Here is a 72089-nt window from a genome sequence, read left to right on the forward strand (position 1 = left end):
TCTGATAACAGGAATTCTGAGTGTCTTTATTGCCTTTGTAAGCGCACCAAACAGTTCAATTTCTTAGTATGTATTGTATTCAGCTTTTATTTATTTTTCAGTATGACAAATATTTAGTATTATATTTTAGTATGGGTCTGAGTATGCAGACCCAGCACTCATGTTAGAAGACCCAGGAACATGATAGAGGACCTAGCAACAGTGCCCACTGACCTGGCTCGACCTAGGGAAGACATAGGGATGTGCACAGCAGCAGAGGAATATCATGGAGGTACATACAAGAGGTGGTAGGACTCATTTTTGAATACAGGTGAGACCTATTCTTGGCTACCCTTCAGGAATAACCATTGCCTGCTTTTTAGTGTACATGCTTTCAGGGTTTTCTTTGCGCAGAAATGCATTATACAAACATTTACATTTTTATAAATATTGGCTGATAACCGTATACGAGGTTCTGCAAACTGTTCTTTATTTATTTATTTTTTACAATGTGTCATGAACATCTTTTCCATGCACATGGGTGAAAATCCTCTACTAAAATATAGAGCGCTGTAGTTGGGTCAAAAGGCTGCTGGTAACGAGATTGACATCTAAAGCAAAAATATCAGCTTAAGGTTAAAGCATTGGGCCTGGCAAATATCTACCAGGGAAAGCAGGGTTGACAATAATCTCATCAGAGAAGTCAGAATGGAAGGCCAAAGGCATTAAAGGTATGGGATATCGTGTAAGCCTCTTTGGCCCCTACCTCCACCCCTCACTCCCCTGACACCCCGTTGTCCCCTTGGGCGAATGGATCCTGTACATCTCTTTGCATCCAATGAAAACCACCCATTTTCTGTTTTTTCCTTAGCTCCTCCTGAGCCCTTGACACATCTCCACATTCTCTCATCATCTCCTCACTGCTCAGATGCCTTTCCTGTAAGTCCTCCTGAGAGTCCTTGGGGGAATCGTCCGTCCCCCTGTCTGTTTTTCTTTTTGCTTTCCGGGGCACATAATCTCCAGCCGGGCGCTTTTCGGCGGCCCGCGGCTGGCCCTCTGGCTTTGCCTGGGAGGCTGGCTTGCCCTCGCCTTGTGGCTTGCCCTCACCTTCGGACTTGCCCTGCTTTTCCTGGCTTCCCTTATCTTCCAGTTGTCCCTCATCACCTGGCTCTCCCTCAGCCTTTCGCTTTCCCTCGCATTCTGTCTTCCCCTCCGCGTCTGGCTTTTCTTCCTCGTCTGACTTTCCTTCATCATCAGGCTCTACTTCATCTTCTGGCTTTCCCTCGTTTTCCAGGTTTCCTTCATTTTTATTGTAGGGTTTTTCCATGTCGAGATTTCTCTTTTTCCTGTCCTGGGGGATGACAGTGGAGGGAAGAGGAGACAAATAAGAGACATGGGAGACTGAGGGCATGGGGTGGAATGCAGGTCTGGATACTACTTGCATCTCACCCCTGGTGAGGGTTCCCCTAAGCTGGCCGGGCCTCCAAGAGGGCCTTCTGCCCAGCACGTAGCCCACCACTCCTCCCACACACGTGAGCCAGCCATACCCTGGCAGGCCCTGCCACCTTCTCTGAACTGATTCAGCCTGGTAAGGTGTGTGTTCACGTGGGTGGGGTTATGTGCAGGGGTCCCAATTTGGCCTTGGCCGGGCCCTCCACACTCTCAACCCTTGTGGGCCCCTGTCCATGCAGCCCCCTGCTTTCACGGACCTGCGGGGAGTCTGGACAGGTTGCTCTTCCTTTGCAGGCCTCCAAGAGCGCTGGGAACAACAGACGCGCAGACCTGCGGACAGACAGGAGACAGGGGTAGGGGCTGCGCGCTCAGCGGGCTCACAGGGACTCCGTTCCCTTTTCTGAGTCTAGGCCCTGCTCACCCAATGTTTTCCTCCCCTACCTCCCCCGCACCCCAGCCGCCATTTCTTTCCAGGCCTCGGGCACCAAACCAGGATGCTTCCAAACTGCGTTTGCCTCTTTGTGCCCCTTCCCCCGGAGGCAACCTGTCTCAGCGCCACCCCGTTTTTGCGGAGGTCAGATGTTTCCATGGGAGCGGATTGTGAGAGGGGGTTATTTCCAGAATAAGTCTGTGTTTCACTGTCGCACTGCGGGGTCGCTACCCCCAGCCCCCCATTTCCAGCACTAAAATGGATGGAGGGCTCAGTGCAAGGGGCGTCGAGAAGGCGAGCCAGGTTCGCTTCGGGGTGCTCCCTCCCCTGCCCCCGCCCCGGCCCGCTCAGCATCCCCCTCCTCCCCAATCTACCGGATCCCTTCTCCGCCCCCTCCCCAATCCTACTGCCAGCCCCCTCCACCCCTGTCCCAGGGTCCGCCGGCAGCGCACGCCTTCACACTGACCTGCGGGGACCCAGGACAGGCCTGTGCCTCCTGCGGCTCGCTGAAGCCCGCTCGCTGCTCCCCCGCCGCCTGGGCAGCTCAGACAGCTGATTCTGCGCGGGCGCCTGGACCGGACCGCTGGGCGGGCGGGCGGGCGCGGGGGCTGGTGCCCACGTAGGCGCCTGGTCACTCACGTGAGCACCGCGTCACGGGAGCTAGGCCACCACCACCCCCTTCCCGCCCACCTCACCATCCATCCCCGAGGGACCAGGAGGTTGCGGAAGGTGGGAGAGGGTGTGTGTAACAAAGGAGTGGGGGTCATCAAGAAGAAGAGGAGGAGGGGGTGGCTTTCTGATCTCAGGTGCTTTACCTGACGCAGCTCACAGCATCCTCGCAAGGCATCTCTCTCTGATGCCCATTATCGCCAGGTGTGACAGCTGATCAGAGAGGGTACCCGACTTTGCCAAGAGCGCTTAGCCCCAGAACTCCACAGCCCACTTTCAATACCGGCTCTGCCTGACTCCAGAGCCCGGGGGGTAGTGGTGCCTGCCAGGAAGCTGAGCTGCCACCTTGAGTGGCGGTGTTCCTGGGGTTCTGTCCTGGGCCTCCTCTCTCCTCAGTCCTCAAGTTGTCTCTCCCTGTGTGATCTCATTCATTTCCAGTAAACACCGATGACTCCCAGATCTACAGCTCCAGGCTGTTCCCTTCTCCGTGTCTCATATCAGCTTTGCCAACTGTTTATTGGACATCACCGCCTGAGTATCCCTGAGGGACACGGTATGTAAAAACCCTGTACCACAAATTGATTTCAAAAGCCCATGTACCCCAAATTGATTTACCAACTTCCTTCTTATAATCTCCATTGGCCTTTCTCCACACTTGAAAGTTACCTTCCAACAGTTGACCAGTTTTCATAGAAAGAGAATGTCAGACAGCTAGAAAGGAAAGCATTCAAACGTTTTTAATATGAACTGCAGATCCACAAATTCATCATAACCCTTGGTTCACAACATGCTCTTCTCATTGACTACTCTTCTCTCCCCTGCTTTCCCTTCTTTTCCCCCACTGTTTACTTTCGTTCCATTGTTTTTCTCTTTCACATTTGTGAAACCACCACTAAACCCAAAGAACTAGAAAATTGCTAATAACTGTTTACTTTCCTTCCATTGTTTTTCTCTTTCACATTTGTGAAACCACCACTGAACCCAAAGAACTAGAAAATTTTTAATATTCTTGTCACTACAGTGTAGTGTCATATATTTGGGTTTTGACAAGATACTTATAACATGTTTTTGTTTGGATCTCTTTCAGATTATCCTGTTTGGAGTGTATTGAACTTCTTGGATACATCGATTAGTGTCTTTCCTCAAGTTTGAGTAATTTGCAGTCATTTTTCCTTTGAAAATTCTTTCTTCTCTATTCTGTTTCTCTCCTTGTTGAACCCCCATCATGCATAGGTGTGCTCTGTTCATTTTTCACATTACTTTTATTTTTCTGCTCCTCGGACTGAATAATCTCAATTGACCTATTTTAAGTTCACTGATTCTTTTGCCTGCCCAAACCTACTGTTGTACCCCTCTAGTGACTTTTAGTTATTGTACTTTTCAAATAAAGAATTTCTATTTATTTTATAATTTCTACATCTCTTTGTATTTTTACATCTTTACTGATATTGTGTATTTGCTGAGACATTCTTCTCTTTTTCTTTAGTCCTTTGTTTACGATTTCCTTTAGTTCTTCGAGCATATATAAGACAGTTGATTAAAAATATTTTCTAGATATTCTAATACACGGGCTTTTTCATGATAGTATCTAATTATTTCTTTCCTGTGTATGGGCTATGTTTTCTTATTTCCTTATATGCCTCACAAAGTTTTGTTGAAATCTGTATATTTTGATTCTAATATGTTGACTCTGGAAATTAGATTTTCCCTCTTCCTTGGGTTTTGTTGTTACTCTCTCGTGGGTTATTGTTTACTTAGTGACTTTTTAAAGTATTTTAGCAAATTATGTATTCTTTGTCATGTGTGGCCACTGAAGTCTGTGTTTTATTAGCTTATTAATCAGCTGGTGTTTGGATGCCGTTACTCTAAGTACCTAAAGCCAACAAAAGAAAAACAATAAATAAAAAAATAATTTCCTGGCCTGGCGCGGTGGCTCACACCTGTAATCCCAGCACTTGGGGAGGCCGAGGCAGGTGGATCGCCTGGGCTCAGGAGTTCAAGACCACCCAGGGCAACATGGTGAAACCCCGTCTCTACTAAAAATACAAAAAAATTTACCAGGTGTGGTGGCGCACGTCTCTAGTCCCAGCTACTTGGGAGGCTGAGACAGGAGAATCACTTGAGCCCCAGAGGCGAAGGTTGCAGTGAGCGGATATCATGCCACTGTACTCCAGCTTGGGCTAGAGAGTGAGGCTCCATCTCAAAAACAAAACAAAACAAAACAAATTTCCCAGTCTTTGCAGATGAACTCTGAGTTGGAGTACCTTTTTAATGCTTTGCATTTTTCTTATGCAGAGCCTGAAGCTCAAATTCAATGAAGTTGAATGCTTGCATTTTCTCTGGTCTTTTCTGAGTATGTGTCCCACCCTTGGCATACACATGGCCTTCTTGATTTTCCAGTATATATAAAGGGTTTTTTAAAATGCTTGTTCTTCCACATATCTTGTTTCCCTAACTCTTCCTTCTCAGGCTTCTCGGTCTGTTCATTGCTTATTCTGAGTGTTGTCCTTTGCTCCAGACTTCTTTGGTCAATACCTGTGATTTTAAATGCTTCTGGCAAAAGCCAACTGGAGAGCCAATGCAGCCCAAGCCCTGGGAGTCCTCCCAGTCTGGTGTAATGAAAGAAGCCTTAGTGATGAAAGTGCTGCCAGGCAGGCTGATAGCCATACCACACTTCTATGAGAATACGGTCCAAATTCCTACCACTGGTACTAGCTATCTAAACCAGGATAGTGGGCTATCATCAACAGATCACTGCTAATCTGGGGCATAGAGAATGGTAGATAGGCAATTGAAAATTTCTTTCTTACCACAAATTAGCAGCTTTTATTCTTCACCAAATTTTCCTCTCATTGTTATAATTTTTTGACTGGATTCCAGAGTTCTGAGAAAGCTGATGGTAGCAGTTTTTGCCAGCTCACTAATTGCTCATTATGGAGTTCCGGAGTTCCATACACTACCATTTTTAATGATGTTACTTGTGTTTCTATTTCTTTTTAAGTCAATTGGGTAGGTTGTGTCTTTTTTGGAATTCATCCCATTCATCTACCTTGTCTCATTTTTTTGTCATGCAGTTGTTAATAGTATTACCTTATAATCTTTTTTTATATATCTGTAGAGTTGCTAATGATGACCCCTCTTTTATTCCTGATTTTAATAGTTTCAGTCTTCATCATTTTTTATTGGTGAGTGTAGCTAAAGTTTTGTCAGGTTTTATATATATTTTCAAAGAACAAACTTTTAGTTTCATTGATGTTCTATTCTGTAATTCATTTATTTCCACTCTAGTGGTTACTATTCCCTTCCTTCTGATTTCTTTGATTTAAGTTGCTCTTCTTTCTGTAGCTTTTTAAGATGAAAGTTTACTGATATGGGATTTTCATCTTTTCAAAGTAAACATTTACTGTTACACATTTCCATCTAAATGCTGCTTAACTATATCCCATAACTTTTGATGTGTTGTGGGGTTTTTTTTTGTTTTTAAAGTATTTTCCAATTTCTCTCATGATATTTCAGGTTGAATTGAAGTACATTGTTTAATTTCCACATATTTGCAGGGTTTTTGAATTTCTTTATGTTGTTGATTACAAATTTAATTCCATTATGATCATGGAATATTATTTTTATAATTTCAATACTTTTAAGTGTATATAGGATTTTATTATTTATTATGTAGTCTTTCCAGGAAAATGTTCCATGGGTGCTTGACAAGAATGTGTATGCTTATGCTGTTTGGAGTGTTCTATACATGTCTGTTATTCCAGTTGGTTTTGTAGTTTTGTTTAAGTCTTCTGTTTCCTTGTTGATATTCTTATTTGTTTCATTTATTTTTGAATGTGTGGTTTTGAAGTCTCCAATTACTATTGTTAAATTATCTTGATTCTCTTCTAATTTTTTCCTTCTATTCTGTAAGTTTTTGCTTTATGTATTTTGGAAATCTGTTTTATGTTCATATATGTTTATAATTTTTGTATAGTCCTGAAGGATAGGACTTGTTATATAACACGTTTTTATTCTACGATAACATTTTTTGTCTTAATGTCTTTTTCATCTGACTCTTTTGGTTATTCTTTGCATAGTATATATTTTCCATCCTTTCACATTAATTTTATTTGCTTATTTAAATATATTCTCTTTTAGATAGTGTATAGTTGTATCATGCTTTTTTTTTTTTACCCATTCTGCTACTTTCTGCCTTTTGACTGAAGTGTTTAATCAACTTATATTTAATGCAATAATGATAAGGTGATATTTACATTTGCTGTTTTGCTATTTGTTTTCCATTTGTTGTGTGTTTTTGTTCCTCTATTTCTCCATTATTGAATTACTTTTAAAAGGATATTTTTTTGGCCTACCATTTTAATTCTCCTTTTTCTTGTACAAAGTTTTTGAATAATTTTCTTGTGTAGTTGGCCTAGGGATTAAAATTAGTATATTAATTTAAAACAAGTGAATTTGTATCAATAATTTTAATGGGATGCAAAACTATCTCCATTTCCTCTTTCCTCCTTTGTGATTTAGGAAGAGTGTCATAGAAATTACATCTTAGCCATTATATCTGTTTTGTAATTATTGTTTTATCAAGTTTTCTTTCTAATCTAATAAGAGAAAAATGAGTTACAGACAAATATACGTTTATAACTATTTGTATTTATTTCCTATTGTTGCTGTAACAATTACCACAAACTTAGTGGCTTAAAATAGGAAAAACTTATTCTCTTACAATGCTAGAAGTAAGAAATTAAAATGCCTTCATGGGGTTTTAACCAGAGTCAGCAGGTATCCACTGCCTTATTTTTTTCAACTTCTGGAGCTGAATTTCTTGTATTCCTTGGCTTACGTCCCCTTCATTCATCTTAAAAGCCAGCAGCATAGTATCTTCAAATGTCTCTCTGCTTCCATCATCACATACCTTTCTTTCTCCTTTGTGTCAAATTTCCCTGTGTCTCCTTATAAGAACACTTGTGATTGCATTTAGGGCCCACCTAGATAATTCAGGATAATTAAGACACTTAATAACATCTCAAGATACCTAATAACATCTTCAAAGTCTCTTTTTGGCATAAAAAGTAACATTCACAGGTTCCAGGGGTTTGGACATGCATAACTTTTGGAAACCCACTATTCTGTCTACCACACTGTCTTTTATATTTACCTATTTAGTTACCTTACTAGTGTTCTTTATTTCTTCATGTGGATTCATGTTACCATTTAGTGTTTTCTAATTTCAGCATGAAAGACTCATTGGTATTTATTGTAGGACAGTGCTGCTGATTAAAAATTACTCACTGTTTGTTATTTGAGAGTGTCTTAATTTATCCTTAAAGTTTTAAGGAGAGTTTCCAGACTAAGAAGTGTTAGTTAAGTCTTTTTCCTTCAACTTTCTGAAAATGTCATCTTACTGTCTTCTGGCCTCCATGATTTCTGATAAAAAGTCAGCTGTAGATTCGTGCTTTCCATCAAGTTCAAAAAGTATTTTGTCATTATTTCTTCAAATACATTTTCCTGAAACTTTTCTTTTTCCCCTCTTTATGGAATTCCCTTCGTGCCTATGCTTGTACGCTTGATGGTGTGCCATGGTTCTCTAATGTCTCTATATTTTTCTCCATTTTTCTTTGTTTTTTTGTTCCTTATACTCATAATCTTCATTTATCTATCCTCAAGCTCACTGATTCTCTCTTCGTTCACTTCAGACTCATTATTGAGCTGCTCTAACAAGTTTTTCATTACAGTTGTTTTCCGTTCAATGGAGAAAAGGTAGTCTTTTCCACAAATGATACTGGAAAAGTTGGATATTCTCATGCAAAAGAATGAACTTGTACTATTATCTCATATCATTTATAAAAATTAACTAAAAGTTGATTAAAGACCTTAATGTAAAATCTAAAACTATGAAAACCTTAGAGAAAAATAGGAGAAAGCTTGATGACATTGGTCTTGGCTGTTGCTTCTTCAATATGACACACAAAGTATAGGTAAAAAAAAATAGAAATTGATCAATATTTAACACTTTTGTGCATCACAGGACAGTGTCAAGAGAATGAAAATGCAACTTACAGGACAAAAGGAAATATTTGCAGGTCTATATCTGAAGAGGGATTAAAATCCAGAACATATTTTAAAACTTTCATAAGTCAGTGACAACAACAAAAAAAACCACATAGAACCCAATTTAAGAATGGGCAAATAAATTGAATCAACATTTCTCCAAAGATATACAAGTGGCCAATAAGCACATGAAAAGATGCCCAACATCACTAATCATTAAGGAAATGTAAATCAAAAGCCCAGTGAGATACCACTTCATGCCCATTAGGATCATTGTTATCAAAAAAATAAGCATTGGTGAGTGCTATGGTCTAAGTTTGTTCCCACCAAAATATATGTTGATATTTCATCCCCATTGTGGTGGTGTTGGAACATGAGGCCTAGTGGTAGATGTCTGGATCATGGGGATGGATCACTCATGAATGGCTTGGTGCTACTCTGGAGGTAGTTAGTGAGTTTACACTCTGATGAGACTGGATTAGTTATCACTGGAATGGGTTAGTTCCCTGGAAAGTGGGTTGTTGTAAAGCCAGGACACTCCTTGTGTTTTATCTCTTTGCACATCTCTGCTTTCCCTTTGAACTTCTCTGCAATGTTTTGATCTAATTCATGGCTTACAATAGAGGAAGAGCAGATGTGGGTGCCATGCTTCTTATATTTCCCAGCCCACAAAACCATGAGCTAAATAAACCTCTTTTCTTTATAAATTACCCATCCTCAGGTATTCTGTTTTAGCAACACGAAATGGACTAAGGCAAGTAGGGTGTGGAGAAATTAGAACCCTCACACACTGCTGGTAGGAATGTAAAATTATACAGCCACTAGGGAAAACATTATGGCCTTTCTTCAAAAAATTAACATAAAATCACTATATTTCATTTCTGGGTATATGCCAAAAATAATTGAAAGCAGACTCTGGAACAGGTATTTATACACCCGTGTTCCTAGCAGTATTATCAACAGCAGCTAAAAGGTGGAAGCAAGCCAAGTGTACATCAAGAGATGAGTGGATTAACAATATGTTATATGTACATACAAAAGAATATTAGTCAGCTTTAGAAAGGAATAAAGTTCTGCTACATGCTAAAAAATTAGTGAACCTTAAAAACATTATACTAGGTGAAAGAAGCCGGACATCAAAGGGCACATACTGTATGATTCCATTTATATGAGATACCTAGAAAAGTCAAATTCATATAGACAGAAAGTAGAACAGTGGTTACCAGGGGACATAGGGAGAGGAAAATGGGGACTAGGAAGTTATTGTTTATGAGTACAGGGTTTCAGTTTGTAATGACACAAAATTTCTGGAGATGAATGCCGGTGATGATTCTAAAACAGAATGAATGTACTTAATACCAATAAATTGTACATTTACAAATGGCTGAGGTGTAAACTTTATATTATGTATATTTTTCCACAATTAAAAATATCCGAAAACTTAACTACTTTAAAGTGAACAATGCAATGACATTTACCACATTCACAATGTTGTGCAACTACCACCTCTATCTAGTTCCAAACCATTTCCATCACCCCAAAGTAAAACCCCTCACCCACAAAGCAGTTTTTGATCGTTACTGTCTCCCCTAGTCCTTGATAACCACCAATATGTGTTATATCTTCTATCAGTCTACTAGGACTGCTATAACAAAATGCCACATACTGGGTGGTTTAAATAGTAGAAGTTTATTTTTCACAGTTCTGGAGGCTGGAAGTTCAAGATCATGGTGTCAGCAGGCTTGGTTTCTCCTGAGGCCTTTCTTTTTGGCTTGCTGATGGCTGCCTTTGCTCTTCGTCTCATCTTCTATTTTAATTTACGTTTTTAGTTGAGAAGTAAAAATTGTATATATTTATGGTGCACAAAATGATGTTTTCATATCCTTATACATTGTGGAAGTACTGAATTAAGCAATATAATACATGCATTAACTCACATACTAATCAATTTTTGTGGTGAGAACACTTAAAGTCTACTCTCCTAGCAACTTCAAGTAGACAATATTATGTTATTAACTATAGTCACCATGGTATAATTGATTTAGTGAACATATTCCTTTCTAACTGAAATTCCTTGAAGTTCCTTGAACTTTATTTACAGTCTTGCTTTACTTTGCAGAAGATTTAATATTTTTTACATGGTGAATGTCAATCTTTCCCTTTATGATTTAATGTTTTAAAATTTTTATTTTAGCTTTTTATATTATTTTTTGTGCCCATATACATCTTCTCCTTGCTACTCCTTTCCCTGAATTTGGGCGAACATTTATATTTTATTTTAGTTATTTTATTGGTTTGTTTTTAACATAATCTGGATAAAAATGTACGCACAAGTGATCCAACAAACTCTAATGTGCATCAGAATCACCTAAAGATTGTTAACAATGTAGCTACCTGAGTACCATTGCCAAAGAGTGGATTTTGGATGGTGCCAGAATTATGTATTTTAAACAAGCTCCAAGTGGAATTCTGAAGTATTTGATAGGCTAGCGAAGCTGGACGAACACTGGCAAATATTTTCTTAAAAGGATGTTTTTGTGATTTGGGGGTATAATTCCTCCCCTAGGGTATTTCTTTCACAAGATATAAATTCTATATAAACAAATTAACCTGCTTAGGGTAACACAATCAGGGATAGTACAGAGAAAATAAGCCAAAGATATTTTAGCCACAAATTTCACTCACTTCTCAACTCTACTCTACATCGGAATCACCACGGGATCTTTCACACTAAGGATCTGTTGGTCTCACTTTTAATGAGTCTGACTCAACTGGTTGGAATTGGGTACTGAGCTCCACTTTAAAGTATCCTCAGGTATTTCAAATCTGAAGCAAGGATTGAGAACTTATGCAGTAAAGACAATAGCATTAAAAAATAAAAAGTAGTTGTCTCTTTAAGAAGGGCACCGTCTGATGGGAAAATAATGCCTGATGTATATAGATTAATTAAATTCTATGTAGTGTTTTCACAGGTCTCAGATCTACCAATCAACTAACCACCCATTTCTATAAAATATAAGGTGGGGAGAGGGGTGTCTGAGATTGACTAAAGCTGGGGCCTCCACTTTAATTTATGTAAGTCCAGAGATGTCTGATTAACTATGGTACAGTGAGTATGGACTGAAACACATTTTTTTCTGAATTTTTAGCCAGTTCTTCAGGCAATTTTGATGCAGCTGGTCTATATAGCACATGCTGATAAACACTGACATATATAATGTTATGATAAGTGCATTTTTTTTGGAAATTGGCGTATAATGCTTCTTCTGCTGTGTTCCTTTTTAATTGCAAGCTACAGTGTGTAGGGAAAAGAAGCACTTGCCCATAAATAATCAGAAGCAACCCTGGGTCCAGATTGCAGGATTCAACTCAGCTATAATTAACTGTTGTGCCCTACAACTTATCAGGCCCTGTACTAAACACTAAGGGTACCAGTATAAATGAGACAAAATATTTACTGTGAGAAGGACACAGTTTAGTGGGGAACAGTGATGACTGTGAACAATGTTTTAAAATTGGGATTCACCTACCAGATCCCCAGTTCCTGCCATTATTTCCCATCAATCTGTAATTACGGGTTTATTTGGCACAGAAATCTCAAAGCAAAGGAAGAGGGAAACGTATCTGGATCCGTGTAAGTTAGTGTAGACTACTGGGGACTCCTGAGGTCAGGGTGGTGTGAACCAGAACAGTCTTGGGAACATAAAATTATCCCTACAACTCCTGTGTATGTGCAGAATGAAACCTGTAGCAATGTCTGCACAGAAAATTGATAGTCAAGGAGACTAAGCTATATTCATCAGAGGATGGAAGAGATAGTCCAATTCTGAGCACACTATCATGAGTGTCACTCAAATTTGTCTGGGAGAAGGGGATGAGGAAGGAAGTGGGAGAAAACCATAAAGGGCTGCTTGCATTTATAAGCAGTGTTGGTGAAGTATCTGCCTGGTTTAATTATAACTCTAAAGCAGGGAGGGACACTCTATACATTTTTGAAAAGGCAAAATGGGGATTCGGATTACTGAAGGTTCCAGAGAAATCGGTGGGTCTTTGTCATCTTTAGAAGTCCAGTACATCTGCAGTGGTAGAAGCCAGTGGAGGGAGCAAAACGCAAGAGAAGAGGAAGATGTGCCTAATAGTTATGGTATTATGCAGGAAAGAAAGCCAGAGTAGCAGATGAATAGAAAAGCATTTACAGTTGAGCATCCCTAATCCAAAAATCCAAAATCGAAGTGCTCCAAAATCCAAGGCTTTTTGAACATGACATGATGCTACAAATGGAAAATTCCACACCTGACTTCATATACGCAAACTTTGTTTCACACACAAAATTATTAAAAATATTGTATAAAATTACCTTCAGGCTATGTGTTTGAGGTGTATATAAAATTAAATAAATTTCATGTTTAGAGTTGGGTTTCATCCTCAAGACAGCTCTTTATGTACATGCAAATGCTTCAAAAACAGAAAAAAAACCCCAGAAATCTGAAATCTGAAATGCTAGTCCCAAGCATTTCGGATAATGGATTTTGAACCCGTACTCACCTGGAAATCAACTGGACTTGCTGATAGGCACTCTCCTTGGAATCTTCCCTAAATATGAAGGGCACTTAGAGGGCTGGAGCCTTGCATGTATAAATAGAGCAAGACACAGAGCTCAGTCATCACCTCATTTGATTCCCACAGCAGCCGTCTAAGGCATTTATAATGTAACGTACCTGTAATTATCAGGTACATGTTTCTAAATGAGAGATCCATAGGTAATATAAGATTTATATGTCTTTAAACTGTGTTTCAAGTGTTTATTAATTGCCCCCATTTCCTATATAAGTTGATTGGCAAGTTCCTTGCTTCTTACTTTTTTTTTCCCTGAAACATAGGAAACACATGTATTCATTTTGGAAAAGTGAGAAAAAGTGGATAACCAAGAAAAAAATAAAGAAATTTAAAAGTACCAGTAACTATACAACATAGAAAAAGCACATTCTGGTTTTCATTCATTCATATATATATATATATATATATATATATATATATATATATATTTCATATATATTATATATAGTGTGCATACGTACACATCTAAATGAAATAGTCTATCTGTAGACTGCTTTTAAATTGCTTTATTAACTTTACAGTATGCAATAAACATCTTTCCATGAAAGTTGATGAAAGTCCTCTTCTGACAGAAAAACTTACAGACTAGGTCAAAATGCAATCTCCAATCAGAAAATTGCAGAAGAATGCCAAAAGGTTCACATTAAAGGTACACCAGGAAAAATGCGAATTTAGAAAGCAGGGATTTTATGATTATTAACCTCAAGATTCAAGGCATAAGGCAAAACTCATCATGATGATCATGGTGAGGAGGGTCCCCTATAAGAATGCGCAGACTGTACCTCAACTGAAGTTCCCTAATTTTCCTCCTTAGCTCTCTCATCTCCTCCATGAACCGTTCCATATCATCTCCATCTCCATCTATCATATCAATGTTATCGACAAGCCTATTGGGCACATCCTCTCCAAAACCCGGGGCAGGTGGAGCCCAAACCCCTTTAACATTTCCTCCAGGCTCCTGGTATTCACCACCTCCTAAAGCGGGGGCTTCATTCTGCACTGGGGCCTTCTCCACAACTTTGTTTTCCTTGGGGACATTTTCCATGTTGAGTTTTTTTCCTGTTTTTTTTTTTTTTTTCTTCCTAGAAGATAAAAAGCAAGAAGAGGGAATGAATGCTTGATAGGATTCAGAGCTCTGTTTGGCAAAGGTTTTCCCACCTGAGAAACTTTATGAACCCTGTAGGGGGCGCCCCAGACCCAGCGCTGCCCCAAAGCCCATCATTTTCCCTGAAAATCCCTTCCCCAGGCCACTCCTACCGCCAAAATGCAAGACGACTTAGCGGAGGGGGACGATCATAGAGAGACCAGACTTCACCTCCCTGGGATCCTAATAAGCTCTCCAGGAGCGCCCCAGATCTCGCCCCTCTACTCCCTTCTTCCCTCATCAGATACAGGCTGTCATTTTATGAAGACTCTCCTAAGTTTCTCCTGCACTCAACTCGGGCAGGAAGGGCTGTGAGTCACCCAGATTCTGCTCTGATCCTTGATACCCCTACACCAGAGGGCCCCAGGCAACCTCCTACCTTCAGGGATCAGAGGCAGTCTTTCTCTCTTAGCCTTGAAATCGGCTGCACAAACGCACTTAAAGACCTGCAGACAAATGTGACAATTACCAGGACTGATCTTTTAATCAAAGGACCGGTAATGGGAGTTGATTTAGGGTTCTCCTAGTATTAGCACCTTCTGTTTCTCCTCCATCCTGTCTCACGGCTTCTTTTCCCACCCTGTGACAGGCTATCCCACCTTCCAGAAATAGGCATCAAAGATGATTATTTCCAAAACGTTTTAACCTCTTCTTTAGGCGCCCATCTCTACTGTTTCCTCTTACCTGTCATCTAGTTACCCTTTCTGCAACGCAGGCAACTTGCCTGGCGGGGGAGTTAGAAGAGCTTGCTGAATGAATACGTAGTTTATTCACAAAGAATTTCAATCTAGATATCCATCAGGCCCTCTCTCCACCCGATCCCCACTCCCATGCCCACCATTTTATGCATCAAGATGGACGATGAGTGAAGAGGTATGTGGGCATTGAAAACTAGGACCTGCTGCGGTCTCTGCGCTTTGTCATTCTCACTCCAGGATCTACAGGTAGCGCCCACGCTTACACCGACCGACCTGCTGAGACCAAAAACAGTTTCTCGCTCCTCGCCTCTGTCCCTCAGTCAGAAGCTCGCCCGCTCAACTGCCGCAATAGGGACCTGCTTTCCAGACCTAATCTCTGTCCCCCTCCTCTGCAGCAATTCCTCTCCTCGGCCCCCGCAGCCTATCATTTCCAGCTCTAAATGGGTAGAGGGTGAAGAAAAGATACCTAGAAGGCAGGCCTAAAACCTTGGCAGGGTCCGCCCTCCCCAACCCTTGGTTGCCGGCTGTACCTCCCTCCCGCGGACCTGCAGGAAGCAGGCTGTTTCCTTTCAGTCTCCTCCACCGGCTGGACTCCATCAGACATTGCCCGATGGCCGGCCTCCTAGGAGATCTCAAATGGTACCCATTCTCAATCCAGCCCCCTCGGGAGATCCTCTCCCCAACCGCTCCATTTCTCGCACTAAACGGGTGTGTATCTGGAAAGGGTGTGTATCCAGTCCTAGACCCGCTCTGGTCTTTGCCCTCTGCTGCTCACACACCGGTCAGCGCCACCTACCTGCCAGGGCTCAGGGGTCAGCTTCTACCACTTTCCACCTTTCCTGGGCAGCTGGCTCGCCTGCCTTCAGGGCAACAGCGAGCCGTCACACGGCCAGCGACAACTACCAGACTGCAACTAGGAGGAGGGACTAATCCACGCATTGGCTCTGGGTCTCCTAAGGGTCACGTCACTGTGAGCTCAGATTTCCAATTACCATTCACACCCGCAGTGCGGCAGGAGGGTGGGGGCGGGACTGTGGGCGGGGCCACCTTTCTCTTCATTCGTGCTTTCTCCACCACTACCACAGGCTACTATCCACCCCTCTATTTTTTTATTTAGCGATCCCCACGACCAAACGGGTCATAATATTTTGTATTTGGCTTGCTCTGGTTTCTGCTGGAGCTTTTAAAAAATCGCTTCTTCCTCTTCTATACACCTAAACGCACACTTCTCTCCCCTTCACGTCCAGCAAGTAAAGCCCTAACAGTCTTGTAGGGCTTGGTCCCAGATTGGAACCCGGAGAAGGGGTGGGGAGCGAGAGGCTAGGAAGTCTGGAAAATAGGCAGGAAGTGGTATTCAAATTTTTTTTTCACTTCAACTACTTTCCTTTTTGTTTGTTTATTTGGGAAGGGGGTTCCTTTTATTTTTCATCAGCATGCATTCATTTTGTTGTTGTTTTTATAACTAGACAATACAATTATTTTCAGTTGAAAAAACAGGATTCGAGTTGTAAAAACATGGCAATCTGTTTCTCCTGCTGAATCATATTATAAATATAAACCTTCCAGAAAGCATTCCCCTGCCTCCTTTAAGGACTTTGAAATAAGGCCGGGAGCGGTGGCTCGTGCCTGTGATCCTAGCACTTTGGGAGGCCGAGGTGGGTGGATCACGGGGTCAGTAGTTCAAGACCAGCCTGGCCAAGATGGTGAAACCCCGTCTCTACTAAAAATACAAAAAGTAGCTGGGCGTGGTGGCAGGCGCCTGTAATCCCAGCTACTCGGGAGGCTGAGGCAGGAGAATTGCTTGAACCTGGGCGGCAGAGGTTGTAGTGAGCCGAGGTAGCACCATTGCACACCAAGCCTGGGCGATAGAGTGAGACTCTGTCAAGAAAGAAAGAAGGAAAGAAAGAAAGAAGGAAAGAAAGAAAGAAAGAGAAAGAAAGGAAGAAGAAAAGAAAAGAAAAGAGGAAGGAAAGAAGGAAAGAAGTGATTTTCTCGTGAAGGATCTCTACATGTCCTTCCGTGAAATGATGCATTGAGTCTAATAGAGCCTCTCTGGTGGATTTTCATGTCTTGAGAACCTGTGACAAACTGATGATCTCCTCTAAATTGTATTAGTGTAACCACAATTTACAATAACACCTAGCCCTGATGATTCAGGACAATAATTTGGGGAAGCTACCCTGACAGATGAAAATGTATTGTGATGGACACATAGAGGGGAACAACACTGGGGCCTACAGGAGGGTGGAGGATGGGAGGAGGGAGAGGATCAGTTTACCTATATAACAAAGCTGCACATGTATTCCTGAACTTAAAATAAAAGTTTAAAAAGTATTGTGAAATTACAATGTTAAGATAATAGTGTACCAGAATAAATTTAGAACAAATGAACCAGAAAAGAAATTCAATTATCAAACCCAAATATGGAAAAAATGCTAGTAAATGCATTGAAATATTTTGAATCAGTGGGGAAAGGTTAGATTGAAGAAATTGTATCGGGATAATTGACTATTTTCAAAAACAATGAAGTGCCTTATCATTCTCATACACTTAAAAATAGACACTAAATGTTTGCATAAAAGACATTAAACCATTAAAAATAGAACTTAGCATGTTATTTTTTATATAATAGAATGGAAAAGTTGTTTTAAATACAGCACCAGATCCTGACAAGACCAAAAGGCAACTGGCTCAAATCTGCTGGGGACCCTCCAAGTCTCAGAAATGATTTAGAGTGCTCCTCAGAATTATCCTAACTAGTGATGAGAAGTTGGGGTATTTTTCTACAGACTTGGCCCTCTATTGGTGGATGTCACGCTGAGGATGTTAAAATCTCTGGCACTTTTAAGTTGTCCTACACCTGGGCTGAGCAAGTTCCCAAGGTACCAGAAAAAGCCCTCAGCAAAATTAGAAAACACAGGTAAGGTAGAAGGATAATATCAGTTTTATCCCCGCTACAGGAAATATACTATTCACATTTTACTCTAAATCAGTCCAAATATCTCCCTTCAAAAACAAAGATAATACACACATATTCATTTTCTTCTTCTTCTTCTTCTTCTTCTTCTTCTTCTTCTTCTTCTTCTTCTTCTTATTATTATTATTATTATTATTATTATTATTATTATTATTATACTTTAAGTTCTGGGATACATGCGCAGAATATGCAGGTTTGTTACATAAGTATACATGTGCCATGGAGTGATTTGCCGCACCCATCAACTCATCATCTACATTAGGTATTTCTCCTAATGCTATCCCTTCCCTTGCCCCCCCACCCCCAGACAGGCCCCAGTGTGTGATGTTCCCCTCTCTGTGCCCATATGTTCTCATTGTTCAACTCCCACTTATGAGTGAGAACATGTGGTGTTTGTTTTTCTGTTCCTGTGTTAGTTTGCTGAGAATGATGGTTTCCAGCTTCATCCATGTCCCTGCAAAGGACATGAACTCATCTTTTATATAGCTGCATAGTATTCCATGGTGTATATGTGCCACATTTTCTTTATCCAGTCTATCATTGATGGGCATTGGGTTGGTCCCAAGTCTTTGCTATTGTACACACATATTCATTTTCATATTTATAGATGTTTGGGTTGTTTGTAGTGTTCATTATCATAGATGATGTTGATTGAACTTCTGTGTACATAAAATTTTCATACTAATATCAAATTTTGAAATTTCTAGAACAGTCGTTTCTATATATGTGTGGATATTTTTCAGTGTCATAGAAGTCAATCCTGAAAAATGTCCAAATTTGGTATCTATAATGTATGAGAATTCCTGCTTTTTCATGTCTGCCAATGCTTAATATTGCCTGGCGTATTAATCGTTTTCACACTGCTGATAAAGACATACCTGAAACTGGTCAATTTACAAAAGAAAGAGATTTATTGGACTTACTTTCATGGGGCTGGGGAGGCCTTGCAATCATGGTGGAAGATGAAAGGCAAGGAGAAGCAAGTCACGTCTTACACGGATGGTGGCAGGCAAAGAGAGAGCCTGTGCAGAGAACTCTCGTTTTTAAAACCATCATATCTCATGATTCTCATTCCCTATCATGAGAACAGCGCAGAAGAGACCCACTCCCGTAATTCAATCGCCTCCCACTGGGTTCCACATGGGAATTGTGGGAGTTACAATTCAAGATGAGATTTGGGTGGGGACACAGCCAAACCATATCACCTGGTTTATTTTTTTTAACTATTATTGTATTTTATTTTTTCTTTTGTTTAATTTTTTATTTAAATACACTTCTCAAGGTCACCAGGTAATGTTTTCTAAACTTAACACATCATAAGAAGCACTTGGGGTTAAGATTTTTAGGCTCTTTCTCTAAAGATCCTAGTTTAATAGATTAGAGTCAGGTGTGAAAACCTGCATTTAAGAAGCTCCTTTGACATAATTTTTAATATCAGATAGAGTTGGGAAACCCTGTCACAGTTAAAAAACAAAATGAAACAAAGAAAAAAGATCTCCCATCATTATGTAAGTGATCTTTTTTTAAAAAAATTATTATGAAATAATTTCAAACTTATAGAATGTTTTTGAGAAAAACCCCACATGCCCTTCACTGCATTTCCCAGTTCTCAGTTTTGCTATATTTGCTTTCTCATTCTCCCTTCATATTGAAGAATACATTATTATTTTTTTCTGAACCATTTGAAAATCAATTGAAGACCAAATGGTCATTTAAAAATATTTAGTGCAATTGAGTCCATATTATTATATCATTAATTAATATAAACTGAAAAAACTGAAGTAATCACAAATGGTGGAGCAGCCATACATCAGGAATTTTTAGCTCAGTTAAAAATTTATAAGATAATCTGGCGCCATGAAAATGCACCACTTAGATCTCCTGCTGTGGGAAGTATTGTTGATTGATGGTTCTAGTTGCTGACCCTCTGAATCCACTAGCACATTCATGCTGAGGTCATGAATCCCATGGGCTGATCCTTGCCAATAACTAGCACTATTCAGTTGCATTTCTGTAAGTTACAGGGCTTCTGTAATTGAAGTCTTTGGCTCCACAGCTCCCCTTCAGCCTAGCTGAAACCTTAGGATTATGTGACAGTCTAGGGCTCTTCCTGTCAAATCTTCCTCCTTTCCCTGCTCTCCTTCACCAATGTCAGATCTGCATTACCATCTGAACACTCTCTCCACCTTCTCCCACTCCTTCTCCTTTATCCTTCACAGGTGTTGTCCCCAGTTAAACTCTTGCTCATCTATTCCCATTTGAGTTGTTACTTCTAAGAGGATAAGAGCTAACATAAGTGGTGACAGGAGCTGTCCAAGAAAAATTATGATACAGTGGAGTTTGGGATCTGACTCACTCGCTACCCACTGGGCAAATAAAACAACATCTTGAGTGGTATGTGGACACAGAGAGTTCCTGGCACAAGATAGTGATCAAATAGCTAAAAATTTCACCAGTCCTGACCTGGAAACATATCCTGTAGATGGAGAACACCCTTGCTAGCATTCAGGCATTTGAAAAATAAGAGAGAAATAATGCCTGTCAGGCAGCCAAGTAGGCTAGCTAATAGTTGGATAATTTTTATTGCTACTCTGAAGAGATATAATGAAAAACTGAGGGTTGGGCTGGGTGCAGTGGCTCACGTCTGTAATCCCAGCACTTTGGGAGGCTGAGGCGGGCAGATCACAAGGTCAGGAGTTCAAGATCAGCCTGGCTAACATAGTGAGACCCCGTCTCTACTAAAAATACAAAATAATAATAATAATAATAAGCCGGGTGTGGTGGCAGGCGCCTGTAGTCCCAGCTACTTGGGAGGCTGAGGCAGGAGAATCACTTGAATCTGGGAGGGGGTGGTTGCTGTGATCCAAGATTGCACAACTGCACTCCAGCCTGGGTGACACAGCAAGACTCTGTCTCAAACAAAAACAAAAACAAAACAAAAACAAAAAACTGAGGATCATCACCAAGCAACTAGAGCTAAGTATTAAAATCTAAGAGTCTTTCTGGTAGCTTAGAAAGAGGCTCGTACTTCCTGCAGTGGAAAAGCAGAAACAGTTGAACAGCAGACTTGGGACAGTTGCAGAGCTTCAGAGATATTTAAATACTGAGTCAAGACAGGTATGTTATATTCATGTTATGACCTAGGTCGAAAAAATCTGGGATCCAGAAACATGGGATGGTGTATTAGTCCATTTGCATTGCTATAAAGGAATACCTGAGACTCGTTAATTTATAAGAAAAAAAAAAGAGGTTTATTTTGGCTCACAATTCTGCAGATTGTACAGGAAATATGGTGCTGGCATCTGCTTCTGGTAAGGGCCTCAGGAAGCTTACTTTCATAGTGGAAGTTAAAGGGGGAGCAGGCATATCACATGATGAGAGTAGGAGAAAGAGAAGTGGAAGGTAAAGGGGGAGCAGGCATATCACATGATGAGAGTAGGAGAAAGAGAAGGAGGAGGAAGTTCCAGGCTCTTTTAAAAAACTAAATCTTGCATTAATTAATAGACTGAAAACTCACACATTACTGCAAGAATGGCGCAAAGTCATTCATGAGAGATCCACCCCCATTATTCAAACTTCTCCCACCAGGCCCAACCTCTAACATTGGGATCACATTTCAACATGAGATTTGGAGGGGAGAAAACATCCAAATCATATCATTCCACCCCTGGCCCCACAAATACCATATCCTTTTCACATTGCAAAATACAATCACTCCTTTCCAGTAGTCCCTAAATGTCTTAGTTCATTCTAGCATTAACTCAAAGTCCAAAGTCCAAATTCTCATCTGAAACTCAAGGCAAGTTCCTTTAGCCTATGAGCCTGTGAAATCAATACAAGTTATTTATTCCCAAGGTACAATGGTGGTACAGGTATTGAGTAGACATTCCCACTCCCAAAGGGAGAAATTGGCCAAAAGAAAGGAGCAACAGCTCCCATGTAAGTCTGAAACCCAGCAGGGGACATTTAACCTCAGATTTCCAAAAATATTCCTTGGTTCCATGTCCTACATCCTGGGCACACTGGTGCAAGGGGTGGGCTCCCAAGGGCTTGTGCAACCCTTCCCCTGGCTTTGCAGGGTGTAACCTCCATGGCTGTTCTCATGGTCTGAAGTTGAGTGCCTATGGCTTTTCTAGGCTCAACGGGCATGCTGCCAGTGGCTCTATCATTCTCAGGTATGGAGGGTGGCAGCCCCCTTCCTAAAGTTCCTGTAGCCAGTTCCTAGGTGGAGACTCTGTGTGGGAGCTCCAATCCCACATTTCCCCTCTGCATTGCCCTAGTAGAGTCTCTCTGCAGGGGCTCCACTGCTGCAGCAGACTTCTGCCTGGGCACCCAGGCTTTCCTATACATCCTCTGAAATCTAGGTAGAAGCTCCAAAGGCTCCTTCATGCTCACATTCTATGCACCTGTATGGTAAACACCACATAGGAATCACCAAGGCTTATGACTTTTGCCCTCTGGAGCAATGGACTAAGCTGTACCTGGAGCCTTTGAGCCAAGGCTGGAGCCAGAGGGTCCTGAATGCAGGGAGCAGTGTCCTGAGGCTATGTGGGGCAGTTGGGCACTGGGCTCAGCCCCTGAAACCATTCTTTCATCCTAGGCCTCTGGGTTTGTGATGGAAGGGACTGTCCCAAAAACTTCTGAAATGGCTTTTAGCCCTTTTCCCCAGTATTAGCACCTGGCTCCCTTTTAGTCATGTAAATCTATCTAGCAAGTGGTTGCTCCATAGCAGCCTGCTTGGATTCCTCTCCTGAGTATACTCTTTCCTTCTCTACCACATATCCAGGCTGCAAATTTTCCAAATTTTTACACTCTGCATTCCTTTTAAATATAAGTTCCAAATTTAAGTCATTTATTTGCTCTGGAATCAAATCACAAGCTGTTAGAAGCAGCCATGCCACATCTTGAACACTTTGCTGCTTAGAAATTTCTTCCACCAGATACCCTAAATCATCACTCTTAAGTTCAACCTTCCACCAATCCCTATGGCATAAGCACAATGCAGCCAAGTTTTTGCTACCATGTAACAAGGGTGATCTTTGCTCCAGTACTCAATAACTTCCTCATGTTCATCTCAGACCTTATCAGCCTGGCCTTCACTGTCCATATTTCTATCAACATTTTGGTCACAACCAATTAACTAGTGTCTAAGAAGTTCCAAACTTTCCCTCATCTTCCTGTCTTCTTCTAAGCCCTCCAAACTCTTCCAACCCCTGCTTGTTACATATTTCCAAGGTGACTTCCACACTTTCAGGTATCTTTATAGGAATGCTCTACTACTCCACAGTACCAATTTTCTGTATTAGGCCATTTATGTTGCTGTAAAGGAATACCCAAAACTGAGTAATTTATTAAAAAAGAGGTTTACTTTGGCTCACAATTCCACAGACTGTACAGGAAGCAGGGTGCTGGCATCTGCTTCTGGTGAGGGCCTCAGGAAGCTTACAATCATAGCGGAAGGTGAAGGGCAAACAGGTATATCACACGATGAAAGTGGGAGGAAGAGAGAGAGGAGGGAGTTCCAGGCTCTTTTAAACAACTAGATCTTATGTTAACTCACAGAAGGAGAATTCATTCATTACCACAAAGCCATTCATGAGAGATTCACCCCCATGATTCAAACATCTCCCACCAGACCCCAACTCCAACTTTGGGGATAACATTTCAACCTGAGATTTGAAGGGGACAAAATATCCAAACCATAGCAGGTGTGGACATTCTGGATAGATGGTCCTGAGAATGTTGGTTCCGCAGATTACTCTGAACCCTCAGAAGTTGCAGAGGTGGCCCATGATTGTCTCATAAGAATAAACACTTTCCTCATGTTACAGAGGCCTCACCCAGCAATGCAACAAGTGCCACCCTCAGAAACTGCCCTTACTTCCTTGGAAAGGTTACCAGACCATTAATTAGGGCTAAGTGACAGCAGGATGCAGCCAAGGACATTCTGAGCCTGATAAGGAAGGAATGAGATTATATACTGAAGTTGTCGTATGTAAGAATTACATAGCATGTACTGGTAGGAGCCGGGGAAATAGCCTTGATATCGGGTTTTAATGATACTTGATCAAGGTAACCAGAATATACTGGATAAGCAATAATCATTGAGTTGAAAGCACTTTCTGGGAACATGGGATTTAACACTCTAGCAAGGACCCTAGGAAGTGAAGTAAACTTGCTGCTAGTGTGGTTCTTCAAAGCCTGGAGAAAGCAATGGCCCCTGCTGAGTGAAGTAGAGATGACTGAAGTACCCTGGCATCCCATAGAGGAAGAAATACAAAGTTCCAGGGCAGCCTAGAATGACTATATTATGGAAAACCAGAAAACCCAGCCAAAGATAGTGTTTCACAGCTATCACCAGCCCTTGATGATCAGCCAACATGGGTGTTGCTCAACATATACAAGCTGAAAAAGACAAGAGTGTAAGACTAGGAGGCTGAGAGAGGTTTCCTCAATAAGAATTCATGACCCTTGTTCAGTTGCTGAATCCAAGCTAATTTTTAGATCCAGAACACATTTATTAAAGGAGGAGCCAGATCTCTAGAAAAAAGAACCTTGTAGCATCTCAGTAAGTATGTAATTACAATAATTCTTTCAGTCCTTCCACAAAGGGAATTATAGCCATTCATTAGATGACTGTGTACAAGGGGAATAAGAATACCCAGACATTTCAACAACTATTGAACACAGTGCCTGAGTTTGACATTGATACCTAGAGACCCAAGGCATCATGATGGCCTGACTATTATAGTGGGAGTTTACAGAGGCCAGGTAATAAACAAATTTCTGTGTAAAGTCTGGCTCACTGTGGATCTACAGCTTCTATATTCTTTTCCCTCACATCCTGATTGTATAATTAGGATTTATATACTTGGCATTTGGAATAACTACTTATTGAGTCATTGTCCTGTGGGATGTGAAATCTCATAGTGGGAAAGGTTAAGTGGAAACTTATGGTGATGCCCTTACTTCTGGGCAAGGCAATAAATCACAAATAATATAGCATTCTCAAGGTGGAGAAAGAAATTACTGTCACTGTTAAAGACCTAATAGATACAGGAGCTGTGGTCTCTATCATATTTTCACTTGCTTTGCCAATCTTGCTTTTGCAGAACCTAATTGGATTCTGGAGAATAATAGCATGCTACCACAAGTCCAGCCATGGAGTATCCTTGATAAAAGCTGCTGTACTGTATGTGGTAGCATTGCCAGAGTAGATTAAAAAAGCCTAATTACGTGGTATGTAGCTTTTGATGTGGTTAATGTATTCTTTTGCATTTACTTAAAAAAAGGATCAGAACATTTACTTTCACATGGAGATAACATATTCATTTATAGTTTTGCCTCAGGGCAAACAAAATATACACTCCCACAGGGCTTCACATTGACCCATTATATCCATGATATGCTGATTGGACAGGAAGAGCAAGATGTGGTTATTACACTAGAGGCCTTTGTAAGACACATGGGCTCTAGACTGTGGAAGATAAGCCCATTACTTTACAGAAATTATAACAGGTTCAGTGGTTGTAAGAATGCCAGGATATCTCCTGCAGAGTTAAAGACAAGTTACTGCATCTTGTATCGTCTCCCACAAAGAAGGAAGCACAGCATCTGGCAGGCCTCTTTGGGTTTTTGAAGCAACACATTTTATACCCTCTAAGTCATAAAGTAAGATGAATCCAGCAGTAGCCCATAATACGGTGGAAACAGAATATCCTAGATTAAGTCCGAGGAAAACCAGAGGACACAGGTTAGGTATATGAGCAGATAGCCCAGATCCCCATGCTATCCACCACAGTTGCACCAGTGCCTCTCCTTTGGTTTGAACCTATAGCCATATTAAAGTATGTGGTCCCATATAACCAGTTGAAGGAAAGCTCAAGCTTGGTTTACAGGATCAGCTTGGTATGTGAACGTAAGTCAAAATACGTGGTGACTGTATTACAGCCCCATTTAGAGGTGGTCCTGAAAGGCAGCAGGGAGTGAAAATATTTTCCCAGTGGGTAGAACTGCAAGCAGTGCACCTGATTATCCACTTTTTGTGGAAAAAGAAGTGGTCCAAGATGGTAATATATATGCATTATTGGACAGTAGCCAAAGGTCTGGTGAGCTGGTCAGGAGCTTGGAAGGAAAAGATCAGAGAAAGGGAAGTCTAGAGTAGAGGCATGTGGATAGACATATTGGAAGTGATATGAAATAGGAAGATTTTTGTATCAATCCTATTTTAATGTTCACATGAAAGCATCAATTGTGAAAGAGTAACTGAAGAACTAAGTAGACAAAGCGACTTTGACCACTGACATTAACCAGCATTCATTCTGGCCTTCTCAGGACTGGTCCAATAGACATCTCAAAGAACTAGCCATGGCAGAAGAAATGGAGGTAATATATGGGCCCAATATCACAGACTCCTGTGTACCAAGACAATTTAGCTGCTTCCCTGTATGAATATCCAACCTGCAGCAACAGCGACCAAGGCTCTATCTCAAATACGACACTATTTATGAAGACCACTTAGCAGTGAATTGACTATATTGTATGCTTTTTATCCTGGAACAGTCAGTGGTTCATGCTCACAGAACTATGTACCTATTCTGGGTATGGATTTGCCTTTTCTGCCTGCACAGCCTCATTAAGCATCTGAGGGATTTGGGGGTTCTTGAGCCATAGTCTCGGAATCCCACACAACAGAGCATCTGGACAGGGTAGTCACTTCATAGTAAAGAAGGGGCACAAATGGGTCCAGAACAAGAGGATCCACTTATCATATCAAATACTGCACCATCCAGAAGGAGCTGACCTCACAGAACACTTCTGAAGGCAAAGATAAAGCACCAATAAAAGTAAACCCTGAAAAAATTGGGTGCCGTTCTCCAGGATGCAGTGTATACATTAAATCACAGACCTATACGTTAGGCTTTAGATCTAATTGGAAGAATGGGATTAGGAATAAGAGGTGAAAGCAGGAGTGTGCCTACTCCCCATCGTAGTGGCCCACAAGGATCACAGCAGTGGTTTGAACACGGATTGGACTACTGATATCCAGGAATCGCCGCACAAGAAGGGGAATCCACATGTGGCAGGAGTAATTGACTATGATGTGTAGGAGGGGTAGGGCTGCTTTAGTAAAATGAGTAAGAAAGGAATACATATGAAACCAGGTGATCTACTTGAGTGCCTCCTGGTATTCTCTTGCTTCATTTAACTGTGAATGGATAATGTCATTGAAAAGAGTTTGGACACCTCCACAATGAAAGTTTGGTTCACATGGCTAAGTAAGCTTCCAAGACTTGTCAAAATAATAACTGTGTGAGGGACATTTCAAATAGGTAGTGGAAAAGGAAGATAATAATTACCAGTTCTGGCCCAGAAACTAAATGCAGCAAGGGGGGCTGTAGTGTGTCCCACTATCCTCCCTCTTCAAAGTTTGGCTTCATAAAGAGAAGCTTAAAGGAATAAGGAAGGAACTGTTCCATGAACCTGAATGGAGAAATAGATCTGTCGAGTACAAAGGTGGACTGTGGTGACTATGAAAATGTGCTGCTCAGATCCCTGGCTATAGAGAGCATAGTTACTTGATGGCCCCAGCTGCTGTCCCTCGGGACCAACTATTGCATTTGCACCAAAGCCATGCTTCCCTCAGACTTCTCCTAGATAATCACTGAGTGGGAAATAGTAGTGCGGGTCAATTCCTCAGAGATGAGGAACACCTCCAACAGGCAACTTTGACTCGTGGTATCCCTATCAACCTTTAAGAAATCTTAGAACTGTGGGGCAGTCTGAAAGTATTCCTACCTATCTTTATTTTTTCCTTCCTCTTCTCCTTTCACAGACATCATTTCTGCATTATGATCCAAAGGCTCTTCCTGACTTCTGCTCCCTCCCCTTTATCCCCTTTTCCCATAATTAATCTCTTTCACAGGAGTCTTATCTTGGTGTCTGCCTCTCAGGGAACCTGAACTAACATAGGTACTAATAAAAGTATTGTTTAGAATCACTTGATTATATATCGAGAAGCATAGCGTCCAAAGAAAATCCACCAAATATCATGGCTATATTAAAAATAAAGCAGTAATAGTTGTTTATTTTATTTAAAAGCTTACTGAATATAGGCCAGGCACAGTCGCTCATGCCTGTAAGCCCGGCACTTTAGGAGGCCAAGCCTGGCGAATTGCTTGAGCCCAGGAGTTCGAGACCAGCCTGGGCAGTATGGTGAAACCATGTCTGTACAAAAAAATACAAAAATTAGCCTGGCACGATGGTGTGTGCCTGTAGTCCCAGCTACTCGGAAGACTGAGGTGGGAGGGTCACCTGATCCTGGGAGGTCAAGGCTGCAGTGAACAGAAATCACGCCATTGCATTCCAGCATGGGCAACAGAGTGAGACCCTGCTTCAGAAAAGCAAAACAAAACACAAAAAGCAAAAAAAAAAAAACATGGTTACTGAATAATATGTTTTCTTTCATTTTCCTTTTTTAATTTATCTTTTATTCTAAGTTCAGGGGTACATGTGCAGGTTTGTTATATAGTTAAACTTATTTCATGGGAGTTTGTGGTACACATTATTTCCTCACCCAGATATTAAACCTAGTGTACATTAATTATTTTTCCTGATCCTCTCCCTCCTGCCAACCTCCACCCTCTAATAGGCCCCAGTGTGTGTTGTTCCCCTCTATGTGTCCATGCGTTCTCATCATTTAGCTCCCAGTTATAAGTCAGAACATGTGGTATTTGATGTTCTGTTCCTGCATTAGTTTGGCTAAGGATAATGGCCTCCAGCTCCATCCAAGTTTCTGCAAAGGACATGATTGTGTTCTTTTTATGGCTGCATAGTATTACATGGTGTATATGTACCACATTTTCGTTATCCAGTCTATTTTTACTGATGAGTATTTAGGTTGATTCCATGTCTTTGCTTTTGTGAATAGTGCTGCAATAAACATACGTGTGCATGTGTCTTTATGATAGAACAATTTATATTCCTTTGGGTGTATACCAAGTAGTGAGATTGCTGGGATGAATGGTAGTTCTGTTTTTAGGTCTTTGAGGAATCGCCACATTGTCTTCCACAATGCTTGAAGTAACTTACACTCCTCAGCCGCAGTGTATAAGTTTTCCTTCCCCCACATCCGCACCCCCCCACCCCGAGCCTCACTGCCATCTGTTATTTTTTGACTTTTTAATAATAGCCATCCTGACTGGTGTGAGATGTTATCTCATTGTGGTTTTGATGTGCATTTATCTAATGATCAGTGATGAGATTTTTTCATGATTGTTGGTTTGCATGTATGTCTTCTTTTGAAAAGTGTCTGTTCGTGCACTTTGCCCACTTTTTAACAGGTTGTTTGTTTTTTCTTGTAAATTTAAGTTCCTTGTAGATGCTGGATATTAGACCCCTGTCAGATGTGCAGTTTGCAAAAACTTTCTCCCATTCTGTAGGTTGTCTGTTCATTCTGTTGATAGTTTCCTTTGTTGTGCAGAAGTTCTTTAGTTTAATTAGATCTCATTTGTCAATTTTTGTTTTTGTTGCAATTGCTTTTGGCGTCATCATCATGAAATCTTTGCCTGTTCCTATATCCGGAATGCTATTGCCTAGGTTATCTTCAAGGGTTTTTATAGTTTTGGGTTTTACAGTTAAGTCTTTAATCCTTCTTGAGTTGATTTTTGTATATGATATAAAGAAGGGATCCAGTTTCAATCTTCTGCATATGACTAGCCAGTTCTCCCAGCATCATTTATTAAACAGGAAATCCTTTTCACATTGCTTGTTCTTGTCAGCTTTGTAGAAGATCAGATAGTTGTAGGTGTGTAGCCTTATTTCTGGGTTCTCTACTCTGTTCCATTGTTCTGTGTGTCTGTTTTTGTATCAGTACCATGCTGTTTTGTTTACTGTAGCCCTGCAGTACAATTTGAAGTTGGGTACTGTGATGTCTCCAGCTTTGTTCTTTTTGCTTAGGATTGCATTGGCTATTCGGGCTCTTTTTTGGTTCCATATGAATTTTAACCTAGTTTTATCTAGTTCTGTGCACAATGTCAATGGTACTTTAATAGGAATAGCATTTACTTTATAAATTGCTTTGGGCAGTATGGCCATTTTAATGACAGTGATTCTTCCTATCCATGAACATGGATTTTTTTTTCACTTGTTTGTGTCATCTCTGATTTCTTTGAACAGTGTTTTGTAGTTCTACATGTAGAGATCTTTCACCTCCCTGTTTAGCTCTATTCCTGGATATTTTAATTATTTTCTGGCAATTGTGAGTGGGATTGCATTCCTGATTTGGATTTCAGCTTGACTGTTGCTTGTGTATAGGAATGTTAGTGATTTCTGCACAGTGATTTTGTATCCTGAGAATTTGCTGAAGTTGTATATCAGCTTAAGAACTTTGGGACTGAGACTATGGGGCTTTCTAGATATAGGATCATGTCATCTGCAAACAGGGTAGTTTGACGTCTTGTCTTCCTAGTTAGATGATCTTTATTTCTTTCTCTTACTTAATTGCCTGGCCAAAACTTCCAATACTATGTTGAATATGAGTGGTGAGAGAGGGCATTCTTGTCTTGTGCCGGTTTTCAAGGGGAATGTTTCCAGCTTTTGCCCATTCAGTATGATGTAAGCCGTGGATTTGTCATAGATGGCACTTATTATTTTGAGGTATGTTCCTTCAATGCCTAGTTTGTTGAGAGTTTTTAACATGAAGGAGTGTTGAATTTTATTGAAAGTCTTTTCTGCATCTATTGAGACGATCATGTGGTTTTTGTCTTCAGTTCTGTTTATGTGATTTATCACAATTACTGACTTGTGTATGTTGAACCAACCTTGCATCCCCTGGAAGAAGCCTGTTTGATCATGGTGGATGAGCTTTTTGATGTGCTGCTGGATTTGGTTTGCCAGCATTTTGTTGGGAATTTTTACATCAATGTCCATCAAGGATATAAGGCTAAGTTTTTTTTGTGTTGTTGTGTTTCTGCTAGGTTTTGGTATCAGGATGATGCTGGCCTCATAGAATGAGCTAGGGAGGAGTCCCTCCGCCTTAATTTTTTGAAATAGTTTCAGCAGGAAGGGTACCAACTCTTCTTTGTATATCTGATAGAATTCAGCTATGAATCCCTCTGATCCCGGGCTTCTTTTGGTTGGTAGGCTGTTTTTTTTACTGACTCAATTTTGGAGCTTGTTATTGGTCTGTCCAGGAATTTAATTTCTTCCTGGTTCTGTCCTGGGATGTGTATGTGTCCAGGAATTTATTCATATCTTCCAGATTTTCTAGTTCATAATGTGCACAGGGGTGTTCATAATATTGTCTAATGGTTACTTATGTTTCTGTGGGGTCAGGAGTAATATCCCCCTTGTTGTTTCTGATTGTGTTTATTTGAATCTTCTCTCTTTTCTTCTTTATTAGTCTAGCTAGAGGCCTATGTATTTTATTAATGGTTTTCAAAAATAGCTCCTGGATTGGTTGATCTTTTGAATGGATTTTTGTGTCTCAGTCTCCTTCAGTTCAGCTCTAATTTTGGTTATTTTTTTTCTTCTGTTAGCTTTGGGATTGGTATGCTTTTGAGTATCTAGTTATTTTAGTTATGATGTTAGGTCATTAACTTGAGATGTTTCTAACTTTTTGAGGTGGACATTTAGTGCCATAAATTTAACTCTTAACACTACCTTAGCTGTGTCTCAGATATTCTAGTATGTCATATCTTTGTTCTCATTAGTTTCAAAGAACTTCTTGATCCTGACTTAATTTTGTTATTTACCCAAAAGTCATTCAAGAGCAGGTTATTCAATTTCCATGTAATTGTATGGTTTTGAGTGAATTTCTTAGTCTTAATTTCTATTTTGATTGCACTGTGGTTCACGAGATTGTTATGATTTCAGTTCTTTTGTATTTGCTGAGAAGTGTTTTACTTCCAATTACATGATTGATTTTAGAGTATGTGCCATGTAGAGGTGAGAAGAATGTATATTCTGTTGGTTTTGTATGGAGATTTCTGTAATGTCTATCAAGTCCATTTGATCCAGTGCTGAGTTCAGGTCCCGAATATCTTTGTTAATTTTCTCAGTCTTTGCTCTGTCTAATGATGTCAGTGTGGTGTTAAAGTCTTCAACTATTATTGTGTAGGCATCTAAGTCCCTTTGAAGGTCTTTAAGAACTTGATTTATGAATCTGTGTGCTCCCGTGTTGGGTGCATATATATTTAGGGTAGTTAGATCTTCCTTTTTAATTGAACTCTTTACCATTTTGTAATATGCTTCTTTGTTTTGTTTTGTTTTTTTCTTCATTGGTTTAAAGCCTGTTCTGTCTGAAGGAGACAGTTTTGGGCTTGCTGAATTTAAAGCATCTCAAAAGACCTTCAAGTATTATCAAGAGGTAAAATCCTTTCCTAGATTTCAGGCCTGAAGGAAAAATAGCATCTGGTTCAAAGGTTTAAGTCTATGGCAGTGGAAACTAAGTCACACATCCAGACTAGATGCAGAACTAGGGTTAGAAGTCGGGGTCTCTACTTCTAGTTTATGGTTCTTCCTGCTGCAGGAAGAGAGTGTCTCTGGAACCATGAGGTACCCTTCTAAGAGAATTTAGCCAACGCTTTTTCATCTGAGACTAACTTCAGTTTATTCAGCCCTTATCAAGTCTAAACATAGGTCCTCTTAGCCTGTCAATTTAAAGGTCTTTCATTATTTTAAATGCTGTTTGGGAGATTATGATCCTGTATCAATTATCTAGGTAAAAAGCAATCTACTCATTTAACCCCCCCTTTTTTTTTTGACGGAGTCTCAGTGTGTCGCCCAGGCTGGAGTGCAGTGGCACAATCTTGAATCACTGCAACCTCTGCCTCCCGGGTTCAAGCAAGTCTCTGCCTTAGCCTACCGAGTAGCTGGGATTATAGGCATCTGCCACCACGTCTGGCTAATTTTTGTATTTTTAGTAGAGATGGGATTTCACCATCTTGGCTAGGCTGGTCTTGAACTCCTGACCTCGTGATCCACCTGCCTCAGCCTCCCAAAGTGCTGGGATTACAGGCATGAGCCACTGCTCCTGCCCTCATTTGACCCTTCTTATAGTGTGGAAGGCAGGTTTACAGGGGCAATGTACAAAGCTTTTTGGAACCATCTGAAAGAACAGCTATTGAGTACTCCTCCTGACTTCACTTGTGCTCTTGAACTTCTAAAAGAAGTTAAGGAGGTGAGTAACCAACCTCCCATTTGGAGATGGGAAGTTCCTGGGCATCTCAGAACCTTGGATTGTCAATGGCTATTAATATCTTAAGTAGCATACTTTTTTAACGTGGCCTGCTACTTAAATAGATAGGATGAGGCAGCTTCCATTTTATTTGTGTAAGACGAAACTTGACAGTTGGGTGATTATTATAAAAATATGTAATTCAATTAAACAAATTATTACTGAAATCCCACTATGGTCTGTGTGTTTCAGAAACCCAAAGATGAATAGGACAGCCCTTTCCCACAAGGAACTTACATGTTTGAGTCAAAAGGCTATTTCAAGTGGCCCATAAAGATTCCAAATTTGCTATTTTATCCTCATGCTTTGGAGTAAAACTATCTAAAAATGTCCTTATCCTTTATTAAGAATAAATAATCTTATTTCCTTTATTAGCGGTGGCTCACATCTGTAACCCCAGCATTTTGGGAGGCCGAGGCGGGCAGATCATGAGGTCAGGAGATCGAGACCATCCTGGCTAACATGGTGAAACCCCACCTCTACTAAAAAAATACAAAAAATTAGCCGGGCGTGGTGGCAGGCACCTGTAGTCCCAGCTACTCAGGAGGCTGAGGCAGGAGAATGGCATGAACCTGGGAAGTGGAGCTTGCAGTGAGCTGAGATATAGCCAGTGCACTCCAGCCTGGGAGCCAGAGCAAGACTCCGTCTAAAAAAAAAGAGGAAAAAAAAAAAGAATAAATAATCTTATTTTCCTTCCACTGACTACCCTTTTTCCCACTGACTACCTCATCTTCTTGTGGTGGTGTGTATATCATATTTCTTATATCCCACACATTTAAAATCACATTCTTGTTTTTATTTATATTTTTAGCTCATTCTACCTAAAAAATAATAATAACTCCTACTATAACTGATCCCAATGAAACCTTGAATGGTAATTGTCCTCTAAACAGAAAGAAATAATACTTTCTAAGAAACTTAGATACTCAGTTTTCTGACCCACAGAAGACATGATCTGGGATGCCTTCGGCCTAACATAGTTCACTGGAGAGAAAGTTTGGGGTTCTAAAGAGAACTTGGCTCCTTTGATATCCTTTGTTGGGCAGATCTTGTTATCACTGCTATTACCATGGCAGAACCACCTAAGAAATGAGATAGAAGAGCTCTGGACACAGATCTCCTCAAGCAGGAAGCAGAACATGGGGCCCTGGATGTCCCTCATCTTTCTAACTACATTCTCAATTTGATAGCCTTGCTATGTGCACCAGTTCGAGATGAAGTGATACAGAAACTAGAGACCATAACAGATCCGGTGCAGTTACTGAGGTGAGAGTTTAGATGTGCTGTCCCCCAAATCTGCCTTAGACACTGTGCCGGAGAACTCTGAGCCAGCCGCTGTGGATATAGCCCCTGTCTTATCTAGCTCTTGTGTACTGACGACCTGACTAACACACCTTTTCTCCTTTCTGGATTATTGGCTTTATTTTCCAAGGACAGCCTCTCAGGGTTCCTTTGATGATCTGTAGATCAGTTGGGTCTCCTTTATGTCATGATACTGTTAAGACATTAAGGTACAGTAATTCTTTCTCCTATAGATTGCAAATTGCCTTTTCCCAGATGTTGTCCTGTTTGTCCCAACTCAAACCTTGTGAGGGGACAGAAAAGAGGATTATCCGTGTTTCACAGCTGGAAGAACCAGGACCCGGAAAAGTAAAATGATCTGCTCAATGAGTTAGAAATTCAGTCACCCACATCCCAGCTACCCACATATAATTGCTAGCACCTTGGTGATTTTCCTTTCACTGACTACCCTTTTTTCAAGGTGACAGAATGATTACAGGCGAAAGAGCTCTAATTTGGTAGTTAAAGTGTCAGGAGGTATAACTATCCTTAGTTTTGCCATCAACTCACTCTATGGCCTTGGGTCACTGGCTACAGTACCATTATTAATAAGTTGATGTAGGACTGTGCTGGGGTCTGACCTGCAGATCCAGGCGGCATGATGGATCAATAACATACTCAGACACCAATATTCAGTGAAAGAGTGGCTAGGGTCCAAGGCCACTCACAGAAAGAGATGTAGCAACTGCACACACTGAATAGCTGGCCCGTGGGCATTTATTCAGCACGGATTTAATGACAAAAAGCTTTGAATCAACACACCTGTGGGTAATTAATCTGGTCACCCTCCCCTGGAGAGAGCAGTCCTACGAATGATCAAAGGCCAGTCTTAGGACCACATGAGTAAACAAGCTCTTTAGATAAACTCCCTTACACTCCTTTGTACCTACTCTAAGCTATTAACTCAAGGTAAGAGAATTAGGCTGCCTTCAGCCAAATTTTTAACTGAAGCTACGCAAACCTTCCGGCCTTCCAAGAAGGTTTGTGTCTATTTCCTATAACTTTATCTTTATAATTTTTTCTACCACCCAGACTGAACCCCTAAATCTCCCCCTTTTCTGTTTTTTTGCATCAGGCTTTGTTGATTGAAGAGTGCAGATATGTGCAGCAACAGGTCTGTCAGGTGTGGTGGTCACTGCTCTTATTCCAGCTTTGCATCCTATAATTAGCAAATGACATATGACAAACATGTGTATAATGAACAACATTCTTTTCCAATCAAGGAGTGGTGCCCAAGAGCGGGGGTCTATCCGGGAGAGATGATCTTGCACACGCTTCCATATGGCTGTTTGTTGGATGTGTAGGGTAAATCTATCCCTCCCAGCCAAGAAGTTAAGTTATTAAAGGCTGAGAAGGGGGTGTCTGTCAGGTGACAGGGTGAAAGAAAGGCGGATCTAAGATATAAGCCCAATAGAGCATAGCAGATACAGGTTGCAGACAAAGTGAGAGCATGAAAAGGATCAATACCCTACGCGAGTTGCAATGTACAACAGAGAGCATGGCAAGGAACAAATTATCTGGAGTAAATGGTGTCTGTATCCAGAGTAGGATTTGTTCAGCCTCTTGAGTTGTCTTCTTTAGCATCCCCCAGGTAATGTCCGGGGCTTGTGTCATCCAAGGAAGCCACATCGTCCAGGGCTGTGGGTCCTATAGGGTCATTTTCTTCATTTTTGATACCAGGTTGGGCCCTAGCCATGCCACGGTATGGTTTGATGCATCATGCTGGAATCCAAAGAGGACCTGAGGGGGTGTGAACACAAGCATATCCTCTTCCTCACGTTAACAATTCATTTGGACCACACCATACATTACTGTTTACACCTTTCCATAAAACTGCGGGTTTTATGTCTTGAGAGGTTTTAGCAAAGTGCTTTTCTATAGCCAATTGAAATTTGTCATCTAAATTTTAAAAATTAAGGGTAAATAAGACTTGTGTTAGTAGTGTTGCAGGGTCCTTACTCATTCTCCCCCTTTTTTGTTTTTAGAGAATATTTCTAAGAGTGGAGTAGGCGTGCTCTACTATGCCCTGTTCTTAGGGGTTATACAGGATGCCTGTGGAATGTTGGATATTCCACGTGTGACAAAATTGTTGAAATTGTGAGCTGGCATAAGCTGGACCATTATTAGTTTTAATTTTTGTGGGCCGCCCCATAAACACAAAAGTTAAAAGATGTTTATTGACATATCGGTTGGACTCTCCAGGAAAGGCCTATGCACTAATTAAGTGGGAATTGGTATTAATGGACACATGAACATATTTGAGTTTTTCAAATTTAGGGATGTGTGTAACATTTGTTTGCCATAAATATTAGGTTTTAGTCCTTTAGGGTTAACACCTATTGAAGGAGGGGACGATGTGCCTGTGAGCTGGCAATTTGGGCATTGCAGGGTAATTTGTTTAGTCTTTGGGTAAGTTGAAATTGTTTAGATAAGTTTCTCCAGTTTTGGTGAAAAAAATGATGCAATTCAGTGGCTTGGTTAAGTAGTGATGTTATAACCTAAAGGTTTGCTTGATTATTGCCATAAGCCAGTGGGCCAGGCAGTGAGCTGTGGGCTTGAATGTAATAAAAATAGGATGTGTACATTGATTTAGCAATTGCTGAAGTTGGAGAAAAAGAGCACACAGGGTGGGCTCCACAGTGGACTTAATTAGGGCTGTTCTAAGGTTCTGCAGTAAACAAACAGAGTAGGCAGAGTTACTGACAATATTGATGGGCTGAGAGGAAAATGTCTCCAGAGCCAATATTAAGGCTCCAACCTCAGCTTTTGGAGTGCTAGTAAACCCAGATCGAGTGAGGGAATTATGTGGTCTTTACCAAACGGCCGCTTTTCCATGTTTACCAGAGTCATCAGTAAACAGTGTTAAAGCATTAGGTATGAGGGAGTGAACTATTTTTGTAAGTAAAACCACAGAAGTGCGAGATAAGAACTGAAGAAGTTTATCAGCAGGAAGGACATGCTTTAAATGGCCGGTGTAATTAGGGAGATGTATTTGCAGGTTTATAGATAATGGCAATACTGCTTTGAATTGCTTTTTACTTAAAGGATTCCTCATGATATCAGGATCATAACCTAGCAACTGATTGCATCATCTGTGGCCTGAATATATGACTTTACTGATTAACTCGATATAGGGAGAGAGTGTTTTAGTCCCAGTATGTGAGTAAAAACCCATTTTAGAAAGCGCAGTCCTGGGGTTATCTGTTCTATTAACCCTATAGGGGAGTGTTTAGTGGGAAAGATAAACAATTGAATGGAATATTGGGTGTCTACGCAATCTAGTTGCCTTTGGGAACTAGCTTGTTCTATTTTTTTAATTTTTTTTTTTTTTTTTTTTTGCTGCAGGGGTTAAATACCTGGAAGTATCCAGGACTGTGTTGCCCTTTAAGATAGAAAACAGGTTTTAAAACTTATTAGTAGGAATGCCTAAGGTGGGGCGAAGCCAGTTAATATCACCTAGTAATTTTTGATAATTATTTAAGGTGTGTAAGTTGCTAGTATTTAATTTAACATTTTGATGTCTTACTGACCGGGAAGTTAGTACGTATCCAATATTATTTCCAAGGAGAAGACATCTGTACTTTTTCAGGTGCTATGATTAAACCTCTTAAATGTGTATTCTTTACGACAGAGGTATATAAACTTAAAAACATTGGCTCTGTTGGGGCTGCTAGTAAAATATTATCTATAAACTGAATAACCTTGCAATTAGGAATTTTTTTTTTTTTACTGGGGAGCAAAACTTGATTCACATGATACTGACACATGGTAGGACTGTTTAGCATCCCTTGAGGAAGCACTTTCCAATGAAATCGGCAAGGTGGCCTTTTATTATTGATAGCTGGCATTGTAAATGCAAATTTTTCTCTGTCTTGTTTTGCAAGAGGAATCATATAAAAACAGTCTTTTAAGTCAATAATAATTATAGGCCAATCTCGAGGAATCGCTGCGGGGGAGGGAAGGCCCTGTTGAAGGGGCCCCATAGGTTGCAAATTAGCATTAATAGCATGTAAGTTATGCAAAAGTCTCCATTTACCAGACTTTTTGGGAATGAAGAAAATAGGCAAATTCCAAGGGCTGTTTGATGGTTTTATATGGCCAACTTTTAATTACTCCTCACTAATTCATGGTCTTTTTGTAATTTATCTTTCTTCAGAAGCCACTGTTCTATCCAAATTGAATCTTGATAGAGCCACATCAGGGGTAGGGGAGGGAAAATAACAGTGGCCATTATTAGAAAGGGGTCTGCAAAGTGACCCCCATTGGGCTAATAGGTCCCATCCCCAAAGATTAACAGGGATGGGCATGATTAGAGGTTGTATAACTGTCTTTCTATCCTTTGAATCACAACAGATTAGGGGGAGCATGCTCTGCTTGGCTGTGTGTGCTTTCCTGATGCCGCCAAATTTTTGTTTCTGAGTGACCCAAGGCCAAGTTTCTGGCCAGTTTTGATCACTCATGATTGAAATGTCCACTCCTGTTTCCAATAAGCCAGTAAAACTCTTATTTTTAATTTTTAGGGTAATCACGGGTCTCTGATTAGTGATTAATTGATTCCAATATACTCCTGTGGCTCCTGTGTTTCCAAAACTCCCTTTCCCCTTTCCTTTCCATGGGCATGGGGGACTCAGTATGGTAAAAGCAGTAGCTGAGCTATCTTTGATCCACGGGGAAGAATATGCAGACATTTACATTCCATCATAACTAATATCTCACCTTGATAATCACCATCAATTACCCCAGTGAGCACATTAATTCCTTTACTGGATAGGCTAGACTGCCCTAGGACTAACCCCACTGTTTCCAGAGGCAGCAGGCCCCAGATCCTGGTTGCAACCCTTTTAGGGTATTCTCCTTCTTTTAGCACTAATTCGTTGGGGCAGAGTAAGTCCAGTCCTGTGCTCCCAGTGGTGGCTGCTCTGAGAGGGAGGACTGTGGGCTTTCCATCTGACCGAGGAAAGCCACTGTCATTGCCCCAGTTTGAAGCAGGGCCTGGGGCCGGCCCCTCATGAAATTTTCCACCTGGTTACTTATGGGGTTGCCGATTTTATCAAATTTAGACCTGCATTGATTTGCCAAATATTTCCCTGTTTTACATCGGGGGCATATAGAAGGGGGTTCTTTTCCTGAGTTACCTTGGTCTCTATTATTGGGGCATTCCCTCTTCATATGAACTGGCTCTCTGCATAGAAAACAATTTGGGTTTCTCTTCCTTTTCACTTTAGGAGGCCTTAATACCATAGCCAATATTTTGGCTTTGTGTGTTTCAGTCCCCACCAGCTGACATGCTTTTGTAAGTTCCCCAACTGTGGCTGCCTTTCCTCTGATTGCCTGCATTGCTTGCTGGCAATCCACATTAGCGTTTTCAAAAGCCAGTGGCAACAATAAGATATCAGCAGCCTGGGTGTGACAAATTTGTTTCTTAATTGCCTGGGTTAACCAATTGATAAACTCAACAAATGGCTCCTGAGGCCCTTGCCGAACATTTATAAAAGATCTCTGTTGAACTCCGCTTTCAGGAACTAGATCCCAAGCCCTGAGAGCCCACAAGGCACTTGAGCATAGGCCTAGGGATCAAAATCTGGTTGTTGTTGTACATCAGCATGGGGAACCCCTCCCCTGGAGCATAGCAGCTGTTATGTCTTTCCCGGCCACCTGATTCTGGTTGGCTTGTTGTTCGCACAACTCATCGTATTCTGCCTTCCAGAGGAGGTATTGGCTAGGCTCCAAAGTTGTTTTAGCTAGCACTGACCAGTCCCATGGGGTCATACAGAAGTTGTCTACCAAGACTTCAATCATTCCTTTTGTAAATGGGCTAGTGGCTCCATTTTCTTTAATGCATTTTCTTAGCTCTTTTTAAGCATCAAAAGAAATGGGTTCATGTACCTGATTGCCTTGTCAATCTTGCAATACCAGACAGGATAAGAGCTCCACTTCTAATGCCGCTTGCCTAAGATAGGGTCCCATAGCTGTAGCATATCCCTTGTCTTTTTCCAATTTATTGGAGGAGGGGGCTTAGACAAAACCTCTGTTTCCTCTTTGTTATTTTTGCCTGGAAACGGTGGAGCTGAGGGAGATGGAGGCAGTAAGGTAGGTGATGGTTCTTCCTCCCTCCCCTTTTTAGGCTCTTCTGTGTATAATGGGACAAGGGCTGCCCTAACAAAAACCCATAACTTTAGAGATGATACTGGGATTGGTTGCCCTCATGCATGATGTTGTTTAATATTTCTCCCCACTTGTTCCCAGAGCTCTACGTCTAGCATACATTTTCCCAGGAACCATGGGTTATGGAATACAACAGTTTTCATTAGGTCCCTTAATTGAGCCTATGAAACTGAGGCTCCACTAGCTTTAAGCAGCTGTTTCAATACTTTTATATATTGTTTCTGTTGAGCTGATAACTGTTGTCCCATCATGAAACCCCAGCCTGAACAATCCCCCTGAAACTTGGAAATCCTGAGCAGGCGCCAATGACTTACTGACTCACTGACTGCACAGTCCTTTTCACCTTCATTTTTGAGGGTTCTGTTGTGATCCTTTGTAGCATTCCTCACACAGGGCACCATCTGCTGGGGTCTGACCCACAGATCCAGTCTGCATGATGGATGAATAACATACTCAGACACCGATATTCAGTGAAAGAGTGGCTAGGGTCCCGGGTCACTCACAGAAAGAGATGCAACAGCTTCCCACACTGAATAGCTGGCCCGTGGGCACTTATTCAGCACAGATTTAATGACAAAGGCTTTGAGTCAACACACCTGTGGGTAATAAATCTGGTCTCCCTCCCCCGGAAAGAGCAGTCCTACGAATGATCAAAGGCCAGTCTTAGGACCACATGAGCAAACCAGCTCTTTAGATAAACTCCCTTATATTCCTTTGTACCTATCCTAAGCTATTAACTTAAGGTAAGAGAATTAGGCTACCTTCAGCCAAATCTTTTACTGAAGATATGCAAACCTCCCGGCCTTCCAAGAAGGTTTGTGTCTATTTCCTATAACTTTATCTTTATAATTTTTCCCACCAAAAGATCCGAACCCCTACAGGACTGTTTCTTTCTAAGGCTTCTTCCAACTCTGAAATACTCTGCTTTTATGGCTCCTTGCTTGGATTCCACCCTTCCAGACTAGATTTCCTTTAACAGTGTAAATGTTCTGTTTCTCCCTATGGCAGGGGCATCTTCCATGTTCTGGGCCTAATGAAAATGGACATGGTGAACTATACCATTCAGAGCTTTCAACCCTACCTGCAGGAGCATTCCATCCAGTATGAACAAGATAAATTCCAGGAACTCCGTGATAAACAGCCCAGTATGTTTAAAATTCAAGGACAGGAGAGGGGAGATTTGACCTCCGGTTTTATAGCAATAGAGCTATTTTCTATATTCTGAATAGAAAGTTTCTTCCTTGGGCAAGGGTTAGGGAGAAGGAGTGTTTCTCTAAGACAGAAAGATCTACAAAATCACTTATTTATAGATGAAAACTATGTCTCAAAGACTTCGTCCTTAAGCCTTGGAATTTTAAGATGCATTCCCTTCTCATCATAGGTCTCCTCAATTATACCACAAAATGGCTAACCAAGGCAGCCACAGACATCACTACACTGTGTCTGAGTTCTCCTGACTCACCTAGCTCCTCCTGCAGCATGGCATGTTCACTTCCAAACTGGGGAGGTAACAACTCAGAGCCCACCAGTCCAACAATGGTGCTATACCAAGGCTACCTGAACCTCCTCCTCTGGGATCCTGAAAATGAAGAATTATCTGAGGTAGGGATGTGTGCTGGGGCATTCCTTGTTCTATTGTATTAGTGCCTCTATTCAAGCCCTCCTCTTCTGATGGGCTGTCCTTCGCTCCCTCACCAGACTCTGCTGATGGACAGAATCTGGCTCCAGGAACTGGCATTCCAGTTGCACCAGTTAACTGTCCTGGCCTCAGTCTTGCTAGTGGCCAGAAGCTTCTCTGGTGAAGTTTTATTCAGATCACCTGAATTTGTGGATATACTGAAATGCACCACCAAGGCCCTAACTGAGGAATTTATCTCCAGGTAAGATTCATAGATCTCTGTTACAAAGGAAAATGTGTGGTATTTGGGACATAGGCAGGTAATATCAATACTACTATTGCTTATACTTCATCACAAATGACACAAAGGCCCTTGGGAACCATCTCCAAAGATTTTGGTATCTTCGATAAGTTGTATTGAGGTTTGGGATACAGAAAATAAAATTTATTTTTCCAAAGAGGAGAGTGTGGAAGCCAGTTTGCTAAAAATATTCCTTATGTGTTTGCTAAAAATGAGTCATTATATACTTGATTGAATGACAGTGGATTTCTGCTATGTATATCCAGAAGTTGATCAGTTGGTCAGTGATATTGACCATTCACTGCATGTAGGGGCAGGGATATTATATCAAAGTACAAGGAGGAGTAGGAAGTCCAAGCCTCTTAATATATTTGCAATTTAATTGGTGGGGTAGGAGAAAAACCATGAAAAATATCCAATAGAGTCTTAAAACAATATTTAAATACAGTTGATGGGACTGGAAAATGCTGAGTAGATCCAAGGATGGAACTGAACCCTTGCCCAATTTACTTTGTTTTTGTTGAAGTGGCATATGGTACTGTATGTTGGGATCAGGTGGTACCTTGCGGGTAACAATGAGTATATTTCACTGGCCCAGTGGCTAATGCTGTCTTCTGGTGGCAGAGAGATGGAATTCTTCCTGGAATAGGCCTGGCTTGTAGTATGAGGCTCTCTGGGCTTTGCCCCTCTGCCAGGCCCACTCTGCATTCTCTCCTTCATTATCTAAGCCTAAAGAAGCTATGCTGAGTGTGAATGAACAGGTGTCTCAGGAAATCTATCAAGGCCTTAAGGACATGGGCCTCACTACTCTGAGCAGTGAAAACACAGCATCTCTTCTAGGCCAACTCCAGAACATCACCAAGGAAGAGAGTGGCATTCGTAGCATCGTTGGTAAGAATCCCCATGGTCATGGTGCAGAAAAGTGGCAAGAATGTGGGAGGTGGGCAGGTAGACCTTACCCTGAATGTGAGTTACCTAGCCATTTAAAAATGAAAGGCATGATCACTTGGAAATTTTTTTAGCTTTAGTTTCCTCATCTATAATGTGCATGGTTCAAATAGATCTTTTTCAATTTGAACAATGCATGTATGGTTTGAAGGTGGCTCTGTACCCAAGATATGTCATTCATGGGTGTTGGATACTGTCGCACTAATCCTATGAAGTCATTCCTGGTCATTTTCTAACTGTCCGCCAAGATATATGTAGAAACCCTTTCTCTATCCTATGCTTTAAGCCACCATGTGGGCCCCTACTCCTCTCCATGGAAGTGATGTTGAGTTAGGCTGTAGGACATGTTCCGTGCTGGAATGGAAGCAGTGAACTTGGACAGCTTGCTTTGAACTTTAGCATCTGATCATAGTCTGGATTGGGTGTATAGGCCTGAACTTGGTGCACTGGCTGCAACACATATTGTTACTTTCACGTACCGGGTCTACGGTCCTCTTGTTAAGTTAAACGTGCACTTGGATCTCACGTACAGCTACATAAAGTAATCTTATGAACCGCCAGGAATTTACTACCTCAGCATCTTTTGATCATGCACTGTCCTTTGGGAGCCTGATGGCATTCACTTCCCCAAAACAAACAAAAATCTAACTTATACGGTTTACCCAAATGAGCGGAGAGGTCAGTGAATAAACTGGTTAACGTAAAACTTTGGTGAGCAGATAGTGCAAAGACATTGTGAATTTCTTTAGTTCATGTCCTTTGTAGGGACATGGATGGAGCTGGACACCATCATTCTCAGCAAACTATCGCAAGGACAAAAAACCAAACACCGCATGTTGTCACTCATAGGTGGGAATTGAACAATGAGAACACTTGGACACAGGAAGGGGAACATCACACACTGGGGCCTGTTGTGAGTTGGGGGAGGGAGGAGGGATAGCATTAGGAGATATACCTAATGTAAATGATGAGTTAATGGGTGCAGCACAACAAGATGGCACATGTATACATATGTAATAAACCTGCACGTTGTGCACATGTACCCTAGAACTTAAAGTATAATTTAAAAAAAGAAAAGAAAAATGAGAACAACAAAAAAAAGAATTTATTCTGAACCCTCTTTTTTCCTCTCTTCATTGTTTTTCCCTGCTCACGGATCAGCGGATCTGTTTGTTTCTTAAATGCTGTTTGCTTCATGGCATGCAGGAGTCTCTGCTACACTTTCCTGGAGGCCTCATTCTCATTGAAGGGGAGCTGGCAGAACTGGGTTGGAAGTTTGTCATTCTGAAGTATCATAATCAGCAGGTATTTGGCCCGTACTATGCTGAGATCCTAAAAAACATCATCCATCCAGCTCAAGCACAAGAAACAGATAGTGCTGCACCCCAGCCATGGCAACAGGAGAGAAAGGTCAGTATGTTTCTGGAATGACATCACCTCCTCACTACAGCCAGGACACAGGGATGCAGGGGTCAAGCATGTAAACACCAACTGGCCCAATCCCCTTCACTAATAAACTTCTGAGCTGCAAGAAAATTTCAGTTCCTCCTGTGCTCTAGCTGAAGCCAGGTTCTACACCCTCATCCCCTAACTAGCTGAATGAGAATCCAGTGGGCCCTCCGGTTTCCCTTCACTGGCTGATCATTCTTCAGTATGCTGGCCTGAGCCAGAATCAGGGCATCAGGTACTGATAAGGGAAAATACTGGTACTGTATAGAATAATGCCTCCCCAAAACTGCGAAGGAGCTAAGAGACCAAAGAATGACCCAGACAAGTTCAGCTTGATAAGCAGATGAATTTATTGGGACTTACGGATAGGACATTCCTGGGTGGCAGCAGGACAGCTCCGGGGATCTGCCCTGACACTCCTCTGCAAACTGCTTTTAAGCTAATTTTCTGGCTCTTGCCTTCCACATGCAATGAGACTCTTTTTCTTGGTATGTTTCCCGGTATGCTCTGGGATGTTTTGATGTTTTGATTCTCAGGGACACCTCGGCTTCTAAGCTGGGCACCATGCATGGCCTTGGATCACCACCTGGCCTTCAGGGTTCAGGCAGCAGATGTACAGCCTTAAGTAATCTGGTGGAGGAGGGGGGATCTCATTAAACTACAGTCACTAGCATTATTTTCTCCATTGAAAAATCATTTTCTTGACGGACGGTGAAAACTCTTTGTGGGATTATCCAGAGAATGAATATAAGGGCTTCTGGAAGTCAGAAATTCACTGAATTGCAGATGAAGAGAAGACAAAACTCCATTTCTAGCACCATATTTCCCTTAAATTTTCAAGGATACAGCAATAGTAAGAGTTCTCAACTCCTGTCCTAGTGTCTGGTTTGAAGCAGTATGAAAAATGGGGATTGGTTGAAAATTGATATTGTGAATATCAACTTTGTGCCAACAGGCATTCAGCTAAGGACAGGTCTCAGCTTCCACGGGATTTCTCTTTCTTTCAAGTGATTCTAGGAGTCACTCCTAGTCTGGGGCTCCAACTGCCAGGTTATGAATATCAGCTGACTCAGCATCACAAATGATAAAAATGTTCTTGGTCCACAGGGACTTGGGTTTATTTTTAGAGACTGTGGAGGTTCACCCATCATTCTCAGGCCAACTGCAGCAGTCAAGCAGCAATCTAGAAAATTAGGAAAAAAATTAGGTTCGGAAGTTTTGGATTTAGAATGGACAGGGGAAAATAGAAACTTACTTATGGGATAGAACCAAACTGGGTGAAAAAAATCATGTCCTCATTATTTTGGGGGTTCAACTATGAGTGAGAACACACGGTGTTTGGTTTTCTGTCCTCGTGATAGTTTGCTGAGAATGGTGGTTTCCAGCTTCATCCATGTTCCTGCAAAGGACGTGAATTCATCCTTTTTTATGGCTGCGTAGTATTCCACATATGTACATGTGCCACATTTTCTAAATGCAGTCTATCATTGATGGACATTTGTGTTGGTTCCAAATCTTTGCTATTGTGAATAGTGCCTCAGTAAACATACATGTGCATGTATCTTTATAGTAGCATCATTTATAATCCTTTGGGTATATACCCAGTAATGCGATTGCTGGGTCAAATGGTAATTCTAGTTCTAGATCCTTGAGGAATCGCCACACTGTCTTCCACAATGGTTGAACCAATTTACACTTCCACCAACAGTGTAAAAGCATTCCAATTTCTCCACATCCTCTCCAGCATCTGTTGTTTCCTGACTTTTTAATTATTGCCATCCTAACTGGCGTGAGATGGTATCTCTTTGTGGTTTTGATTTGAATTTCTCTGATGGCCAATGATGACCAGCATTTTTTCATGTGTCTGTTGGCTGCATAAATGTCTTCTTTTGAGAAGTGTCTGTTCATATCCTTCGCCCACTTGTTGATGGGTTTGTATTTTTCTTGTAAATTTGTTTGAGTTCTTTGTAGATATTAGCCCTTTGTCAGATGGGTAGATTGCAAAAATTTTCTCCCATTCTGTAGGTTGCCTGTTCACTCTGATGGTAGTTTCTTTTGCTGTGCAGAAGCTCTTTAGTTTAATTAGATCTCATTTGTCTATTTTGGCTTTTGTTGCCATTGCTTTTGGTGTTTTAGACATGAAGTCCTTGCCCATGCCTATGTCCTGAATAGTATTGCCTAGGTTTTCTTCTAGGATTTTTATGGTTTTAGGTCTAACATTTAAGTCTCTAATCCATCTTGAATTAATTTTTGTATAAGGTGTAAGGAAGGGATCCAGTTTCAGCTTTCTACATATGGCTAGTCAGTTTTCTCTGCACCATTTATTAAATAGGGAATTCTTTCCCCATTTCTTGTTTTTGTCAGGTTTGTCAAAGATCAGATGGTTGTAGATGTGTGATGTTATTTCTGAGGCCTCTGTTCTGTTCCATTGGCCTATATATCTGTTTTGATATCAGTATCATGCTGTTTTGGTTACTGTAGCCTTGTAGTATAGTTTGAAGTCAGGTAGCATGATGTCTCCAGCTTTGTTCTTTTGACTTAGGATTGACTTGGCATTGCGGGCTCTTTTTTGGTTTCATATGAACTTTAAAGTAGTTTTTTCCAATTCTGTGAAGAAAGTCATTGGTAGCTTGATGGGGATGCCACTGAATCTATAAAGTACTTTGGGCAGTATGGCCATTTTCAGGATATTGATTCTTCCTATCTATGAGCATGGAATATTTTTTCCATTTGTTTGTGTCCTTTTTTATTTCATTGAGCAGTGGTTTGTAGTTCTCCTTGAAGAGGTCCTTCACATCCCTTGTAAGTTGGATTCCTAGGTGTTTTATTCTCTTTGTAGCATTTGTGAATGGGAGTTCACTCATGATTCGGCTCTCTGTTTGTCTGTTAATGGTGTATAGAAATGCTTGTGATTTTTGCACATTGATTTTGTATCCTGAGAGTTTGCTGAAGTTGCTTATGAGCTTAAGGAGACGTTGGACTGAGACAATGGGGTTTTCTAAATATACAATCATGCTGTCTGCAAGCTGGGACAATTTGACTTCCTCTTTTCCTGATTGAATACCCTTTATTTATTTCTCTTGCCTGATTGCCCTGGCCAGAACTTCCAACACCACAATGAATAGGAATGGTGAGAGAGGGCAGCCTTGTCTTGGGCAAGTTTTCAAAGGGAATGCTTCCAGTTTTTGCCCATTCAGTATGATATTGGCTGTGGATTTGTCATAAATAGCTCTATTATTTTGGGATACGTTCCATCAGTACCAAGTTTATTGAGAGTTTTTAGCATGAAGGGCTGTTGAATTTTGTCAAAGGCCTTTTCTGCATCTATTGAGATAATCATGTGGTTTTTGTCAAAGGTTTTGTTTATGTGATGAATTACATTTATTGATTTGCATATGTCGAACCAGGCTTGCATCCCAGGGATGAAGCCGACTTGATCGTGGTGGATAAGCTTTTTGATGTGCTGCTGAATTCAGTTTGCCAGTATTTTATTGAGGATATTTGCATGGATGTTCATCAGGGATATTGGTATAAAATTCTCTTTTTTGTGTGTGTGTCTCTGCCAGGCTTTGTTGTCAGGATGAGGTTGGCCTCATAAAATGAGTTAGGGAAGATTCCCTCTTTTTCTTTTTTTTATTTTTATTTTTTATTATACTTTAAGTTTTAGGGTACATGTGCACATTGTGTAGGTTAGTTACATATGTATACATGTGCCATGCTGGTGCACTGCACCCACTAACTCGTCATCTAGCATTAGATATATCTCCCAATGCTATCCCTCCCCCCTCCCCCCACCACACAACAGTCCCCAGAGTGTGATATTCCCCTTCATGTGTCCATGTGATCTCATTGTTCAATTCCCACCTATGAGCGAGAATATGCGGTGTTTGGTTTTTTGTTCTTGCGATAGTTTACTGAGAATGATGATTTCCAATTTCATCCATGTCCCTACAAAGGACATGAACTCATCATTTTTTATGGCTGCATAGTATTCCATGGTGTATATGTGCCACATTTTCTTAATCCAGTCTATCATTGTTGGACATTTGGGTTGGTTCCAAGTCTTTGCTATTGTGAATAATGCCGCAATAAACATACGTGTGCATGTGTCTTTATAGCAACATGATTTATAGTCCTTTGGGTATATACCCAGTAATGGGATGGCTGGGTCTAATGGTATTTCTAGTTCTAGATCCCTGAGGAATCGCCACACTGACTTCCACAATGGTTGAACTAGTTTACAGTCCCACCAACAGTGTAAAAGTGTTCCTATTTCTCCACATCCTCTCCAGCACCTGTTGTTTCCTGACTTTTTAATGATCGCCATTCTAACTGGTGTGAGATGATATCTCATTGTGGTTTTGATTTGCATTTCTCTGATGGCCAGTGATGATGAGCATTTTTTCATGTGTTTTTTCTATTGATTGTAATAGTTTCAGAAGGAATGGTACCAGTTCCTCCTTGTACCTCTGGTAGAATTCTGCTGTGAATCCATCTGGTCCTGGACTTTTTTTGGTTGGTAGGCTATTAATTATTGCCTCAATTTCAGAGCCTGTTATTGGTCTATTCAGAGATTTGACTTCTTCCTGGTTTAGTCTTGTGAGAGTGTATGTGTCCAGGAATTTTTCCATTTCTTCTAGATTTTCTAGTTTATTTGCGTAGAGGTGTTTATAGTATTCTCTGATGGTAGTTTGTATTTCTGAGAGATCGGTGGTGATATCCCCTTTATCATTTTTTGTTGCATCTATTTGATTCCTCTCTCTTTTCTTCTTTATTAGTCTTGCTAGCACTCTATCAGTTTTGCTGATGTTTTCAAAAAACCAGCGCCTGGATTCATTGATTTTTTGAAGGGTTTTTTTGTGTCTCTATCTCTTTCAGTTCAGCTCTTATTTTAGTTATTTCTTGCCTTCTGCTAGCTTTTGAATGTGTTTGCTCTTGCTTCTATATTTATTTTAATTGTGATGTCAGGGTGTCGATTTTAGATCTTTCCTGCTTTCTCTTGTAGGCATTTAGTGCTATAAATTTCCCTCTACACACTGCTTTAAATGTGTCCCAGAGATTCTGGTATATTGTGTCTTTGTTCTCATTGGTTTCAAAGAACATCTTTCTTTCTGCCTTCATTTTGTTATTTACCCAGTAGTCATTCAGGAGCAAGTTGTTCAGTTTCCACGTAGTTGTGTGGTTCTGAGTGAGTTTCTTAATCCTGAGTTCTAATTTGATTGCACTGTGGTTGAGAGACAGTTTGTTGTGATTTCTGTTCTTTTACATTTGCCAAGGAGTGCTTTACTTCCAATTATGTGGTCAATTTTAGAATAAGTGTGATGTGGTGCTGAGAAGAATGTATATTCTGCTGATTTGGGGTGGAGAGTTCTGTAGATGTCTATTAGATCTGCTTTTTGCAGATCTGAGTTCAGGTCCTGGATATCCTTGTTAACCTTCTGTCTCGTTGATCTGTCTAATATTGACAGTGGGGTGTTAAAGTCTCCCATTATTATTGTTTGGGTGTCTAAGCCTCTTTTTAGGTCTCTAAGGGCTTGCTTTATGAATCTGGGTGCTCCTGTATTGGGTGCATATATATTTAGGTTAGTTAGCTCTTCTTGTTGAATTGATTCCTTTACCATTATGTGATGGCCTTCTTTGTCCCTTTTGATGTCTGTTGGTTTACGGTCTGTTTTATCAGAGACAAGGGTTGCAACCCCTTCTATTTTTGCTTTCCATTTGCTTGGTAAATCTTCCACCATCCCTTTACTTTGAGCCTATGTGCCTCTTTGCATGTGAGATGCATCTCCTGAATACAGCACACTGATGGGTCTTGACTCTTTATCCAATTTACCAGTCTGTGTCTTTTAGTTGGAGCATTTAGCCCATTTACATTTAAGGTTAATATTGTTATGTGTGAATTTGGTCCTGTCATGATGATGTTCACTGGTTATTTTGCCTGTTAATTGATGCAGTTTCTTTTTTTTATTATTATTATACTTTAAGTTTTAGGGTACATGTGCACAATGTACAGGTTAGTTACATATGTATACATGTGCCATGCTGGTGTGCTGCAACCATTAACTTGTCATTTAGCATTAGGTATATCTCCTAATTTTATCCCTCCCCCATCCCCCGATCCCACAACAGTCCCCAGAGTGTGATGTTCCCCTTCCTGTGTCCATGTGTTCTCATTGTTCAATTCCCATCTATGAGTGAGAACATGCAGTGTTTGGTTTTTTGTCCTTGTGATAGTTTACTGAGAATGATGATTTCCAATTTCATCCATGTCCCTACAAAGGACATGAACTCATCCTTTTTTATGGCTGCATAGTATTCCATGGTGTATATGTGCCACATTTTCTTAATCCAGTCTATCATTGTTGGACATTTGGGTTGGTTTCAAGTCTTTGCTATTGTGAATAGTGCCGCAATAAACATACATGTGTATGTGTCTTCATAGCAGCATGATTTATAGTCCTTTGGGTATATACCCAGTAATGGGATGGCTGGGTCAAATGGTATTTCTAGTTCTAGATCCCTGAGGAATCACCACACTGGCTTCCACAATGGTTGAACTAGTTTACAGTCCCACCAACAGTGTAAAAGTGTTCCTATTTCTCCACATCCTCTCCAGCACCTGCTGTTTCCTGAATTTTTAATGATTGCCATTCTAACTGGTGTGAGATGGTATCTCATTGTGGTTTTGATTTGCATTTCTCTGATGGTCAGTGATGATGAGCATTTTTTCATGTGTCTTTTGGCTGCATAAATGTCTTCTTTTGAGAAGTGTCTGTTTATATCCTTTGCCCATTTTTGATGGGGTTGTTTGTTTTTTTCTTGTAAGTTTGTTTGAGTTCATTGTAGATTCTGGCTATTAGCTCTTTGTCAGATGAGTAGGTTTTGAAAATTTTCTCCCAATTTGTAGGTTGCCTGTTCACTCTGATGGTGGTTTCTTTTGCTGTGCAGAAGCTCTTTAGTTTAATTAGATCTCATTTGTCAATTTTGGCTTTTGTTGCCATTGCTTTTGGTGTTTTAGACATGAAGTCCTTGCCCATGCTTGTGTCCTGAATGGTAATGCCTAGATTTTCTTCTAGGGTTTTTATGGTTTTAGGTCTAACATTTAAGTCTTTAATACATCTTGAATTAATTTTTGTAGGAGGTGTAAGGAAGGTATCCAGTTTCAGCTTTCTACATATAGCTAGCCAGTTTTCCCAGCACCATTTATTAAATAGGGAATCCTTTCCCCATTGCTTGTTTTTGTCAGGTTTGTCAAAGATCAGATAGTTGTAGATATGCAGCGTTTTTTGTGAGGGCTCTGTTCTGTTCCATTGATCTATATCTCTGTTTTGGTACCAGTACCATGCTGTTTTGGTTACTGTAGCCTTGTAGTATAGTTTGAAGTCAGGTACCGCAATGCCTCTAGCTTTGTTCTTTTGGCTTAGGATTGACTTGGTGATGCGGGCTTTTTTTTGGTTCCATATGAACTTTAAAGTAGTTTTTTCCAGTTCTGTGAAGAAAGTCATTGGTAGCTTGATGGGGATGGCATTGAATCTATAAATTACCTTGGGCAGTATGGCCATTTTCACGATATTGATTCTTCCTACCCATGAGCATGGAATGTTCTTCCATTTGTTTGTATCCTCTTTTATTTCATTGAGCAGTGGTTTGTAGTTCTCCCTGAAGAGGTCCTTCACATCCCTTGTAAGTTGGATTCCTAAGTATTTTATTCTCTTTGAAGCAATTGTGAATGGGAGTTCACTCATGATTTGGCTCTCTGTTTGTCTGTTATTGGTGTATAAGAATGCTTCTGATTTTTGTACATTGATTTTGTATCCTGAGACTTTGCTGAAGATGCTTATCATCTTAAGGAGATTTTGGGCTGAGACAATGGGGTTTTCTAGATATACAAGCATGTCATCTGCAAACAGGGACAATTTGACTTCGTCTTTTCCTAATTGAATACCCTTTATTTCCTTCTCCTGCCTAATTGCCCTGGCCAGAACTTCCAACACTATGTTGAATAGGAGTGGTGAGAGAGGGCATCCCTGTCTTGTGCCAGTTTTCAAAGGGAATGCTTCCAGTTTTTGCCCATTCAGTATGATATTGGCTGTGGGTTTGTCATAGATAGCTCTTATTATTTTGAGATACGTCCCATCAATACCTAATTTATTGAGAGTTTTTAGCATGAAGCGTTGTTGAATTTTGTCAAAGGCCTTTTCTGCATCTATTGAGATAATCATGGGGTTTTTGTCTTTGGTTCTGTTTATATGCTGGATTACATTTATTGTTTTGCATATATTGAACTAGCCTTGCATCCCAGGGATGAAGCCCACTTGATCATGGTGGATAAGCTTTTTGATGTGCTGCTGGATTCAGTTTGCCAGTATTTTATTGAGGATTTTTGCATCAATGTTCATCAAGGATATTGTTCTAAAATTCTCTTTTTGGGTTGTTTCTCTGCCCGGCTTTGGTATCAGGATGATGCTGGCCTCATAAAATGAGTTAGGGTGGATTCCCTCTTTTTCTATTGATTGGAATAGTTTCAGAAGGAATGGTACCAGCTCCTCCTTCTACCTCTGGTAGAATTCGACTGTGAATCCATCTGGTCCTGGACTCTTTTTGGTTGGTAAGCTATTGATTATTGCCACAATTTCAGAGCCTGTTATTGGTCTATTCAGAGAGTCAACTTCTTCCTGGTTTAGTGTTGGGAGAGTGCATGTGTTGAGGAATTTATCCATTTCTTCTAGAGTTTCTAGTTTATTTGCATAGATGTGTTTGTAGTATTCTCTGATGGTAGTTTGTATTTTTGTGGGATAGGTGGTGATATGCCCTTTGTCATTTTTTATTGCATCTATTTGATTCTTCTCTCTTTTCTTCTTTATTTGTCTTGCTAGCGGTCTATCAATTTTGTTGATCCTTTCAAAAAAACAGCTCCTGGATTCATTAATCTTTTGAAGGGTTTTTTGTGTCTCTATTTCCTTCAGTTCTGCTCTGATTTTAGTTATTTCTTGCCTTCTGCTAGCTTTTGAATGTGTTTGCTCTTGCTTTTCTAGTTCTTTTAATTGTGATGTTAGGGTGTCAGTTTTGGATCTTTCCTGCTTTCTCTTGTGGGCATTTAGTGCTATAAATTTGCCTCTACACACTGCTTTGAATGTGTCCCAGAGATTCTGGTATGTTGTGTCTTTGTTCTCATTGGTTTCAAAAAACATCTTTATTTCTGCCTTCATTTCGTTATGTACCCAGTAGTCATTAAGGAGCAGATTGTTCAGTTTCCATGTAGTTGAGCGGTTTTGAGTGAGTTTCTTAATCCTGAGTTCTAGTTTGATTGCACTGTCGTCTGAGAGACCGTTTGTTATAATTTCTGTTCTTTTACATTTGCTGAGGAGTGCTTTATTTCCAATTATGTGGTCAGTTTTAGAATAAGTGCGATGTGGTGCTGAGAAGAAACTATATTCTGTTGATCTGGGGTGGATAGTTCTGTAGATGTCTATTAGGTCCACTTGGTGCAGGGCTGAGTTTAAGTCCTGGATCTCCTTGTTAACATTCTGTCTCGTTGATCTGCCTAATGTTCACCGTGGGGTGTCAAAGTTTTCCATTATTATTGTATGGGAGTCTAAGTCTCTTCGTAGGTCTCTAAGGACTTGCTTTATGAATCTGGGTGCTCCTGTATTGGGTGCATATATATGTAGGATAGTTAGCTCTTCTTGTTGAATTGATCGCTTTACCATTATGTAATGGCCTTCTTTGTCTCTTTTTATCTTTGTTGGTTTAAAGTCTGTTTTATCAGAGAGTAGGATTGCAACCCCTGCCTTTTTTTGTTTTCCATTTGCTTTGTAGATCTTCCTCCATCCCTTTATTTTGAGTCTGTGTGCATCTCTGCACATGAGATGTGTCTCCTGAATACAGCACACTTGAGTCTTTATCCAATTTGCCAGTCTGTGTCTTTTAATTGGAGCATTTACCCCATTTACCTTTGAGGTTAATATTGTTATGTGTGAATTTGATCCTGTCATTATGATGTTAGCTGGTTATTTTACTTGTTAGTTGATGCAGTTTCTTCCTAGCATCGATGGTGTTTATAATTTGGCATGTTTTTGCAGTGGCTGGTACTATTTGTTCCTTTCCATGTTTAGTGCTTCCTTCAGGAGCTCCTGTAGGGCAGGCCTGGTGGTGACAAAATCTCTCAGTATTTGTTTATCTGTAAGGGATTTTATTTCTCCTTCACTTATGATGCTTAGTTTGGCTGTATATGACATTCTGGGTTGAAAATTCTTTTCTTTAAGAATGTTGAATATTGGCCCCCACTCTCTTCTGGCTTGTAGAGTTTCTGCTGAGACATCAGCTGTTAGTCTGATGGGCTTCCCTTTGTGGGTAACCTGACCTTTCTCTCTGGCTGCCCTTAACATTTTTTCCTTCATTTCAACTTTGGTGAATCTGACAATTATGTGTCTTGGAGTTGCACTTTTTGTGGAGTATCTTTGTGGTGTTCTCTGTATTTCCTGAATTTGAGTGTTGGCTTGCCTTGCTAGGTTGGGAGAGTTCTCCTGAATGATATCCTGAATAGTGTTTTCCAAGTTGGTTCCATTTTCCCTGTCACGTTCAGGTACACCAATCAGATATAGATTTGGTCTTTTCACATAGTCCCATATTTCTTGGAGGCTTTGTTCGTTTCTTTGTACTCTTTTTTTCTCTAAACTTCTCTTCTTGCTTCATTTTATTCACTTTATCTTCAATCACTGATACCCTTTCTTCCACTTGATCAAATCAACTACTTAAGCTTGTGCATGCGTCACATAGTTCTCATGCCATGGTTTTCAGCTCCATCAGGTCATTTAAGTTCTTCTCTGCACTGTTTATTCTAGTTAGCCTTTTGTCTAATCTTTTTTCAAGGTTTTTAGCTTCTTTGCAATGTGTTCAAACATCCTCCTTTAGCTTGGAGAAGGTTGTTATTACTGATCGTCTGAAGCCTACTTCCATCAACTTGTCAAAGTCATTCTCCATCCAGCTTTGTTCTGTTGCTGGTGAGGAGCTGCGTTCGTTTGGAGGAGAAGAGGTGCTCTGATTTTTAGAATTTTCAGCTTTTCTGCTCTGGTTTCTCCCCATCTTTGTGGTTTTATCTACCTTTGGTCTTTGATGATGGTGATCTGCAGATGGGGTTTTGGTGTGGATGTCCCATTTGTTAGTTTTCCTTCTAACAGTCAGGAGCCTCAGCTGCAGGTCTGCTGGAGTTTGCTAGACGTCCTCTCCAGACCCTGTTTGCCTGGGTATCACCAGCCAGGGCTGGAGAAAAGCAAATATTGCAGAACAGCAAATGTTGCTGCCTTATATTTCCTCCAGAAGCTTTGTCTCAGAGGGGCACCCGGCTGTATAAGGTGTCAGTTGGCCCCTACTTGGAGTGTCTCCCAGTTAGGCTACTCTGGGGTCAGGGACCCATTTGAGGAGGCAGCCTCTCTGTTCTCAGATCTCAAACTCGCTGTTGAGGGAACCACTACTCTCTTCAAAGCTGTCCAACAGGGATGTTTAAGTCTGCCGAAGTTTCTGCTGCCTTTTGTTCAGCTATGCCCTGCCCCCAGATGTGGAGTCTTCATAGGCAGGCAGGCCTCCTTCAACTGCGGTGGGCTCCACCCAGTTCGAGCTTCCTGGCCGCTTTGTTTACCTACTCAAGCCTCAGCAATAGTGGACGCCCTCCCCCAGCCTCACTTCCTCCTTGCAGTTTGATCTCAGACTGCTGTGCCAGCAGTGAGCAAGGCTCCTTGGGTGTGGGACTCTCCGAGCCAGGCACAGGATATAATGTCCTGGTGTGCCATTTGCTAACACCATTGGAAAAGAGCAGCATTAGGGTGGGAGTGTCCCAATTTTCCAGGTACCATCTGTCACCGCTTCCCTTGGCTAGGAAAGGGAATTCCCCGACCCTTTGCACTTCCCGGGTGAGGCCATGCCCCGCCCCCGCCGCCCGCTTCAGCTCACACTCCGTGGGCTGCACCCACTGTCCAACAAGCCCCAGTGTGATGAACCTGGTACTTCAGTTGGAAATGCAGAAATCAGAAATCACCCGTCTTCTGCATCACTCACGCTGGGAGCTGTAGACTGCATCTCTTCCTATTCGGTCATCTTGGAACCTCCTCCCTCAGGAATTTCTTTATAGCAGTGTGAAAACAGACTAATACAGGCGGTAAGCTAGAAAGGAATAGTATCTGGCTGCATTGGTTTAAACCATTTACTGATCCTAAGCACAAAGCATTGTTATGTTCTACCCCCAAATATACTTTGTAAAAGTACTAACCTGCAACATAAATACAAGAAATCAATTCTGAATCTTTGCATGATTGCAACTTTCTCACTTTTATCAAAATATCAAATTCTTTAAAAACTAAAACACACATCACCTGTCTCCTCCTTTCCTTTCATTTCCTTCCTTTCTCTCCTTTCTCTTCCTTTTCCTTCACTCTCTCTGTTATGCTTGTTCCCTGAGCACATGTTTAGAATGTTTACTGGGAGAATTAATAAGGGTATAAAGATAATCATTACAAAATCAATTAAGAGAGAAATTAAGCTGATTTAGGATATGCTGTACATATTGGCATCTAGAAAATCTCTGATGTCCTTAACAAAAACATAGGCAGAAGAGGAGCAGAGCAGGTCATCACACATTTATGGGAGTGTAAACAGGGGAGGAGGAAATTGATACATCACATACAGGTGATTATGATAATTAATCTCCACAGACAGTTAATATGGCAGGGGGGTAGGCAAGTACCGGGCTTTATTGCAGGGATGGGAGAGGGGTAGGGTATGGTGTCCCTATTATTATTCCAATTTTACAGATGAGGACAGTTGAAGCACAGAGGTATTAGGTCACTTAGCTAAGTGGTCACCGAGCTTGTATATAGTGAAATGATGATTTGTCTCTGTCAGTCTCACTCCACATTCTGTGTCCTAATCACTAAGGAGGTAGCCAAAAGTAAATTGACATTAATTCAGACTTAACTAATTACCAGCCTTCCAGAGCCCTGCCACAGACAGATGATCTACAAGTCCATGACCTATACCTCTCATAGTGTTTCCCCCCGCTAACACCACATCCCTCTCTACCAATAACAGCCAGGGCCCTTATCAGACACTGAATCTGCCAAATTTGTCCACAAACCCTGAGGAAGTCTCCCTCCCTCCACCAACCCTCTGTGTCCCTCTGCCACTTGGACCCATTTGGCTCCCTCAGTGTCCAATTTGCTGAGTAAACTTCTAATATTTGCTATCACTCCTGATACCCAAGTACTGTCCACTGAGGCAGGATGTAAAATTTGGTAGAAAGGTTGGGATCTGAGCCACAGTCCGATCAAAGTTTTGCCTGAGCATGGACTACAGTTCTGACAATTTTCTGCATCTGTAGGTCTGAATTTACAGAGGGCTAAAAGATTAGATCCAGTTCAGAAGTTTCTATTAATGGGCTAGGCATGGTACATGGCCATAGGACTGTGACCATGCCCACAGGATTCATGTGACTTCACCTGGATGAGAGAGCTGAACCTGCCACACAATAGTGAGGGCCATAAGGGGGGCAATATTCACATGACTCATAGGGTTCCAAAGTCTACAGTTTTTACACAATACAAAGAGTTTAGCCTGCCTAATGACTATAAGGGAGCACATGATCAGAGTGCTAAGGTCTGAATATTTGTGTTCCCCCAAAATTCATATGCTGAAATCCTAAACCCTAAGGTGATGTTATTAGGAGCTGGGACTCTGGGGAGTTGATTAAGTCATGAGGGTAGAGCCCTCATGAATGGGATTAGTGTCCTTTCAAAATAGGCCCAAGAAAGATCCCTTTCCCCTTCCTCCATGTGAGGTTAGAGTGAAAATATGGCCAGTGCCCTTATCAGACACTGAATCTGCCAGTGCCTTGACCTTGGACTTTCCAGCCTCCAGAACTGTGAAAAATAAATTTCTGTTGTTTATAGACTACACAGTCCATGGTATTTTGTTATAGTAGCCCAAACAGACTAAGCCACATGGTATCCATGTGACCAACAGCAGTAGAGTACCTGTGGTGCCCACATAATTATGAGGGCCTCATTGCCACATGAAAGTAGGAGGCCACATGATTGTAGTATTCACATGAGCCATAGCATTAGAAGCCTGCAATGTTCACTTGCCTGGAAGGGCTATTTCTGCCTCATGACAATAGAGTTCATTGGCAGTAGTGTCCTAGTGTTCTGCATGCTTCAGGGGTCTATCTGATTCATGACACATGGAGATCCGGGATTGCCTATGTTCCTGGGCTCCACAGTGAAGGTGGTGCCTCCAGGTGGCCTTCACAGCACATGAACTTCGCCTTTAGCTACCCCATCCCTTTTTATTGTGATCATTTAATATGCTGTTTTCTACTAACACATTAAATTTAATACATAACAAATTAACACATAACAGTAAAATAGGTCCTTCATAAAACTATAACCACAGTCATAACATAGGGAGTGCTGCAAGAACCTAGGCATGGTATTTGGTACAGATTAAGTACTGTTGATTTAATGCAGGCTTAAAGGAAATTAAAGCAAACCAATTAAGTCTGTTTTAATTATTATGTTGATAAAAAGTATAATGATTAAAATGTTCCAGGTACTTTAAAAGGTTAACACATTTAATTGTCATAACTTTATGACATTTGTGCTATTATTATTCCAATTTTACAGATGAGGACAGTTGAAGCACAGAGGTCACTTGGCTAAGTGGTTACTGAGCTTGTATATAGTGAAACGATGATTTGTCTTTGGTCAGTCTCACTCCACATTCTGTGTCCTAATCACTCAGGAGGTACTCAAAAGTAAATTGATATTAATTCAGACTTACTAATTCAAACTTACCGGAAAGCCAGTCCCAGTCACTGAAAATTTGAGGTCATGAAAGATTTCTTTGAAATGCTGTTTTAATAATTTCAACTACTGTCAAGAATTAGGACCAATCAAAGGTGAATCTAATTAAAGATCTCAGGAGATTTACTTTAATGTCTGGATATAATTTTATCATTAATATATAAAATATTTGTATATTAAGGGAGTATAAAATGCTTGATGTTAGTTAAAATTTCTTTTCTAAAATTAACATTAAAATGGGAAATATTGCAAAGTTTAAACATCATACCTAGCTCACATCACAATTACAAAGTTATAAAGGAATGAAATCTGAATTAATTTTATTTTACCATGTTTATATTCCACTTGTGCCTCTCCAGAAAGGACAGAGAAAGAAGAATATACATTGCTGAGTTTTTTTGAAACTGCAATTGCAACAATACCTGTTTTACTAACTTTCTTGGGAAAACACAGCTTTGTCTGTGTATCCAAAATAAATTTGATGTGGTCTTTCTGATTTGCTGCCGTAGGCAAACCTAATGCTGTAAAAGTGGTGGGATTATTTTGTCAGGTCTCTGCAATGTGGCATAGCTGCACACATAGCTGCAGAAAACTCAACAGACAAAAGTTTGAACCGTGGATAAATTTCACTATATTAATAAGGACAACAGACTGTGTTTGTTGTACTAAATCTATTGAAGAAAGTCTCAATTTTTTTGGAGTAAAGCTTGGAAAGTAAGACGGTATTCTGGAAATCTGTGTGTCTCATACAATTTTGGAACATTATTTATGGAATACATGTAAATACAGGATATAAAATTAGAGCCACACATTTACAACAAAACCTATTGTGAAACTTCAATTTGGATTTGGAAAGTATCTATATACAGTCGTAGTATGGAATCCGACATCAAGATCCAGTGTCTGTCCAACCTTCATTTCTATAATTACATGCAGATAGATCAACAGTGAAAGACACAGAAGAATTGTGGCTATGCCACCGATGCCCAGTTGAGCCTTATAGTGTATTGATGGTGATTGGGATTAACTTTTTTAAATTGAGAAATTATTCATATGTCATTAAATTTGTTATTTTAAAATGTACAATTCAGTGGGTTTTAGTATGTTCACACAATTTTGCAGCCATCACCACTACTTAATCCCAGAATATTTTTATCACCCCAAAAAGAAATCCCGTACTTGTTAATAGTCCCCCTATTGCCCTTTCCCCACAGCTTTTGGCAACCACTAATCTAGTTTCTGTCTCTATGGTTTAGTCTATTGTTAACATTTCACATAAATAGAATCATACAATATGTGGCTTTTTATGACTGGCTTCTTTCACTTGACGTATAATTTTTTAAGGTTCATCCATGTTGTAGCATGTGGCAGAATTTCATCCCTTTTATGGTAAATAATATTGCGTTGTATGGATATATGACATTTTAATTATAAAATCATTAATTGATGGTTATTTGTGTTTGTTTCAGTTTTAGATTATTATGAATAATGTTACGGTCAACATTCGTGTACAAGTTTTAGTGTAAACATATGTTTTCAGTTCTGGATATATGCCTACGAGTGAAATTGTTGGGACCTACGGTAACTCTATATTTAATCATCTGAGGAACTTCCAGACTGTTTTCCTGAGTAGCTGCACCACTTTACATTCCTACCAACGGTATATGAGGGCTCCAATTTCTCCACATCCTCATCACTATGTGTCATGTCTGTCCTTTTGATGATAGCTGTCTTAGTGGGTAAGAAGTAGCATTTAGTTGTGGTTTTCATTTGCATTTCCCTAATGACTAATGATACTGATCCTCTTTTATGTGCTTACTGGCCACTTGTGTATCTTCTTCATAGAAATAGCTATTCAAATTATTTTCTCAGCTTTAATTGGGTTTGTTTTTATTATTGAATTGTAAGAGTTCTTTATATATTCTGGATACTAGATTTTTATTACATAAAATATTTGCAAATATTTTCTCCTCCTCTGTGTTATCTTTTCATTATATTTTTTAAATTTAAATTTTTATTTTAAGTTCTGGGGTACATGAGCAGGATGTGCAGGTTTGTTACATGGATAAACATGTGTTATCTTGATAGTGTCCTTTGATGCACAAAAGTTTTAAATTTTGATGATGTCCAGTTTACTTTTTCTTTGGTTGTTGCGTTTTGATGTCATATATGTTATGGACTGAATGCTTGTGTCCTCCCAAATTTATATGTTGAAATTCTAATTCCCAGTGTGATGTTATTGGGATGTGGGGCCCTAGGGGGTAATTAGCTCATGGGGGTGGAGCCCTGATTAATGGGATTATTCCCCTTGTAAGAAGAGACACAAAAGCTTGCTCTCATTCTCTCTGCTCTCTCCCACGTGATGATACAATAAGAAATTGGCAGTTTCCAACCCACAGGAGTGCCTTTGCCAAAATCTGACCATGCTGACACCCTGATCTTAGACTTCCGGCCTCCAGAACTGCGAGAAATAAATTTCTGTCGTTTATAAGCCACCCAGACTATGGTATTTGTTATATAAGCCTGAACTGACTAACAAAATATCAAGGAAACCATTTCTTAGTCCAAAGTCACAAAGATTTACATCTTTTTCTTCCAGTAGCTTATAAATTTAATTCTTGCATTTAGGTCTTCCATCCATTTTAATGTTTTTTTTTTTTAATGGAATGTGAGGAAAGTGACCAAATTCATTATTTTGCAACCACTATGTGTATAACCATTTGTCCCAGGACCATTTTTGAAAAGATTATTGAAAACCAATTTACCATAGATGTATGGGTTATATCTGGGCTCTCAATTTTATTTTACTTATATATATCCTTATGGAAACATCAGTATCACACTGTACTGATTACTACAGTTTTGAAATCCAGGAGTGCAAGTTCTCCAAATTTGTTCTACTTTTTAAAGATTGTGTTGGTTATTCAGGGCGCCTTCTATTTCCACATTGTGATGATTTGGCTCTGTGTCCCCACCCAACTCTCATAGAATTGTTCAGTGTTGGTGAGAGGTGATTGGAGCTGGGGGTAGTTTCTAATGGTTTAGCACCATCCCTCTAGTGCTGTCTCATGAAAGAGTTCTCACGAGATCTGGTTCAAAGTGTATAGCACCTCCCCCTTCCCTCTCTCTCTTCCTCCTTCTCCAGCCACGTAGGATGTGCAGGCTTCCCCTTCCCCTTCTGCCATGATTGTAAGCTTCCTGAGACCATCCAGGCTATGCTTCCCATACAGGCTGTGGAACTGTGAGCCGATTGAATCTCTTTTTTTTTAATAAATTACCCAGTCTCAGGTAGTTCTTTATACCAATGTGAGAGCAAACTAATACAAACATGAATTTTAGCTTTCCCATTTCTGTGAAAATGCAGTTGGAATTTTGAAAGTTATTTTATTAGATCGGTAGATCAATTTAGGGGAGTAGCAACATCTTAATGATATTAATTTTTCCAATTAATGAACACAAATGCCTTTTCATTTATTTAGGCCTTCTTTAATTTCTTTCAGCAATGGTTTGTACTCTTTGGTGTGCAAGTTTTTACCTTCTTTTCTAAATTTTTTAGTGATTTTATTAATGTGATGCTATTTTAAATAAAATTGGTTCCTTAATTTCATTTTTAATTGATTATTTCTAGTATATAGAAATACAACTGATTTTTGTATGTTAATTCTGCAACCTTACTGAACTCGTTTATTAGCACTAATATATCTTTGTGGATTTTTTAATATAAAATCATGTTATCTGCAAATAGAGATAATTTTATTTCTTCCTTTACAATCTGGATGACTTTTACTTTTTTTCTAGTCTAATTTCCCTGGTTAGAATTTCCAGTACATTATTGAATAGAAGTGGTGAAGGTGGACATCTCTGTCTGGTTCCTGATCTTAATGGAAAAGTATCCAGTGTTTCATTAAGTATGAAGTATGCTATTGGTTTTTTACAGCTGCCCTTTATAATGTGGAGAAAGTTCCCTTCTAGTCTTAGTTTGTTGATTATTTTTATTATAAAATAGTGTTGGATTTTGTCAAATGCATGTGTTGAGATGATCATGTCGTTCTGCCTTTGTGTTATTTATATTGTGTATTAAATTGACTGATTTTCAGATGCTGAAACAACCTTGCATTCTTGGGATAAACTGCACTGGGTCAGAGTGTATACTTATTTTTCTATGATGCTGGATCTGTTTTGCTATAATTTTGCAGAAGAATTTTTATCTATATTCATAATACGTAGGTCTTTTACTTCTTTTCTTGTAATGTCTGTCTGGCTTTGATACAAGAGTGATACTTGAATCATAGTGTTCCCACTTTTTTTATTTTTGGAAAAGTTTGTGAAGTATCGGTGTTATTTCTTTTTAGAACTTTTGGTAGAATTAAGCAATGAAGCCACCGTGTCCTGGGTTTTTTTTTTTTTTTTTTTTTTTGTGGTAAGGTTTTTGAGGAGTGACAGAATCTCTTTACTTGTTCTATGTCTATTCACATTTTCTATTTCTTCTTGAGTTAAACTGGCTGAGCCAGGGGGTGGAGCTGTGGGAAGTGCTTGCGCTTTAGGCATTGCTGTCTGGAGCCCCCAGGGAACTAGTGTCTGCTGGGCCCCATCAGCTTTTAGAAACAGGAGAGATAGAAGCCAGTCCCTTGGGTAATACATGGGAAAATTGGAAATCCAGATGTGTGGTGTGACTCCTCTGCTCTTTGAGGAGACACTGAGAACCTGGACTTCTCTCATGTCATACGATGCTGTGCCTAGAGTGGGGATTATGGTGCGAGGGTCTCCAATTTTCCTTCTCGTTTTGATGTGGCTGGTTTCAAACTCACTCAGGGTGCAGGAGCCTGTCAACTAGTTTCTGGATTTCTCACAAAAGAAATTGATCCATTTCTCACGAAAGAAATGGATCAATCATCTTGCTATTGAATCAGTGTGTCTATTGGGGAAGGAGAGTCCAGGACTTCTTATTCCACCATCTTGCTAACGTCATCCCTTGATAACAGGATAGTTTATTTTATTTCTTATTGTATATGTTGAGGATGTACAACATAATATTTTAACAGGTGTAAGATGACATCTTGTTGTGGTTTTAATTTGCGTTTCGCTGATGATTAGTGATGTTGAGCACCTTTACATATACTTACTGGCCACTTTTATGTCTTCTTTGGAAAAATGTCTATTCAGGTCCTTTACTCATGTTTTAAAGGGACTATTTGTGTTTTTTTTTTTTTGCTATTGAGTTGCGTGTGTTCCTTATATATTTTGTATATTAACTCTTTATCAGATATATCGTTTGCAAATATTTTCTGCCAATCCATAGACTGCTTTTTCATTTTGTTGATGCTTCCTTTGCTGTGCAGAAGCTTTTTAGTTTGATGTAGTCCCACTTATTATTATTCTTGTTGCTTGAGCTTTTGGTGTGATAACAACAAAAAAAAATCACTGCCAAAGCCAATGTAAAGGAAGTTTTCCTATATGTTTTCTTCTGGGAGTTATATGGTTTCCTGTTTTACATTTCGGCCTTTAATCCATTTTGAGTTGATTTTTGTGTATGATGTAAGAGAAGGGTCCAAGATAACTGGACATTGTAAATTATATAATTGTGGGGACCTTGGAAATCAGATTCTCCTTTCTTTCCAGGATATTTTTTTGTTCTGTTTGTTTTTATTGCTTGTTAGGGACTTTCTTAAATTAATTCTGTTGTGTGTGTGTGTGTTGTTTGTCATTTGTGGCCACTAAAGTCTCTACTTGGGTAGCTTAATGGTCAGGTAATGATTGGACATAGATTTCCTGAAAAGCCATTAACCAACAAGTCTCCCAGACTTGTTTTCAAGGGAGCCTGTATGTATTGTGGATAATTCCTTCAATGTTCAGGCAAGCAGTTTACAACTCTCTCTTAGCCTTCAACTTGTGCTGGGTCTCAAGATCACCCAGAGGCGAAAATTTAGAGCCTTCTTAGATCTTTTCTAGATGTGCACACAGCCCTGCACATGTGAGTGGCCTCCCAGATTCATGGGTATTTTAAAGGCCTAAGCTTTTCAGAGTCCCCTATAAGTATCTTATTCCCCAGTTTTACCTTTTAAGCTTTTTGTTCAGCTTCTTGTTTGTCTTAACTCTTATTGCCACCTTAGGGAGCTATTGTGTTATATGATTGCTACCGTTTTCTTTAAATCAAATGCCCCTGTGAAAAAGACTGTTCATACGGAGTGAGATCTGGGTCAGGTGAAATAAAGACAAGACTTGAAATGAGTGTTTCCAGGAAGCTGCCAAATAGTTCCTATGATGATGTTTCTCTAAGAATGATGTTTTGGACAGCTTCAAACCCTCTGCTCCCTCCCTTGGCTGTTGGTTTTCACAGTGATTATATAGCTGTTGAGTTTTATGACAACTTTGGACCTGAAGAAAAAGTGGTGGAAATAGAACAAGTTGAAATACCACAATGCTTGCTGTTGTCTCTGAAATTCAAACATTTTTCTTTAATAAACTCACCTTGAATTTTTCAAAGCCTTGGTTAATTTCCATAGTTCCGAAAAAGTTGACTTTTACAATACTTGCCAGTGTACTCACTGTTTTTATGGAGAGAAGAATTTTCCAAGGTCCTTCCTCTGCCGTTCTCACTAACATCATCCCATATTGGCCTTTTATGACAAGTGTGTCTTTACCGGAGTCAAGAAAAACAAGAAAATCTACAGACCACCATCTAAAAGGGTCTTTGTTTAGGAAAATCTGCTGTGTAAAATCTCAGGTTTAGGAAACAAATTAGTGGATAATTATTTCCTTTATGAAAGAAGATTTGCTCAATTAAAGAACTAATTTAAAAGTTCCTTTAAGTTGTGAATCCCATGGTTCATTTAATGAAATTATTGGAGCAAAAAAAATGTCCCTAGCCTTTCAAGAATACCCACTCTGTAAATATATAAATGCATTACACTGTGTTTTAAGAGTGAAAATTGGTCGGACATGGTAACCCATGCCTGTAATCCCAGCACTTTGGGAGGCTGAGGCAGATGGATTGCTTGCACCCAGGAGTTCAAGACAAGCATGGGCAACATGGCGAAACCACATGTCTACAAAGAATAAAAATTAGTCAGGCATGATGGCGCACGCCTGTAGTCCCAGGTACTTGGGAGGCTAAGATGTGAGGATCTTTTGAGTCCAGGAGGTTGAGGCTGCAGTGAGCCATGATTGTGCCTCTATTCCATGCTAGCTGGCAGAGAGAGGCCCTGTCTCAGAAAAAAAAAAAAAAAGAGTAGAAATAAAGGAGATGGGAATTAAGAAGTGGGAATTAAAGGAATTTATCCATTGACAAATGGATAGTTTTAGATTAGTTAACACAGAGGTAGCAAGGTGAGTTTTCTTAGCTTTAACCCCCAAACAACTTTCTTCAAGAGCTCCCACGGTTCATATGATTTATTTAAGACCAGAAAAGCCTAAGGCCTTTGATGTACTTATTTTGAGAAAAGGCATATACCAACTTTGAATCAAAATTCTAACTTCTCCAACACCTTCCATAATTATGAAGGCATTCAGATATGTACAGTTGACCCTTGAACAACAGAGGTTTGAACTTTATGGGTCTATTTATGTGCAGATCTTTTCAACCAAACGTGGATTTAAAATGCCATATTCACAGGATTCAAAACTTGCATATATACGGAGAGCCGACTTTTAGTATAGTCGAGTTCTGCAGGACCAACTGCTGGACTTGAGTATGTGTGGATTTTGGTATACGTGGGTGCTGGGGGAGGTCCTGGAATTAATATTCCATGGATACCAAGGGAATACTGTACTCGATTCCATTATGAGATGTCAGAAAATATTACCTGCTGCCAGAAAGTGGATTTTATTTTCTAAGTAAAGATAATTTTAAAAATTTTTGGCCAGTAAAGATGCATTCTGGGGTCCACAAAAAATCTCTCTAGTTAAAAACAACCAAGCAAAAAACCCCATAAATAAGCTACCAACTTTTGCCAGAATTCAAAACCAGCTGAGTGTATTTTTGTTGAAACTGCTCTAAGTGTGTAACTCATTCATGTCCTGGAGCACCAGGTACAATTGTGGTGATGCAGCTCTTGGTAGGGCTTTAAAATCAGCCTGGTATCTTTGGGCTGAGGTTGCCTCTAACACCATCTTATAAACAAGCAGGACAGCGAATGAGAAAGAGCAAGAGTGAGGGTAATAGTGAGAGATCCCTTACCCAGGAATAGGCCTCTCTGAGTCACTTCTGGGATGCTGCTGCCCTCTGCTGCCACATGTCCTGGGAAAACCCCTGTGGTCTCAGGACCTAAAATGTTCTCTCTTTTTTCCCAAGCTGATGCTTTATTCGTTCTCGGCTTTAAAGACACTTGCTGGCATGGAAATAAATGAAAAGCAACCAAATGAGAATAAGCGAAGACTGTTTATTCGGAACTTACTATAGCAAATGAGTCAGCCATCATCATTTGTGTTTTGGCAGAGACTCAAAGGCAGGCAGAGAAGTGGGAAAACTTTATAGTGGAAAAAAGGGAAGACTTCAGGTATTCCCTGATTGGAGCTTTTTCGCATAGGGAAGCTGTAGGTGGGCTAACTAGAAGCAGAACAATTTATGTGATTGGTTAGGAGGTTCATATTTAGTTTGTTAGGTGGATGCAGGAACAAAAATTGGAAAAGCTGTCAACTATTAATAAAGTACTTGCCATTTGGGGCCAATTGTTACAGAAGTTGTTTAGTTTCTTGGATTGTTACTAGAGAGAGCAATCTGACTTCCTGCAAATCTGATTTACAGCATGCTGTCTTCTTTGGTAATTATAGATAAGGGGATTAGTTTCCTGGGAAGGTTGTGGATCAGAGTTCTGAAGCCAAGAACTGAAAGAGACACAGAGAGGAAACATGTTTATAACACAAAGAAAGAAAGGCTGACTCTGGGAACTAAGATGAGTCCAGCACATTTGGCAGGGAAGGATGTTCCATTTTATGTCATTCTCCCAACAGTGTTGTTGCCCTGTGGGGTTAGGACATTTATTCATATTCCACACTTTATTTATTGAGTATCCATTATGTTCTAGGCACAGTGAAGAGCCAAATGCACAGCCCCTGCCCTCAGAAAGCTTAGACTCATGGTGAAGTTCAATATTCAGTAAATACTAATTATGCAAATAAATGTATAATTACAAACTGTGGTAATTCCTATTATTAAAAAGTACAGAATGTTAAGAGAAGGGTTAATAGGGAACTCTTGTTTAGATTGGAGAACCATAGAAAGTTCTCTGAGGAATTTAGAATTTGAAAGCTGAGATTTGAGCAATGAGGAATCAGTTAGTCCTGGAAAAGTGGGTAAAGAAGGAAGAAAGCATCATAGGGGGAAAAAATAGCATGATTAAGATCTTGAGGTGGGAAGGCACGTGGCCTGTTAAGGAAAAGGAAAAAAAGGTCAGTATTGCCATGCGCTAGGAATGAATGGCGTGAGATGTGAATGTAGAAGTAGACACTAAATGCTGCTGTCAGAAGTTTCATCTTCCATTGCTCTGTATCTCTCCTTTCCTTGAAGATCTATACTGGTTTCTCCACCCATCATGCCTCACTTTTAGCTTGGAAGCCCCCAGATTACCTAGAACCTTCTCATACTCCTTTTGTGTTCTGTGAAGAAAACACATTGGTAAAAGATTAACATGGATAATGTTGATATGTAGTTTTGTACTGTAAAGGAGAAGTGTAATGAAATAAATCTATTTTATGACTCTGTGTGGTTTTATTTAAAGCTGGATATGGTGGTGTGCATCGTGGTCCCAGCTACTTGGGAGGCTGAGGAAGGAGGGTTGCTTCAGCCCAGTAGTTTGAGTTTAGCCTGGGCAACATAGCAAGACCTTCATCTCTAATAAGACAAAATAAATAAAGGCGCCATCCTGTATTTATGTGTCCCCACCACTTTAGTTAGCTGTTTATCTTCCACTACACTATACTGTATCTTGGGCCCCAGGATAGTCAATATCAGGTGTGAACTTGATTGAATTGAAGGATGTGGCTGGTAAAGTATTGTTTCTGTGTGTGTCTGTGAGGGTGTTGCCAGAGGAGACTGACATTTGAGTCAGTGGACTGGGAGAGGAAGACCCACCGTTAATGTGGGCAGGCACCATCCAATTGGTTGCCAGCATGGCTAGAACAAAGCAGCCAAAAGAAGCTGGGATAAGTTTGCTTGCTGAGTCTTCTGGCTTCCTTTTCCCATGCTGGAAGCTTCCTTCCGCTCCTACTGCCTTGGACATCAGACTCCAGATTCTTTGGTCTTTGGACTCGGGGACTTGCACCAGTGGCTTGCTGAGGGCTCTCAGGCCTTTAGGCACAGACTGCAGGCTGCACTGTTGGCTTCCCTGGTTTTGAGGCTTTTGGACTTGGACTGAGCCACTACTGCCTTTTCTCTTCCACAGCTTGCAGGCAGCCTATTGTGGGACTTCGTCTTGTAATTATGTGAACCAATTCTCCCTAATAAACTCCCTTTCATGTATACATATAGCCCATTGGTTCTGTCCCTCTGGAGAATCTTGACTAATAAAGTCCCATTTAACTTCACCTCTTGGTTTTACAATCCATTGTGTATCATTTTATCATTTACATTTTTTTCTTTAGCAAATGTGTATACTTAGTTAAATTGCTGTTGCATGGCTCTATATATTGTGGAATAAACAATCTGAGATATGGGTTCTAGTCCTGACTTTTCTGTAAACTGGTGGCAGTCTTAGAGAAGTGATTTAAGTTCTCTGAGTCTCAAATGGTTCTTTCTGAAAATGAAATGTTTAAATTTTTATGTGTTAACTAAATTATTTTTACCCAGTATTCCTCTTAAATTCTGTAATTTTATACCACTTATGGACATCTATGAATATCTTTTACGTAGTCTTCTTTTGTGTCCTTATGGATAAGATTGACTCTCAGGATAATTTTCTTTTTTGGAGTAGTATACATAAAGTATAATTTAACAAATGGTAATTGGTCACAGTATTGAGGTAGAGTTAAGGCACATCTGAAGGGTAAAAATTCCCTGCTGAAGGCATAAAATTCTCATAAATGACTTTGCAAACTGTGATATGTGTACTCAGAGTGGGTAACCCCAAGTGCGCCAAGAAATAAAAGAAGCCAACAAATATATATTGAGGAGTGCAGATATCTCTTCAATATACTGATTTTCTTTCTTTTAGAAATATACCCAGGAGTGGTATTGGTGGATCATACGGTAGCTCTGTTTTTAGTTTTTTGAGGAACTTCCAAGTGTTCTCCATAGTGGTTATACTAATTTACATTCCTGCCGACAGTGTACAAAGGTTCCCTTTTGTCCACAACTTTGCCAGCATTTGTTATTGTCTGTCTTTCGGATATAAGCCATTTTAACTGGGGCGGATGATACCTCACTGTAGTTTTGATTTGCATTTCTCTGATGATCACTAATGTCGAGCACCTTTTCATGCGCTTGTTTGCCATTTGTATGTCTTCTTTTGAGAAATGTCTATTCAGATCTTTTGCCCATGTTTTAATTGGATTATTAGATTTTCTCCTATAGAGTTGTTTGAGCTCCTTATATATACTGGTTATTAATCTCTTGTCAGGTGGGTAGTTTGCAAATATTTCTCCCATTCTGTGTGTTGTCTCTTCATTTTGTGATTGTTTTCTTTACTGTGCAGAAGCTTTTTACTTGATGTGATTCCATTTGTCTATTTTTGCCTTGGTTTGCCTGTGCTTATGGGATATTACTCAAGAATTTTTTGCCCAGACCAATATCCTGGACAGTTTCCCCAATGTTTTCTTGTAGTAGTAGTTTCATAGTGGTGAAACAACAGGAGTGAAAGTGGGTATCCTTGTTGTATTCCAGATCTTACAGGAAAGACTTTCACTTTCTACTCATTCTTATGATACTAGCTGTGGATCTCTGTTTTTTATGGCTTTTATTATGTTGAGGCGTGTTCCTTCTATACACAGTGTTTTGGGGGCTTTTATGATAAAGTAATGTTGAATTTTATCAAATGCTTTTTCAGCATCACTTGAAATGATAATATGGTTTTCGTCCTTCATTCTGTTGGTATGATGTGTCACACTGATTTATTTGTGCATGTTGAACCATCTTTGCATCCCAGGGATAAATCCTTCCTGGTCATGATTAAAGATCTTTCTAGTGTATTGTCGAATTGGGTTCACTAGTATTTTGTCGAGGATTTTTGCA

At 40.3% G+C, this 72089-nt stretch overlaps 2 protein-coding genes, 1 long non-coding RNA gene and 1 pseudogene across 5 annotated transcripts in view, besides 1 other annotated feature; 2 read left to right on the top strand and 2 right to left on the bottom strand.

Moving 5' to 3' along the window:
• TCEAL6 (transcription elongation factor A like 6) overlaps positions 1 to 2456 on the bottom strand; it is a 3980-nt gene extending 1524 nt beyond the window's left edge. The window contains exons 1-3 of the mRNA NM_001006938.3: positions 2328 to 2456; positions 1689 to 1761; positions 1 to 1330 (exon numbers count right to left, since the gene is read on the bottom strand). The exon at positions 1 to 1330 is cut by the window's left edge and continues 1524 nt beyond it. Coding sequence (NP_001006939.2) covers positions 755 to 1306 — 552 coding nt within the window. The 5' untranslated portion in view covers positions 1307 to 1330; positions 1689 to 1761; positions 2328 to 2456 and the 3' untranslated portion in view covers positions 1 to 754. The remainder of the gene's footprint in view (positions 1331 to 1688; positions 1762 to 2327) is intronic.
• Positions 1703 to 3940, top strand: LOC105373299 (uncharacterized). Of its 2 annotated transcripts, none has more exons than XR_007068283.1 (3): positions 1703 to 1784; positions 2969 to 3083; positions 3618 to 3940. It is a non-coding gene; the product is annotated as an uncharacterized LOC105373299 (long non-coding RNA). The 2 variants fall into 2 exon arrangements; XR_007068282.1 differs by lacking the exon at positions 1703 to 1784 and adding an exon at positions 2550 to 2590.
• A 9746-nt stretch (positions 3941 to 13686) lies between these two features.
• BEX5 (brain expressed X-linked 5) lies at positions 13687 to 15952 on the bottom strand. 2 transcript variants are annotated; one of them, NM_001012978.3, is made up of 3 exons: positions 15834 to 15952; positions 14719 to 14785; positions 13687 to 14277 (listed from the first exon to the last, which is right to left on the bottom strand). In NM_001012978.3, the coding sequence occupies exon 3, from the start codon at positions 14238 to 14240 to the stop codon at positions 13905 to 13907; it is 336 nt and encodes a 111-aa protein (NP_001012996.1). In that variant the 5' UTR covers positions 14241 to 14277; positions 14719 to 14785; positions 15834 to 15952; the 3' UTR covers positions 13687 to 13904. The 2 variants fall into 2 exon arrangements, with proteins under 2 accessions (NP_001012996.1, NP_001153032.1); NM_001159560.2 differs by lacking the exon at positions 15834 to 15952 and adding an exon at positions 15568 to 15765.
• Positions 15769 to 15908: an enhancer, noted in NCBI's record as "active region_29813". NCBI's record gives its function as "activates an Ori minimal core promoter by ATAC-STARR-seq in GM12878 lymphoblastoid cells {active_cell/tissue: GM12878}" and the evidence as "EXISTENCE:reporter gene assay evidence [ECO:0000049][PMID:35858748]".
• Positions 33075 to 44996, top strand: TCP11X3P (t-complex 11 family, X-linked 3, pseudogene; annotated as a pseudogene).

The sequence above is a fragment of the Homo sapiens genome, chromosome X, assembly GCF_000001405.40.
Source record: "Homo sapiens chromosome X, GRCh38.p14 Primary Assembly".
Lineage (NCBI taxonomy): Eukaryota > Metazoa > Chordata > Mammalia > Primates > Hominidae > Homo > Homo sapiens.

What these genes read in the sequence shown, in the direction of transcription:
- BEX5 (NM_001012978.3), bottom strand. Translation starts at nt 14,240, where the DNA reads ATGGAAAATGTCCCCAAGGAAAACAAAGTTGTGGAGAAGGCCCCAGTG.